Here is a 72089-nt window from a genome sequence, read left to right as displayed (position 1 = left end):
ACCCCAGCAAGCTTAGACTACAGAAGTTTGAAACACAGGCCCAAAATGCTTTTATATGTGCTGGCAATGAAGTGAAAAATATGCTAAAATGCTTTTAATTCCCTCTAGAGGTTCAGGGTGAGTGGTATCTAGTTAATATTAGTCCAGGCTCACTCTTGCCATGATTCAGGAATGATTGGCAGGTTAAACAAATTTTTTCTTTAACGGAAGGCAAGCAGCAGCAGATTTTTACACGTGGAGAAACTTGCAAATCGCGGCAAAATGTCAAATCGTGGTAGATTTTTCCGAGTGCGCCGGGCGCGATTACAGAGGAACTACAAGGACTAGCAATATCGTTTTGAAGTCCTAGGACAGCCTAGGATCTCAGCTTCCAGATGAAAGTTACTGCAAGTCTCTAGGACAAACGGTCACGGAGATATGAGCGATTAAATAAAGGTCGTTTTTCGGATTTGGAATTTTAAAAGTTCAAAGTGACAAGTGACAGTTTTGCAAAATGACAATTCTGGTTAGATTAAAATAGATTGAATTATATTATTTTAACTAAGAGATTGGTTCTGCACAGTCTTGCTAGGTACTCACACTATATTCTTGAATTAGATGGGCCTCGCCACGAATCTGGTCAGGTTTTAGACTGGACTCTGGTCTGGTCTCTGCACTTCACAGTGATCTGGGTCAGCTCTCTCTGGTTCTGCTAACAGCGGTCTGGTCTGGGTCTCTCTGCTCTGCCTCTTGTTCTGGATATTGATAGATTTGAAGTCTCTATGTTAGCTCTCTGGAGGTTGATGGAGGTAAAGTATGGATTTTCCGGCAGAGCGTCCCGCAGCAGATGGAAATGAATGTCCCTATCTGTCCTGTCTGTCTGCTTTTATTTGTTTTTAAAATAGGTGTGTGTGCAGCATCACTAGGCTCTACCCCTCTCCACTTATCATTGGCCCAATTCTCCCCTCTCCCATGATTGGGGAAGGAACTGTGAGTCAGAGTGATGCTGTAGGTTTTATGGGTCAGAGGATCCTCCCCTGTCAAATTGCACACAATCTATATTTGATAAAAAAAAACATATTTGCACAGGTACACATTTGTTTAAAATTACATGCACCCACCACATATCACAGGAGGTATACCCTGTCCAAATCTGCTCTTCCTGAGAGCTTGCATTCAGAAATGGCAATATTTTGCACTTTTTAACTGGTTTGCAATACCGGACATTAACCCAAATTTACACACATGTGCGCAAGGAGTATGGACATTAGTTGATGAAGTGTCAGATTTTTCACATGCACACATTTTGAGTAATATCCTCTTTTCCGCTAAAACCCCCCTGAACATACCACCGGGTCCTAACACGTCTTAAAATGTGGGCAGACAAATCACAAGAATTATGGTATCATTTAAATAATTTTCACAAGTCCGCTCTATGAATGATCCATCTTTCTCTAAAACCATATTCTGGCTGGCAGGGGTGTGTCTTTTCAGGTCACATGGTACAGAAACCAGTCTTTCCAGTTTCTGCCAAGCTCAGAGACCCTGCCCCTCCCAGCTTCTGCCAAGAGGAAGCTGTTTTACGACATCTGCAATAAACCATCTGCCTGGGTGAAGGGGGTTGCATTGTTCAGAGCTCCTGTATTCTGTGGGGGCTCCCCTTAATTCAATTATCAGAGAGATGGCATATCCTTAGTGTGGCCAGCAGGAAACAGCCAGGCCTGGGAAGTTACTTGTGAATCAAGTTTCACTCCTGATGGGGGTAGTTGCCAGGCAAAATTGGAATCTCTTTAAGCCAGTTTTTAGCCACATGTCATTTCTGTTCCCCAGTTTTCTGCATTCAAATAACTAACAATTTTTTTACATATGCAGCTAGAATGCTGATTCTAAGTTTAAAACTATGACATTTAAACAATTGCAGCCTATGTGACACTCAAAAGTAGGTCACTCATTTCTTTTAAACATTTAGATTTTTAGTGTCTTTCAGTCCAAATTTACTTAAACTGCTGAAATCCACAGCTCAGCCAGTCTTGTTATAAACCTTCAAGTCACTTCAGAATATAACTTTTCATCCTCTTTCCAGATTTTGTATGCCCACAAGACTTTATTCTGCCAGATGTCCGCTGGTGTTCAGTGAGATTTTTGGATGTGTTGCAAATAGGCATTTTGAGCTGGCATTCAGAGAAACAGAAGGTGATTTTAAAGTGCGGTTTTTCCTTTGGCACACATTTCACTCATGGCACCCCGGCCCATCCTGCTCACACTGGTGAGTGGCAAGTTAGGCAACCATTTTAGTGTGCACAACTGCGCGGTTTTCATAGATTCTGGCGCACATGTGGGCTTTTTCGGCCATCTTGGATTTCCTAAGCCCACAGCACCAAATGTTGTAGCCTAATAGTCCAAACGTGGGTCAGAACACCCAACACACTCCAAACTATATACTATATTGTAAACCATAACACTTCAGTAGAAGTGCCTCATGCACTGAGCGAACACCATCCGCCGCCAAAAGACATCCTACGCCTTTTAGGATGCTTTATTGTGCACAAACTACCTAACTGCTATCACTATCTAGCAATGCTTCTCCTGTCCCCAGTACAGCTATCACCCTTAGTGCTGCCCACTGTTATGCATTGCCGCTCCCTTAGGTATTCACTCTCACTACAGCTGCCTAACCATGCACTGAACGTATATCCAGTTACCAGTATCACAAGCCCTCGAGCTATAAATTGATTCCAGATGCCAGCACACCCAAGCACAGCATGCTAGATTTATCTCTTGCATTTAACTATACTAATGTACTGTATGTTACCACATTGTATTCTCCTATGTTTTAGGCCCCTGAGGCAAAGACACTGCCTGCATTATACCAAGTGTTGTGCCTTACCAGATATTGCCTTATACTAGGTTCCACCTGACTACTATTGCCGCTACTACTACAGCAACCACGAGACCTTACCTGATGTTAGTCGCTGCACCCTTCTACTATCGCTACAGCCAGAATAACCCCGCCATACAATAGTCGCACCACACTACTGTCACTGATCCCAGACCTAAATCGCACAATGTACCTTAGTAAGAGCCAAACAGCCACCCTACCGCACCTCCTCATACCTTTACTACACCTTGCCATCTTCGCCATTGCCATAACTATGTACCCCTCAGAAAATGCACCTTGTCCAACTACAGAAAGAAACACCAGACTACGAGCCAGACTACCCCGCCTCTACGAGCCCATCTGCCACAACAAGAGACCCACCTCGCAACACACTAAAACCCACCCTAAACAATCCACACCCTGCCACAAATCCACCCAACCCAAACTCATCCCTATAACAATCCAGGACACACCCAACACTACCACTATATTCGGAGCCTTGATCAACGCTAGATCGCTAGTTGCCCACGCCACAGAAATAGCAGACACCTTATCCACAAACAACCTCGACCTCCTAGCAATCACTGAATCATGGCTGCACGAAGCAGCAGGCCCAGCACTTTCAATAGCCATTCCAGAAAATTACCAATTAATCAGAATGGACAGGCCCAACAATAGAGGAGGTGGCCTAGCCATCATAGCTAAAATAAACCTCGAGCTAAAACCACTGCCTCAAGCACCTCTCAAATCCTGCAAGCTCCTAGTAGCCAAATTGCCTACCTCCAACTGCCGCACTTTAACCATTTATCTAATATATAGGCTACCTGGCCCCATTGGCTCATTTGAAGCAGACCTATCCAGCCTCCTAGCCAATAACATAAAAGACACCTCCCAATTATTATTTCTAGGCGACTTGAACCTTGGGTTAAACGACCCCGATGACAAACCAGCACAAGCCATAGCTAACATGCTAGATGAACACAGCCTAATCCAAAGAGTGCCTTCCCCCACCCATAATAAAGGTAGGACCCTGGACTGGATCGCCACCCTGAACTGCGACACCATCATCACCAAAACCGCTCCCCAACACTGGACAGACCATCTCCTCATTGACTTCACTTTATCTCTCAATAAAGAAGTTAACAAAGAAAAAATCATGGCACCACCACTGCCCACCAGAGCAAAAAAAAACATAACCCCTGACAACCTCCTACCACTACTACTACCAACCCTCAATGCTCTTCCCGACAACCTAAATCCAGAGTGTCTAGTAGAAAACTACAACACCATAAAGAAAGGACTAGACATCATTGCCCCTCTTAAACTGAAAAAGAGCAAACAACAAGCCCACCTGAACACCTGGTTCACCCCCCATCTGAAAGAACTTAGATTGCACAAAGGGAAACTAGAAACCCAATGGCGCAATTCCCCTACAGAAGAGAACAAATCACAACTTAAAGTCTTTGCGAACAACTGTAAAAAATAAATCCTACTCACTAAAAAGAATCTCTTCAATGAAAGAATCGAAAAATCTAGTTCCAACACCAGAGAACTATTCGCTATACTAAGGGAACTAGAATCCCCCATGCCCCCACCAGACAACATAATTAAGGACAAGGTCTGGTGCACCAGCGTCCAAAATGCCCTAACTAATAAAATCAAAACTCTCCAAACGAAAATCGCACAAAAAAAGACTCCCTCTACACCAACGAAGCATCTCCTCGCAACCACGCCAATACAACCAACCCTCCAGGCCCAAACCTCTTCAGGTTCACCAAAATATCTATCCCAGAAACAGAAAGAGTTATAGCCTCACTTAAACCATCCAACTGCAAAGGCGACAACTGCCCCCCCCCCAGATAATCAAGGATGCTGCCAGGGACCTAGCCCCTTTTATAACCAAGCTGATCAACGCATCCTTCTCATCCAACACCATACCAAGCAACCTCAAAGAATCTTGGGTCCTGCCTCTCCTCAAGAAGCAAACCCTAGACCCTACTATTCCCACCAATTACAGGCCCATCACCACGGTGCCGTTCCTGTTAAAGATAATAGACAGAGTCGTATACCTGCAAATTCAGCAATATCTAGAAACTCACAAACTACTAGGCACCCGCCAATCGGGTTTCAGACCACAGCACTGTACTGAGACAGCCCTAATCGATCTTAAAACCCAGATCAATGAGATTAACAACAAAGGGAACACCGCCATGTTACTCCTCCTCGACCTGTCGGCAGCGTTCGACCTGGTGGACCACACAATCCTGTGTGAACACCTGGCCTCAGCTGCCCATTTCTCGAAAGAGGCCATAACCTGGATCCAATCATTTTTGGACAATCGAACTATGAGGGTCTTCTCCACTCTAGCCTCAGCAGACCCCATCAAAATAACTTGCGGGGTACCCCAGGGCTCCTGCGTCTCTCCCACCCTCTGCAACATCTTTACCAAGACCCTATTTGACAAGTTGGACAGACTGGGTGTCTCTTACACCAATTATGCAGACGACACCCAGATCCTCATACCCCTTTCGGCAACTTCGACTCAGATACGGCCTTGGTAAACAAAATATATCTCACCATTCAGGCATGGATGGCCACACACGGCTTATGCCTGAATGATGAGAAAACCGAAATCCTGCTCCTTGGATCCAACACTAATCTAAAAAACTCAGCTCCAACTATATGGCTTTCAACATTGATGGCAACACTATCACAGTGGCCAAAACAGTGAAAACACTAGGCTTTCACCTTGATGCAACCATGTCACTAAAAAAACAAGCCAGCTCATTAGCATCCTCTACCGCCTACACATGCAAGCAAATCAGGGCCCGTAGAGCCTTCCTCACCCAAGCTAGCTGCATCATCATCGCCAATGCCCTAATACTATCCAGACTCGACTATTGTAATGCTATGTACCTAGGAGCCAACAAATATATAACCAACAAACTACAGACACTACAAAATAATGCTCTCAGAACAGCCCTTAACCTACCATCCAAGGAACACATCTCCAACAAAAGGAGAGAACACAAATGGCTCAAAATCTCTGACCGCATCTCTCTCAGAACGGCATCACTCACTTTCAAATGCTTAAACAATGCAGCCCCTCCTGTCTCGCAACCAGAATAAAGAAAAAAACCTCCACCCGCCCCACCAGATCGATGAACTCTTACTGCCTGCAGGTACCCAAATTCAGACAAAAGAAAACAGGTGGCAGTAGCTTCCCTGTCTTGGCAGCCCAACACCGGAACGCCCTCCCACTCAACATCAGGACAGACCAATCCTACTATAGCTTCAGGCGAAACACCATCACCTGGTTACGGTCCCATGATCCCCATGACTAACCCTGCCCTCTCACCTGCCCATGCCTCGTTCTAACCTGATGGCTAGGCACACAGTATTAATTACACAAATATGTATGTTCAACCAAACTGTCTCTATGCACAGCATAATATATGTAAATATGTAAGCAATTTATTAACTATATGTATATATGCACTTTCCACGAAATGTAATGCTATGCTTCTTTTTCATGTGTGCCCTATCCTGTAACCAAGTTTTTATATAATCTTACTTTCCTGCTCTCTGTTGCGCCCTGTTACCTCTGGGTTTTGCGCGCCATACTAAATGAATAAACAAACAGTTGCTGTGAGTGAGGAAAATAAAGGGAAAAAGCCATTTTTATCAGCTCAGACGCGCCACGAGTGCAAGCGCATCATATGAACCCCTGAGTATTCGCTCAACGGCAGAGTCATTTGAGGAAAGAACCTTAAAGCGTGCCATAACGTGACGGCCATTTTTGGGACAGAAGTAAGTGTGTTTATGTAGCCATGGCAACCGTAATGCAGAGAAATGAACGCAGTAAAAGACATGCATAGATGCATTAAAAGACATGCTTGAAACGTTAATTCATGCTCCGAGAGGATACTAAGAGACCACAAGCATAAAGAATAAATTTAACAGCCACTACCAATTGCTAAATGTGCGCTTATACTTTATACAGGAACTTTGTATGTTCTACAGCTACCAAGTGAGACAAAACCCCAAGAGACACCAAAAGCAACAAATCTTGTTGACATTTGACTTTCTGGTGATACTATAAAATGGCACCTACGGAACAGTCGAGCAAGATCAGCCACCTCAAGGTCAATTAGTAATTAAACTCATCTGCTTAACATTATGCAACATATTGCAGCACCAATACAGTTCCTCCCATTGCCTGGCAACCCCACATGTCCATGGGAACAATGGGTGGATGGATTCCAAGTATACTTGAGGGCTGTGGGCGGCAGTAAATATAATGATGACCTCAAAGAAGCTATCCTACTGAACTGCATTAGAGCTGAAGCGTTACGGATTTTCAAGGCGCTTGCTTACCTAGAAGGGACAGAGAATGGGGCTGGTGATAACAATCGCAAGTTAGAAAATGCATTGGGGAAATTGGCTAAACACTTTGGAAACAAGACCAGTGTTGTATTGGAAAGATACAAATTCTTTTCAAGACGCCAATTGAAGGGGGAATCAGTAGATGCTTACATTGCGGCCTTGAGAGGTCTCATGTCAACGTGCAAGTTTACTGGAGTTGGTGACGAATATTTAAGGGACCAATTGGTGTTGAACGTGGCAGACTTACGCATACAACAGAGATTGTGGCAAACTAAAGATCCATCACTGGAGCAGGCTGTGGAGATTGCTGGACTATGGAACTTGGTGATCGCTGTATGAGGGAGAGATTTCACAAATTCGAAGACAAAGAAATCAGGATGCTCCAAGAGGAAGTTAGAGAAGACTCTGAAAAACCCTTGGTGGCCATGGTAAGGAAAATGCCAACTAATAATTCCAGAGCTAACTCAAAAAGAGGTAGAGACACTGGATACAGAAACCAGACCCACAATCATTGTTACAAATGCAGTTGGTATAAACACAATGACACTGAGAAAGAATGCCCTGCTGCAGCTGTGGAATGCTACAAATGTGGCCACACAAGTCATTTTGCAAAAGTGTGCAAGAATGTCAGTGTAAGAGGGGGAAGATTTAGCAGATACTCATTCAACAGGCAACCGAGAAACACAGTAGGGGTGGTTGAAGAGAATACTGGACCTGACAACATGCTAACTATCAGAGGTGAAAATGCAGAGATAAATGGTATATCCTCACCAATAATTGTGGATACCGGATCTCCTTACACCATGGTCGATGTCAACACATTTGTTGAAGTACTGTCTGGTGACTTGAAAAAGTTACAATGCACAGGGTTAAGAGCAACGGGGTATGGTAAAACCCCCATTGAGATCATTGGATGTACCTGGGTGAAGTTGTGTTTCTGTGGAAGGGAAACATATTGTAGACTTTATGTAGCTAAGAATGGCTTGTCAGTGGTAGAATGGGAAGAACAAGCTGTTCTACGTGTCAGGATCCATCCAGGAGAAGAGGTTCCCAATCTGAGTGTTCTAATGGACAATAATGACATCAAAGCTACGTTGGCAAAGCAATTCCCCAAGGTGTTTAGTGAAAAAATTGGACTCCTAGAGGGATTCCAACACAAGATAATTCTGAAGAAAGGGGCAATACCTATAGCACATAGGGTAAGAGGGGTTCCCATCGGCACAAAGGAAGCACTCAAAAAGGAACTTTCTCGATTGTGTGAACAAAATATAATTGAACCCATTGAGAGCTCAGAATGGTTGGCTCCCATAGTGTTGATAAAAAAGCCGGATGGGTCCATAAGAATGTGCGTGGATCTCAGAGACCTTAACAAAAATATCTGGATAGACAGACATCCTCTTCCAAATATAGGAGAATTACTGACAACCATGAAACCACGAAGTTTTTTTATCACTCTAGATTTGTCCTCGGCTTATCATCAGTAGCATTAGAAAATGGATCTAAGAATTTAACTTCATTTGTCACTCCGCTTGGTGCATTCATGTTTAAGAGGATGCCGTTTGGCCTTGCTTCAGCTGCGGTGGTATTACAAAGACTGATGTCATTCTTGTTTGGTGGTCTGGAAGGAGTATACTGCTTCCAGGATGACATCTTAATATCAGCCAACACAGAAGAAGAACATGATGCGCAATTGATGGGAGTGCTGCAAGTAATTCAAAAGAGTGGTCTTACTTTGAAACTTGACAAGTGCAAGATTAAGTGCGATAGAGTGTCGTATTTGGGTCATTCAATTGATGCTGAAGGCATCAGTCAAAAAAAAGAATTATTGGATACTATTTTGGGCATCACTAAGCCAAGAAACAAAGATCAACTAAGAAGTTTCCTGGGCATGACAAAATATTACTCTAAGTTCGTGAGTGATTACACCAACAAAACTAAAAATATGAGAGAACTTATGAAGAAATCCACAAAATACATATGGTCAAATGAGTGTAAAAGTGAATTTGAACATATAAAAGTCACAATCAATGAAGCCCCGACACTAGGCATGTTTGATTGCAAATCCAAAACTATAATTTCAGTTGATGCCAGCAAAATTGGTTTGGGTGGTGTATTGGAGCAGCTACAGGACAAGGGGTTGGTGACAATAACATTTGCATCAAGAGTTTTAAGAGATGCAGAATTAAACTACTCAACAATAGAACGAGAAGCTTTGGGAGTAAAGTGGATATTGGAACACTTTAGAAACCTAGTGTGGGGATTACCTATCATCCTCAAGACTGACCACAAGCCACTTGTACATGTGTTACAGTCCAAACGCCACATTTGATATCTCCAAGAATTAGACGTTGGATTTTGGACATAATGCAGTACAACATTTGCATACGCTATACTCTGGGCAATTTGAATTTTGTGGCTGATTGCTACTCAAGGTTGCTGGGGGAATGTACAGGGACCAATGTCGAGATAGAGAAAGAGTTGGGAGGTAATGACATCATTGCCACCATAAACCCCGATGTGACGAAAGAGGAATGGAAGAACATAGCTGATGGTGATCAGGAGCAGAAAAATATCAGGGAAGCAATTAAAAGTGACTGGCACAAGTATGACCAAAGTTTAGAAGATTATGCCCAAATCAAAGAAGAAATTTGGATGGATTCAGAACATATATATAGGGGAGATCGAGTGATCCCTCCAGTGAGACTGAGAGGAAAAATAATCGCCTTGGCCCATGAAGGACATTTGGGGAGAAACTTGACCTACTGGTGGCCGGGTTTGTGGAGAGATGTTGAAGAAAGTGTCAGGAACTGCGTTGCATGTGCTATGAGTGATAAAACTAAGAATCTAAGAACCCCCCCCCCTACAACCTTTTGAGATTCCCAATAGAGTGTGGTCCAAGATAGTCATAGATATCATGGGACCGTATGAAAACCTGGAGGCTGTTAAAATATACATTGTAGTCCTGGTAGACTACACCTCGAGAGGGGAGTCGTGGAAGAGAGTGTCACCACTGGAAAGATTTTGAACTTTCTAAGTGAAATTTTCAACAGAGAAGGCGACCCTAAAGAGATAGTTTCAGATAATGGGCCCAAATTTACCTCACTTGAATTTCAGCTGTTTTTGAAGGAGAGAGCCATTCACCATATAAAGACGTCACTATACCGTCCCATTGCAAACAGACTTGTTGAGAGGATGAACAAGTTTGTGAAGGGAGTGATTCAATTAGCTGTGGTGAACTCACTTCCATGGAAGGAAGCCCTCAAAGAACCCCTTTGCACATATAGAACCACTCCACATTCCACTACGGATGTAGAACCCTTTACCATGATGAGGGGCAGACAAGCGTTCAATCGGCTGAGACCTGCTTGGATGTTTTCAGGAACAAGGGATGTTCATTTGGACATAGAGCAGATCATAAAGAGAGTAGTTGAAAGACAGGGAAAATACAAAGAATACTATGATCGCAGAAATGGAGTAAAGGAGAAGATGTTTAAGAAAAGGATTGGGTTGTGTCAAAGAACCTAATAAAACAATGAAAGGCGAATCTAGTTTCAGACCACCACAGAGGAGGGTACAAAGTAGCTCTGGCAAATCAGTTGTGTTGGAGGATGGCAAGATGTGGTCTATTGACGATATTGTGTGGGTGCAAAATGATGCTGAAAGGCCAAGTACCAGTGAGTATAGCAACCACGTGGCAAGGGATCGCTTTGACTCTGGAACATCAAATGGAGGTCAGGATATGTGGGTCAAAGAGACAGGGCGTGACAGTAGGGCCACTGTAGGCGGGTTATCAAGAAGAAACCACAGGATTATACAGAATTTCAACAGTGACTACGTATATTATTAGTGATCCCACCATGTTGCTGCCCACATGTATCCTTTGAATTATAGTTTAGTAACTTAATTATTTTATTCAAATGTTTCACTATTTATCCTGACTATGTGGCACGACATACTCACTGTAACTTAACCATTGTGATTTGTAACCTTGCCTCGGATGGTTAGACTTTGGGGGCTCTGCCAATAAACTTACTTATACAAGTAATGCGTATCATTCATCCATAACATCCCTCTCCTTAAGAAACGTGGTCTGAATCCTAACTGTCCTGCAAGCTTTAATCCTGTCTCTCTTCCTCTACACTATTCCAAAATTCTAGAGTGTGTAGCATTCTATAGTCAGTCTTAACTTCTGGAACCCTCTTCAATCTGGCTTCTGACCTCTGCATTCTACCAAGACAGCCCTCCTCAATGTCAGCAACTTCATCGTTTCCGCTTGTTATGCAAACTGTTCATCTATTCTGATTCTTCTCAACCTCTCTGCTGCCTTCGATACTGTCTCCCATTCTGACCGTCTCTCTACATTATCTCTCCTTGGCATCAGAGATAAGGCCCTCTTGGTTTGATTCGTACCTTTCTCCTAGACACTGTCAGGTGTCCTGGAACAGCTTTACCTCCTGTGAGGAGTCAGGAATGAAACGCAGACACAAGGTGGACATGACTTTGGCTAAATACTTTGATTTAAAAGAAAAGGGGTTGGAAAAATGCATCACCATCCCTAATCTAAGTGGAATTTCCCTACCTCAGCAAAAAGCTAATGAGTCTGTCAATGTCAAGATGTCCAAACGAAAGTAAGTCCAGTGTGCGTGATACTATTCTGGTCCTCACACTCTAAAATAACTCTAATGTGCAACGGGTAATGTTGCTTGTCTTCTGAAAGTGTTCAGAAATGATTTAGAGTTTCATATCCTCATAATGGTTTTTCCTCATGGACAAAAGTTTGCAGTTCTAGGGAGATCCTCCTTCACTAGGTTCCTTGCATTTAACTTCCAGTTTCAAAAGAAACACCAAGTTTCCACTAGGACTTCCTCTCTCCCCTTCGAGTGTTCACGTGGCTTGAAGATCTTGCTCCCTTCCCCAAGGGTTCTCTTTACTTCTAGTTTCAAAGGCACCTTTCTCCCCATGGACCTTTCCTGATCTTTATACAATTTTGTTCACAGTTCACAATGTCTCTGTTTTCCTTTAACTTCTTCTGTTAATACGTCGTTGGTGAGGTCGAGTCAACCTTTCTCCCGCAATGAGTCTTCCCCCAGCATGGTGTTCAGCTGTGCTACCGACTGGCATAGCTCAAGGTTTCCAAGACATGATTTTCCCTGGAGCTGCATCATTATCGTTCATATATGACTTTTCCATTTCACAGTTCATCCAACAGACACATTTGTCTTGACCTGGTATCCTGCCAGGACTTTTATATCTAAAACATTCAACGCTTTGTAATATCAGGGGGAAATTACTCCCTTCCCCTGAGGTTTGACAGGCTGGGTTCACTAACCTGCCAAACACCGTCACTTGTCTTGACAAAAGTTCACAAGGCCAAACGGGATATTTTCTTCCCTTAGCCTCGCACAGGCTTTGTCTTCCCCAGCATGTATTTTGCGTTCATCACTAGCTACGAGCTTCCCCTCGTGTATATTTCTTTCCTTTCTTTCTATTTTTAAGTAACAGTATCGGTGTGCCGGCCACCTAGTAACCCATTCACTTTCTCTGGGTTTACTGGTGGCCTTTCACATGGCCTCTTCTCCATCTGATTCGTCAAATTGTCTCATTGTGTGCCTGACTAAGCACAGTCTTGCCACCGTGCCTCTCTCCTAAGTGTGCGGTTCCTGCAGCGTTTCCCTTGCTCGCTGTAAACTGCTGGCACCTCCTCCCCGCGTTGGTGAGGTCGAGTCAACCTTTCTGCCGCAATGAGTCTTCCCCCAGCATGGTGTTCAGCTGTGCTACCGACTGGCATACTCACATCTGCAGCTCTCTGTTCCTGCTCCTTCTCCCTTTCCTTCTTTCTGTAGACTCTTATGGTCCTCACCCCTGCAGGGTAGGGAAACAAACTCTCCTGTCAGTCTGGCGAACTCAGTAGACTGGGAGCCCCAGCATTCCTCCTCAGCTGGCTGCTATCTCTTTCTCTCTGTAGATTCTAAGGGGGTTCATTCCAGCTGGGTAAGGGCATGAGTTTTCCTGCCAGCCTGGAGAACTCAGTAGACTGAGCCCCAGCTTTCCTCCTCAGCTGGCTATCTCTCCCTCTGCTGGACCAGACTATGCTGGGGTCTGTGCAGGTTCAGCAGACTGTGAGTCCCAGTTCTCATGGTCAACTGGGCAACTTCTTCGCCTTCTGCTGGGCCAGTATCTCCTCCTTGCCTCTGTAAAGGATTCCACTGCCTCTAAATAAGCGTCCTGGTCGTCCCTTTTCTAGATTCTCTGAACTGGTTCCACTCGTTCCACATGTTTTCCCAGGGAAGGATCCTCTCACACTTCCCGAGTCTTTCCTTGCTTTTATATTGGCTCCGGCCAATAGGATTTGGGGAAAGACTAGACCACTGATGGTGGTTCTCATTAGGATTGATCATTGCTGCTCCTCACCTCTTTCTCATCTCAGTTGTTGGAAAGAGATTGGACTGATGACACTGTTTTGCATTGGTAGCGATCATCATTCCTCCATTCCTCTCCCTCGTCACAGTACTGAGAAAGTGATCTTCATTGAGGTGACTCTTATTCTTCCTTGTCCCAGTATTTTTTTAGGGGAATGGTAAGAGGGGTACACTTTGAGTCTATTAGAGGAGGGATTGTTCTTAGTGATAGGACAGTGGTTTAAGGTCCTTTGACTGGCTGCAATACTGCGTTCCATCTAGCGAGTTCACTTTACTCCCATTAGGATTGTCTCCCCCTACGTGGTCCTCCCATGGCAGTCACCCCCAGGGTCAGGATCCGGTAGCGGCTGCCCTTCCCTGGCCATATGGGGAGAGACTCTCCCAGGGCAAATAGTGGTGACATCGCTAGATTCATCCAACTCCTCGCACCCCCTTACTGTTGTAGTTCTCCAAGGGTCTGTCCTTGGTCCTCTTCTCTTCACTCTCTATACTTCAGCTCTTGGTGACCTGATCTCCTATTGCAGCTTCTCCTATCAACTCTTCGCCGACCACACTCAGATCTTCTTCTCCTTTCCTCCATATCTGACGAGCTATTGTCCGTGACCCGCATTGAACTACACTGTCTCCCGCTGCAAGCCTGTATCGTTTTCAAATCCTGCTGCATCATTTACAAGGCTGTCACCCTGAAGTCCTCAACCTACCTCACTGAGAAACTCGGCATCTCCGGAGGCCTACAATCCCCCAGAAGTAAAGACATGTGCAGACTTGAACTCTGCTGGTGCAAGTTACAAAAAACAGAAGACCGACCTTCTCTCGATTTGCTAAAGACTTATGAGGCATAAGACTGGAACCCTAAGCGCTTGTCAGTTCAATGATCTTATTATGAAAAATTATAAAATTATTGGATTACACCTGAGTTATAAACTAATTGTGACAGCAGTGGGTAGTTGTGTCAAGCTGGATCCTATGCCCAAGGAATCCAATAGATCAACAATTCAATAATTATACAACCAAACTGCGCATGTACAATAAATCAATATTGAATAGGATTGACACAGCCAACATGTGTTTTGACCAGAGGTCTTCTTCCAGGCTGGTATCCACATACCAAAACACAATCATGTGAATAGTCATCACACATACATTAGTGAAAAGACATACATTTGCATTTTTGCAGTATAAAAGATAACACAAACTCGGGACATTGGGGGCAAGCGAAGCAAGGCAAACAATGTTCATGTGTATGTTGACATGGTCCAGTGTAAGGTAAATTAAACATCCATTGGTTGAGCCCAACCATAAACATAAAAAAGGATACAGATATAACATGTCACGAGTCAGGGAAGAAAAAACGGGGAAACGAAGATATGGGCACATGATGAAAAAACATAATTAACCACAAATTATACAGAAACATTTGTATATGAAACTGTAAGATTACAGGATTGATATGAGTGATAAACATCATTCTGACCAGTTGGGTGACATCAGAGCCAAGTCCACCATAAAGCATTCTTTATGTAAATATGAATACGTTCAACTCTGAACTTGAGAGGAATAACATCCCTATCGAGCATTTGATGAGAAGATATGGATGGAGTCTACGTAACCTAATGCGTGACAACATTGCTTGCATTCAAATATAAATGGGCGGATTTCCCCGTAGTTAAACGGGGCTGGAACTCTGTGAGGCCAAAATTGTCAAACGGAAGAGGAGGTTTTGGTGAGAAATTAAATGAATAAATAAGAACAACTCCCTCACCTTGAGTGAAAGAAATAGTTATGACACACACACTAGAACCTATTATAAGAACTGGCTTCGTCAAGGCAAGCACGTTGCCTCCGAGCTACCAGGGAGGCCTGAGCATTGAGGGTTTTGAAAAGGAGGATATCCTTAAACGAATTAACAAATTTAGGGGATTTCGAGCGCTCGGCCCAGATGGATTGGCTCATTTGGTTTTTAAAAGCTATCTGAGTATTGGGCACAAGTCTTGGCAAGAATATTTGTGAAAATCTTGGAAACAGGTGTTATACCAGTGAGCTGGAAGGAATCCATCATCATCCCTGTCTTTAAGAAGAGCAACAGGAATGATCTGGTGGCTTATGGCCCTTTATCCATGATGGACTCCTGTTGTAAACTCTTTGCAGGGCTTATTTTGGAAATCCTGAATACCTAGGTAAAGAAATTGGGTCTGCTGCCTCCCTTTCAGATGGGATTCAGACAGGGTTGCAGTACATCCCACAACATCTGGGCTCTAAATTAAATAAGAAACAAGGTACATACCTGTAACTCCTGTTCTCCAGCATGGGTCTGGCATGGATTCACATGCTCCTGAATATTCCCATTGTCAGGCTGGGAATCCTCAGTAAAAAAATAAAGGAGTTTTGCTTTAGCCTCAAAACTGCATATCTCCTCTAAGCCAATCAATGTCCTTTGGGTCATACTGCCCCCATCCAATGACAGTCGTCTCCCTAAGCTCCACCCCTGGTTGCCATCTTCAGATTTGGTAAGCATGTAAAGAGGCTGTATGAACCAAGATGAGCCACAGAGTGGAAGGATGGAGAGTTTGCATGTGAATCCATGCCAGACCCATGCTGGAGAACAATAGTTACAGGTAAGTAACTTAAACCTTCTCCAGCGTGGCGGTCTGGCATGGATTCACATGCTCATGAATAATGATAACACTGCAGTACATATACATAATCATGGGAGGTGGCAAGGCTCAAGAGAAGTAAATAACTCACCTCTGGAACAGACTCACCTCAACTGAACAGGTTCTATAACACCACTTGGCTGACCCGGGGCGCCTCCCTGGAATCCCTGTTGATGTAGTAGAACCTCGTGACGGTGTACTTGGACCTCCACATAGCAGCCCTGCAAATGTCAAGCAGGGGTACACCAGAGAGAAACGCCATTGTTGCTGCAATGGCTCTGGTGGAATAGGCTCTCGGCCAGCCTGGCAACGGGCTGTTAGCCAGACGATGACAGTGCATGATGCAGCCGGAGAGCCACTTGGAGATGGAAGCCTTCAACAAGGCCTTCCCATGATTCGCAGGTCCAAAATTGACATACAATTGTGAAATCCTCTGAAAATCCTCAGTGCATGCCATATATAACTTCAAGGCCTGAGCAATATCCAGCGAATGCAACATTCTCTCTGCCGGCGTAGAAGGGTTCGGGAAGAAGACTGGCAACACCAAAGGCTCATTGAGGTGTAAATCAGACTGAACCTTTGGCATAAAGGTGAGGTGGGTCCGCAGCACTACTCTCGTAGCATTAAAGGACAAGTACGGCTGCTAACAAGAGAGGGCCTGGATGTGCCTGACTCGCCTAACGGAGGTGAACGCCACGAGGAAAGCTGTCTTCCACAAGCAAAACTTCAGTGGGGCCTGACGCATAAGTTCAAATGGGGGTCCCATGAGCTTTGTCAAGAGCATGTTGAGCTCCCAGGCTGGAGCAGGGGCCTTCAGTGGTGGAAAAGACCTGATGAGGCCCTTGAGGAATTCCTTGATGAGCCAGTGCGACCACGGGGATGGCTTACTAAGTGACCTGGTGTAAATGGATATGGCAGCCAGGTGCACCTTGATAGAGGAATGAGCTAGTCCAGCCTTGGCCAGGGAAAGCAGGTACAGGATTGCATGGCTGTGACACGCAGGGGCGTCATTTTCTGAGCCCTGCACCACAGGGAAAGGTGTTTCCATTTGTGTCCATAGCACGCCAATGTCGATGAAGCTCTGGCCTTGGCTAGGATCTTCGTATATTCCAGAGGCAGGGGATAATGCCCAAACTTTAGGGCTGCAGGAGCCAGGTCCTGAGGCTCAGTGAAGCTGAGTCATGGTGCAGAATCGCCCCATCCTCTCTGGCGAGAAGATCTGGGAGTGGAGTCAGTAGGATGGATGGAATCACTGACCGACTGAGCAGGTATGGGTACCAGATCTGTCATAGCCATGCCGGAGCGATGAGTATAATAATGCATTACATTGTGTGAGTGTGTTGATCACTCGTAGCAGGAGCGGGATTCGGGGGAGAGCATACAGAAAGAGTCCCTCCCATGGGAACGAGAAAGCATCCCCAGGATCTTTGGCTGCAGGAACCTGCTGGCAATCCTCCAGCACTTGCAGTTGGCTGTTGTCACGAAAAGGTCGATCTGGGGTTGTCCTCACTCATGGAAGAGAAGAGACACTTGATCCTGGTGAAGTTTCCATTAATGGCAAGAATGTAACTCCATGCTGAGCGAGTCTGCAATGATGTTCTTGGCACCTGCCAGGTGGAACGGGACGAGGAACATGTCCTGAGGAATGTTATGAGTGGTAACAACCACGCTTGTATCATTTACTTAACCTTGTTATGGAGAAAAGTAGAAACGATTTGTAAAGTTTTAAGGTGATAGTCATACTGATTTTCATGGAAATGTATGTGGAAATGTAAGTGGTTTTCTATTGTGTAAAGTTCAATAAACTGTATCACAAAATAAAAATAAATAATAATAAAATCTTTAGTTGCCCGCCCGAAATTGTAAAGAGAAGCTACTATCTTGGCCTCATGAGTTCCCCAGCTCTGGGTCTTTTAAAGGAAAGGTTTGATGTTATGCACAGTGGAGCATTATGAAAGCTGATGCCAGGGATTACATCCTAGGATGTGTAATCTGTGCTTGTGCTTAAACCCTCAGACGACAACCCATGGGAATGTTCTACCTATTCCATCTGGACCTTGGCAGACCTGTTCTTTAGATTTTATCACAGACCTCCCTAACGACAATGGGCACACCACCATTGTAACCATTGTGGATTTATTCACAAAGATGGCACACTTTATAGCTTTGAAATTTTTTTCTTTTGGTGCCTGCTTTTGCACGTTGCTTTCTTAACCATGTCTTTCATTTCCATGGTCTTCCACAGATCATGATCACCAACTGTGGATCTCAATTTGTTTTGGCATTTTGGAAATACACATGTAAGAGACTATGGGGGTCATTCCGAGGTTGGAGGTAAGGGATAAACGATGCCGGTAAAGGATTACCGGCATCGCTTACCGCTCCGGGATATTGCGACAAGCCAAACCGCTATTAGCGGCACTGTAAATAACGGTGCCGCTAATAGCGGCATGGGCGCGGGCATGCGGGCCATCATACCGGCAATAGCGGCATGCCATAAACCGGAGGAGATCACAAGTGAAGCGGACATGCAAATACCGGCATTACGAAGGCGTTAAAAGTGGATTCTGGCATGCCGTAAATACCGGCATCTTTGACCAACTGTAAAATGCCATGTACAGTGTTCCCAACTGTCACAGGTGCACACCATCAGCACAGGTAGAGCCAAAGGAGTCTGAGCCGAACTAAAAGGAGCACACACCACACCCCTTTCCACACCAAGATCAATCCATTAGTAGCATTAACACTTCAGCTGGAGGACATGCATGCATTGCAACACCAGCAACACCACCAACAGCAAGCACCACAGAGGAGACGCAGCAGGAGAAGGAGGATGAGACAGGCCAAGCATGCCCCACCAGTGCAGCCAGCGTAACCACAAATGCAGCCCCCAATCCCAAACATCAGAGCCAGTCCCTCCAACCCAACCCCAGAGCACAACCACACCCTGTACCGTCTGGACGGGGACACCATCAACACCATTGTGGACATGATACACGATTGTCAGCCTCATTGAAATACGCACCGCCATCCCCCCTCTACTGAAGGTAGTGTCGGTGCTCCACTTCCTTTCCACAGCCACCTACCAGCACACAGTGGGGTACATGCATGGCATATCACCACCCTTATTCACTCGCATCCTGAAGCAAGTGCTGGATGCCCTCCTCAAGCACACAACAGAATACATATCCCTACCACTGACTCCCCAGGTGATTCTAGAAACAAAAGGTGGCCTCCATGCCATGGAGGTGGTTTACGGCAATCGCAAGCAATACCACTACAAACAGGTGCAGATGGAAGGCGACGCAAGCAAGATCATCACACATTGTTGTGCCCGATATCCCGGATCAACCACAGGAATGCTGCATGTCACCATGGGAAAAATCAGCGCAGAATGCCTAACATTGCAGAGCCTACTGCCAACGCTCCCCATCAGAAAATCCTACAGAACACAACACATGACTAAATTTACACAAACACAGCTGTATGCGTACACAATTCATGAGCTATAAGACGGCAGAGCACACTGTGTATCATCTTGAAGATGCAACCCACACCAATATTCCATGGCACAGGACACATTGAGGGCCTACAAATGGCGTCCATACAACCAGGGACATGTGCATGTGACCAACGATAATCTGCCGACATGTGTGACTAGTACAGCTGTCTATCATCAATCGACTGACATATAGCTTTTCATGCCTCCCATGCAGGTGACAGTGGCTATCCCTTGATGCCGTGGCTCATCACCCCTGTCAGAAACACACAGAACAGGCATGAGGACTACAATCGATCCCATACACTTACCCTTGTGGTCATTGACCAGACTTTTGGGCTGTTGAAGGCATGGTTTCGCTGCCTTAGCCCGTCAGGTGGGGAACTCTTCTACAGGCATGAGAAGGTGGCCAAGCCCATCATGGCATGTGTTATGCTGCACCACATGTGTATCGGATGCAATCAGTGATTGCACAATATTACTGGCACACATGGCTGCAGAGCCCCTATGGGGGCTCAAATGGGAAGGGGGAATGGCCCTGGTGAATGGGGAATTACCGGTCCCGCTAACCTTGGAATGGACCGGTAATTGCTCCATTCACCAGGGCGGAGTCGGAACGAGTTTGGAGGCAGCCAAACTCGTCATGAGGCCCCTGGTCCTTTATCGACCCCTGCTGGAACACGTTTTTTTGGAGGGGAGAGGTGCTGTTGGGGATTGACAGAGGATCGTGCATCCCTCGTGCTCACTCAAGGGGCTTGGGGGTCAGTAGTGTGCATTCCCTGGCTACCATATCAGGGCTTACCTTTCTACCTGGCGGTCGGGGGCAGGATGCTCCTGGTTGGCCCTCTTGATTGTTACTTTCCGACTACGGTCCAGAATGGAACGTTATGACGTGTATATAAACACGGTTGCAATAAGCTGTTTCTGTACCCATCACTGCGAAGACCCTGTGAAACCAGCCCTACTGTGAGAAGACCGCACAGACGAATACAAACCCACGACTACATACTCAACCCGAGAAGATGGAGTAATGAGGCTCAAGCCTCGGTTTCCAAAAATCACCGCTGATGGATACAAATCTATCAGCAAGTAGAAGAAAATGCGCTGCTGTTTCTGGGATCCACGCTATGGACTGGAGCATCCTGTTTTTTCTAGTTTCTCAAATAAACTAAGGTTTTTAGCAAGAACAGGGAAAGTTTATTCTCTGAAGTTCTTTAACCACCAGAAGCGTCCTGAATTACAGTGAGAGTATTAATGATTGTTTAAACATATTCTTGATCAGTTGTGGTCAGATCATTATTAATTGTGTTCATTATCTCACCAACTGCAGCTCCTGTCTCAATCCTGCATGCACCTGAGGGGGGGTGTCCAGTAGCACTCCCGCCCGGGGGATCCTGAAACTAATAGGTCTGTGGGTCAGATTCTTTCAGAGTGGAGAAGTACAGCGTCCAGGATTCTTGAAAGGAATCCTACCCTCCAAGCTGAGTTTTGATAGAATCAGAGTTCTCAAGTTGAAATTCAAAATGGTAGCAGGCTGACTTAGAGGTTTGGCCCTGGTGGTTGTGTACTGAGGTGGCGGGCCAGAGACTGGCAGAAAGGTCACATTGTAACAGAAAATAACCATCACATTTCGAAATGTAAAAGCGCACACACCTGAGTTGGGTTGAGCAATGGATATTCCCAGAGACAGGGCGGGGCCCTATAAAAGGCCAAAGTACTGGCAGACAGGCGTGGGCTTTCAGAGAGGGTGAAGGTGGCTGCACGAGGCTGGAGAAATGGGGCCAGTGAGGAGGAGGTGTGGAGAAGAAAAGGAGGGTGGAGGGAGGAGGATAGCGGTAAGGAGGAGATTGAGAGGAAGCTGATAGTCATCCAGGGGAAGGAGGAGAGTAAAGTGGAGATGATCACCATGGAGGGGGAGGGGACAAGGGAGGAGAAGGAGGAGGAGACGGAAGGTCAGGGGTGGAGGAGAACCAAAGGGTGAAAAGGAGACAGAGAGCACTGGAAGAGGTTGGGAGTGGTGACAGTGGAGAAGAGAAAGAGGTATTTTGCCCAGGAGAGGCCAGAGAGGAAAAGCAAGCGGCAGGTCGAGGGACGAAAGGAGGTCCACTGGACAGGGAGAAGACCTAGAAGAGGTGACCTGGGCCCCATAGGAGACGTTGGGCTTGGCCCGGTGACCCTCTAGCCTCCCTCTTGCTGGTGCAAAGGCCTTGCATGCGTGTGCACTGAGGCCCTGGGATCAGTGAGGAAGGGTCGCCAGAGATGCAGAGGATCCAGGGCGAGAAGAAGCAGACAGCGTGTTAGGGCTGGGAGGATAGCTCAGGGGCGATGTGTTTGTGTTGGAATCGAGACAACGAATAGCAACACAGGTTCGAATCCCCGTCTGTGCTTAGAGACTGGCCTCCGGTTTGAAGTGCATTATAAAAAAGATGAATTAAAGAATCCAGGAATCAAGCAAGAATTGTGATGTCACTTAAACCCCAGATTTTGAGTGACTGAAATACTCTCAGTGACATCAGACTGAAACCCTTTGCATTGCACTTGGAGAACTTTAAGTTGCACAACAGCCTGTTGTCTTATTGGTCACCACGGAGAGGCCATGCTTGGTTTATGATGCCCTTACTTTATTTGCCCCAACATTTCTGCTGATACACGGATGTAATTTGTTTAATTTGACATTCCTTTGTGTCCATCTCTGATCCCCACCCGGAAGGGCGCATGTCAGAAGCACGCTGTGGTCCCTGTGAAGACGTTGGCTCCTCACCGGCAGTGTTGTGCCACGAAGGCAAAGGCCGATCTTATTTGTGTGGTCTAGTCTTCTCCTAAAATGGTGTATGTCATCTGTCTCCATTTATACATAGACTGCACTGATGACAGTGATTCCTTTCCTTGCATGTTATGCTCCTCTTTTGCCGACCTTGTGTTCTGCGGAAAACCGTCTCTCTGAGCTTCCCGTTGGAGTTCCTCTCGCTTATCCTGTGAAATTGACCAGGGGTTGGAGTTCCTCTCGCTTATCCTGTGAAATTGACCAGGGGTTGGAGTTCCTCTCGCTTATCCTGTGAAATTGACCAGGGGTTGGAGTTCCTCTCGCTTATCCTGTGAAATTGACCAGGGGTTGGAGTTCCTCTCGCTTAAATGGAGTTCCTCTCGCTTATCCTGTGAAATTGACCAGGGGTTGGAGTTCCTCTCGCTTAAATGGAGTTCCTCTCGCTTATCCTGTGAAATTGACCAGGGGTTGGAGTTCCTCTCGCTTATCCTGTGAAATTGACCAGGGGTTGGAGTTCCTCTCGCTTATCCTGTGAAATTGACCAGGGGTTGGAGTTCCTCTCGCTTAAATGGAGTTCCTCTCGCTTATCCTGTGAAATTGACCAGGGGTTGGAGTTCCTCTCGCTTAAATGGAGTTCCTCTCGCTTATCCTGTGAAATTGACCTGGGGTTGGAGTTCCTCTCGCTTATCCTGTGAAATTGACCAGGGGTTGGAGTTCCTCTCGCTTATCCTGTGAAATTGACCAGGGGTTGGAGTTCCTCTCGCTTAAATGGAGTTCCTCTCGCTTATCCTGTGAAATTGACCAGGGGTTGGAGTTCCTCTCGCTTATCCTGTGAAATTGACCAGGGGTTGGAGTTCCTCTCGCTTATCCTGTGAAATTGACCAGGGGTTGGAGTTCCTCTCGCTTATCCTGTGAAATTGACCAGGGGTTGGAGTTCCTCTCGCTTAAATGGAGTTCCTCTCGCTTATCCTGTGAAATTGACAAGGGGTTGGAGTTCCTCTCGCTTAAATGGAGTTCCTCTCGCTTATCCTGTGAAATTGACCAGGGGTTGGAGTTCCTCTCGCTTATCCTGTGAAATTGACCAGGGGTTGGAGTTCCTCTCGCTTATCCTGTGAATTTGACCAAGGGTTGGAGTTCCTCTCGCTTAAATGGAGTTCCTCTCGCTTATCCTGTGAAATTGACCAGGGGTTGGAGTTCCTCTCGCTTAAATGGAGTTCCTCTCGCTTATCCTGTGAAATTGACCAGGGGTTGGAGTTCCTCTCGCTTATCCTGTGAAATTGACCAGGGGTTGGAGTTCCTCTCGCTTATCCTGTGAAATTGACCAGGGGTTGGAGTTCCTCTCGCTTATCCTGTGAAATTGATAAGGGGTTGGAGTTCCTCTCGCTTAAATGGAGTTCCTCTCGCTTATCCTGTGAAATTGACCAGGGGTTGGAGTTCCTCTCGCTTATCCTGTGAAATTGACCAGGGGTTGGAGTTCCTCTCGCTTATCCTGTGAAATTGACCAGGGGTTGGAGTTCCTCTCGCTTATCCTGTGAAATTGACCAGGGGTTGGATTTCCTCTCGCTTAAATGGAGTTCCTCTCGCTTAACCTGTGAAATTGACCAGGGGTTGGAGTGATTGACCTGGGCTCTTCCACTCTCCCAGAATTCACGCCTGCTCCGGGATAGATGCAGAGGCGGTTGGCTTCCTTTTCCAAGGTGCATTCCAGGTTTTCTGTAGGCGTGTCCTTTTTTCCCCTCAATAGGACCTGACGTTTGGATCCTCCCTTCGCTTCCCGGTTCCATAAGGGAGTCGGGGGCAGGGTGGGGGGCACGCTCGGATCCTCATTCATCGGGCTGCACACAAGCCGTCTACCTATTCTCTGCATTCACAGATGGTAAGTGCCAGTGGGTTATTCTTGTCATGGATCTGACAGTTTGAGACGCCGTTAAAAAAAAAGTGGCACGATGGCACAGCTTCAAGATCTGACGGATGCTGTGCAAACCCTCTCGTACAAAGTGCAAGCATAAAAAGCCAAAGATTCTACTTTGCGACGACTCATGGCAGCACGAGAAAGATTAGGGGTTGAACCTCCTACAGCTTCTCCAAATACAGAAAAATGTAATAGGAATCCAAGGAAATCGACTGAGTTTTTGAACTCCTGCTCGGTCTACCTTTCCCTTATACCCTTGTTTTTTTCACCAGACAGGGACAAAATAGGTTTGATAGTCTCCAATCTGCTTGGGCAACGACCTTGGTGACGTTAGACAGTCCAGCCATGAGAGATTATCCTACCGTGCTGTGATCTTTGAAAGAAATGTTCACTCGCCCAGGACTGACTTACTCAGCCTAAGAGACCCTCCTAGATATCACTCAAGGGTCAGGGGACGCCATGTCTTATATCACTCGTTTCAGGCAAGTCACCACAGAAACCGGGGGGTTAGGGGGCAGAGTCTGCACAGCTTGCTCTGTTTAGGTGTGGAATGCATGACAATATAAGAGGCAAGCTGGTCGAGAGTACCCGGTCCATCTACTTTTTCCGAATTGATGACGATGGTTATGCAACTCGATTTCCGCATGCAAGAAAAGGAAGTTGGAAAAAAGAAAAAATCAGTTGCCTTTCCTAAAACCAAATACTGGAGAGACATAAGTCCCTGATTTCAAACCTATGCAGGTGGGAACCGCCAGAGGTCCATTATCCGATGATGAACGCAAACGAATAAGGGATCTGGGGTTATGCATGCACAGCGCCTCTAACACACACCTCTAAAAGATTGGCCGATGGTACCACCAAGACGTTCGGGAAACAAATCACCAAGGAGTGCCTACCAGATAAGGGCAGCCAATTATGTTACTAACACTTAAACCAAGTATATGTTATGTATGTTTCATTAACCCATTCACTTTTGATAGGTTTTTACTATTTGCCACGTAGGATGACATGATAGCTGACGTACATCGAGGTATAACGCTTTTGTGTAACGGAAATGTAGATGAGAGTGGGTGAGCTGCAATCTGTTTGCTCACCAGGTTTCCCTACTTTATTTGAGCTGATAATAAAGTAGTACTTTGCCATATTCTTCCAGTCTGTCCGGTTATTTGGGTCTGAGATCGTTTATTGGTAATTCCATCTGGCACTGGGAACGCTCCAGGTGCTACAGGCTTGATAGGACCGGATGTTCGGATCCTTCCTTCTCTTCCTGGTTGCACACGGGAGTCGGGGGATGGGGTCGGTGCGCTCGGATCCTCATTCATCGGGCTGCGCACAAGCTGTCTACCTATTCTCTGCATTCACAGACAGAAAGTGGGTTATTCTTGTCTCTGGCCTGACAGTACATATCCAATCAGGTGGCTGGATACCCAGGTGGAAACTGCTAGTTCATTGTGGGTCCCCCAAAAGCATAACATGGATTTTACTATTCGAATCATCATCGACTGCCGCGCTACTTTCCTTGCGTGCTCAGTGGTCCTTTCTTCATACTTAAATAAAGAAGCACACTAGCCAGTTTGTATGATGGCTGATTATGCATTCTTAAGTTTGCACCAGTCGTATATCTTTTAGAAATGGGCAGCGTCAGCCCGTGAGATGGGAGGGCTTAAGTCGTCCCGGTTTGAGGCAGAAGACAGCACTCTGCTGTGAGGCCAGGCTCCGATGGGCAAGGATAGCGATGGCAAGAGCTGAGTTTCTCACCTGGGAGAGAGGATTTGCATTGAAATAATGGTTACAGTGATGACAGCAGCAGCAAACATGTAGAGGTCAAAAGCCTTCCCAGGAGATATCAAGGTACACACACGATGAAGCCTACGTCTTAAGTGATGGACTTGTCTTTTGGGGGGCCCGCATCTATCTCTTAGTTTAACGAAATAGCCTCTTAATTGGGAGGAAAGGGCAAAAGGGAGGCACAGTAGCTATTCAACCTCCAGGGCTTAGAGCGTTCACAGTCAATGGGTTAATGGCCAGACTCACGACCACCTTTCAAAACTATCATCCAGACTCGCCAAAAAAATTGAAGCTGCCTTCATCCCTGCTTTTCCAAATCTTCCATATGTTTCAACTTGTTTCTTGGAAGATCCGTGATTTTCTTTTGTGATGCATTCTGCACATTGTCCAGGAGATGGCAACCTACTTCACTTGATTATTTACTACTACTCCAGTATCAGTACGACACGTTTTGGCGCACGCCTTTTGGCGCCGGCTGTTTGGCTCACCACTTTGGCCGCAGAGCCCCTTTCGGCACAGCCAGATTGGTGCAGAAGCCAAATCGGCGCCGGCCATTTGGCGAAAGGGTCAATAGACGCGGCTGACATTGCAGCCTATGTGTAAACGGCCGCCCATTCTACCCATGTAAATGGGACCTCACGGGCGCGAAGGACCATCGCCCCTACTTGCGGTTTGAAGCAGGTCTCAGCACTGAGTGAGGAAGCCTGTGAAATTGACCTATTTCGCAGGAGGCATGCATGTGATATGGGAGCCTGCCTGGTGGGCCTATTTTGGAGGAGTCTCAGATATGTATGTTATGCAGGAACTTGGAAAATGTCTTGTTCCCCGGGAGTCTCAGATATGCATGCTACGCAGCAGTCTGTCAGATATGCCGGCTATGCAACAGTCTGTCTGTTATGCCTGCTATGCAGCAGTCTGTCAGATATGCATGCTACGCAGCAGTCTGTCTAATATGCATGGTATGCAGCAGTCTGTCAGATATGCCTACTATGCAGCAGTCAGATATGCCTGCTATACAGCAGTATGTCAGATATGCCTATTATTCAGCAGTCTGTCAGATATGCCTGCTACACAGCAGTATGTCAGATATGCCTATTATTCAGAAGTCTGTCAGATATGCCTGCTATGCAGCAGTCTGTCTGTGATATGCCTATTATTCAGCAGTCTGTCAGATATGCCCCCTATGCAGCAGTCTGTCTGATGTGCCTGCTATGCAGCAGTCTGTCGGATAATGCGGCTATGCAACCGTCTGTCTGTTATGCCTGCTATGCAGCAGTCTGTCTGATATGCCTGCTATGCAGCAGTCTGTCAGATATGCCTACTATGCAGCAGTCTGTCAGATATGCATGGTATGCTGCAGTCTGTCAGATATGCCTACTATGCAGCAGTCGGTTAGATATGCCTGCTATGCAGCAGTCTGTCAGATATGCATGGTATGCTGCAGTCTGTCAGATATGCCTACTATGCAGCATTCTGTCAGATATGCCTGCTATGCAACAGTCTGTCTGATATCTGCTGTGCTGGGTTGGCTCAGCGGGAGTCAGGTTTGTATTTTCTGCAGCAATATGTCGGATGTAACCTTTGTGCCATAGACAATACAATATGTTTATCATGAAAAGGCTTTTTTTTTAAAAAAATAATAATAATAGTCTGCTGTGCCAACACATTAAAGTGGCGTCAGTTCAGTAGGAGGTCTCAGATGGGCATTTTCGATGCGTTCTTCGGATACTGCCGGACACGTACTTCATGCGGCACCTGTCCTAAACGCGTGCGTACTCAGCTGCCCGTCCGATGTACCTGCTCTGCAGGAACCCGCCAGCTGCGCATGTGCTGCACGGGTCAGTCAGCCAGCTCTGCAGGCTGCATGCTAGGTCACCGCCACATCCACACGCGCCTGCGAGACGATGGATTCTCAGCAGTCGCTGCATTTTTTATGCACATTAGTCCAGTATAAGAACATTACAGTCACTGCGCCAACACATGCAGGAGCCTAATAGTCCCCACGCGCTGTTGGCTGCGTCGAACTAGGCACGCCGATCTAGGATCTGCGCCCAAACGGCCGCGCCAAAACATCTGGCGCCAGAACAGCCGCGCCAAAATGTCCTGCTTGGTCATAGAGCGGGTTTAGCAGGTACAGGGGTTGGTTTAGGTGGAAAGTTAGATGGGTTGGCGTAAGAGTGAGGCCATAGGGATTGACGTGGCGGCAATAGAGGTGTTAATAACGACTAGAGTCAGGGCTTTAAGTGGACCGGGGCCTGCCGGGGCTAGGCCCAGGCAGACTCTGAAATCTCATTTTGAGGCGAGGCCCTACCGGGGCCCACTAATCTCCACGGGCAGTCGCGGCCACTACATGAAAAGGCTTTTTTCTAAAGCCTGAAGCTCTTGCTCGTGTGCGAGAGCTTCGGGCTTCAGAAAAAATGCCTTTCAGCCATAATGGTGGCGCCACACCTGCGAGGCATCCCTTTCAGCAAGAGATGCCCGTGGGCCGGCGCCACCATTATGGAGAAAACGTGAGGCTGCTGGAAGCTGAGGCCTTGCTTTCTAAATACTGAAGCTCCCGCGGATTCGTGGGAGTTTCAGTATTTAGGAAAAAGGTCTCAGCTTCCAGCGACCTCACCCTTTCAGCCTTAATAGTGACTCTGCCCCTCCCCAGCTGGCGAGGGCCAGCGCCACCACTAAGGCTTAAAAGGCGAGGTGCTGTCCCCTGCCAGGCAAGCCTTTAGAAAATAAAGGCAGAGATCCGCACCCTCTCCCCCATGGGGAGAAGGTGCTGATCTCTACAAAAGTCTGCCTGGCAGGGGTGCCAAGAGCCCATTCAGCAGGGCTCGTCAGGGGGTCGTGGCCTAACGGGCCAGCAGGACCCCTGCCGTTAGCCCACGCCCCCTTGATGAGCCCCAGCTCATTTTGTAGTGCCACTTAAGGCACTGACTAGAGTGATATTTGGCGGGGATGGAATGCGCACGGGTCGGGAACTTCAAAAAATCACTTGACCTGCCCGGTCTTCTGTTGCATTTTCTTCCAATTAAACAAAGTGGGTAACTCCACACAACAAGGGCTATATAGAAATAAAGCTGAGCAAGAATGAACCGGGAAACATGTCGGACTTCCAGGATACCTCTTGTTAATATTCCTGGGATTAATGTGCATGCACTGGTTGTAAATATGTGCACATTTATCTCCTGAATAATAATGTGGGCCATCCTGAAAACCCAACACATTTGCGGCCCTCAAAGCTTGGGATTGGACACCCCTTTACTGTGTTTCAAATCAATGCTAACATTGGGAAAGGTATTAGGTCCGACAGTTCTGTGTATGGCCAGTAGATGGCAAGCGCGCCATAGGAAATGAGTTACCAAAATTGTTTTGGTAATGTGCGAAATGAGTTCAGATACCGCGAGAATGTTCTCAGATCCCAAGGTTCTGACAGACAGGTGCAAGCGATCGAGGGATCTGTAATGGAAAGTCATCGTTTCTGGAGCGTTGATAAGCGCCACGTGTGGCCACGGCACTTCAAGGCGCTGTGGCGTCTAATATCAATGATGCATATTGGTGCAGGTGGACTGTATGTAGAAGTCCTTCGTATGTGAGTTGGTTTACGAAGGGGTCCAGGGCATATTATTTATTTTTATATGCACACACCCACCAGAGCCGGTACTTCACACACACATTGTAAAACAAGGTATTAAAGGGCAGACTTTTGCTCTTTGCAAAATGTGAGGGTGGTCCCTTTGGAGTGGAAATTGATCACATTCACAAGTCACCTTTTTGAGAGACACTGTTTTCTTTGATCAAAATAGAGGCCACGGCCACCGTTAGAAGCATGCCTCCCAACGCTGCATTACCACCGGAGCGACTCCCAGCCCTGCATTACCACTGGAATGACACCCAGACCTGCATTAACGCCAGAGCGACTCCCAGGCATGCATTACTACTGAAGCGACTCCCAGTCCTGCATCACTACTGGAGTGACTCCCAATCCTGCATTACCACCACAGCGACTCCCAATCCTGCATTACCACCAGAGCGACTCCCAGCCCTGCATTACCACCAGAGCTAATCCTAACCCTGCATTTCCACCGCAGCCACTCCCAGTCATGCATTAGCACCAGAGCGACTCCCAATCCTGTGTTACTACTTGAGCGACTCCCAACCCTGCATTAACACCAGAGCGACTCCCAGCCTGCATTACCACCAGAGTGACTCCCAGCCCTGCATTACCACTGGAATGATTCCCAGCTATGCATTACCATGGTAGTGACTCCCAACCCTGCATTACCACCAGAGTGACTCCCAGTCCTGCATTACTACTGTAGCGACTCTCAACCCTACGCTACCACCAGAGCGACTCCCAACCCTGCATTACCACCATAGCAACTCCCAGCCCTGCATTACCACCAGAGCGACTCCCAGCTTCTGCCTTTGCCCCTCTTCTCCCCTGCTGATCTGTTTTCTCTCTTGCCACCATGTTCCTGGTCACCCTTTGTCCCTCGGGCCCAAGTACCTGCTCACCCTCCTGCACTGCCTTCGAGCCACCCCTTGCACTGGGTTCTGTATCTGTACCCATACAGTCCCCCTTTTCCCTTCCCCATGCACTTGCGCGTTCTCAATGTCACTGGGCCTGGTAAGATTGTGTTTTTATTCTCCCTTGTTCCCTTCCTTTGCCTGGTTGCGCTCTGAAACACTTGTGTTGGAGCGCAATATAAATAAAATATCATTAATTAATTAATTCATTCATTCATTCATTCATTCAACATATCATTCATTACCACTGGAACTACTCCCAGGCCTGCATTACCACCAGAGCGACTCCCAGCCCTTCATTACCACTGGAGCGAATCCTAACCCTGAATTTCCACTGGAGCGAATCCTAACCCTGAATTTCCACTGCAGCGACTCCCAGTCATGCATTACCACCAGATCGACTCCCCCTCCTGCATTACTACTGCAATGACTCCCAACCCTGCATTACCACTGGAGTGACAGCCAGACCTGCATTGCCACCAGAGAGACGCCCCTAGCCCTGCATTACCACTGGGACGACTCCCAGCCCTGCATTACCACTGGAACAACTCCCAACCCTGCATTATCACCAGAGCATCTCCTAGCCCTGCATCACCACCAGAGTGACTCATAGCCCTGTATCACCACTAGAGTGACTCCCAGCCCTGCTTTAACACTGGAGCGACTCCCAATGCTGCATTACCACCGGAGCGAATCCTAATCCTGCATTTCCACCACAGCGACTCCCAGCCCTGCATTACCACTGGAGTGACTCCCAGCCCTGCATTACCACCGGAGCAAATCCTAATCCTGCATTACCACTGGAGCGACTCCCAGCCCTGCATTTCCACTGCAGCGACTCCCAACCCTGCATTACCACCAGAGTGACTCATAGCCATGCATCCCCACTAGAGTGACTCCCAGCCCTGCTTTACCAATGGAGCGACTCCCAACCCTGCATTACCACCAGAGTGAATCATAACCCTGCATTTCCACTGCAGCGACTCCCAGCCCAGCATTACCACTGGAGCGACTCCCAACCCTGCATTGCCACCAGAGCGAATCATAACCCTGCATTTCCACCGCAGCGACTCCCAGCCCTGCATTACCACTGGAGCGACTCCCAACCCTGCACTATGACCAGAGTGAATCCTAACCCTGCATTTCCACCGCAGCGACTCCCAGCCCTGCATTACCTGTCAGCATGCACAAGCACCTTATTGAAGGCTTCAGCAGATCTGAAGAATATGGCAAGTCCATATTGCGCGTGACCCACTGTGAAGCAACACAGGAAGACGCAACGGACAATAAGACCAATACCAAGGAGAACAAACCTGATTTAGGGAAAAAAACTTTAGTGTCGAGGAGTGTTCTGAGGCTTCGTAGAGATGAACAAGCAAGAACACCAATTCAAGAGCAGCTAATAGTGGTAACGGGAGACTGAGAGACAAGAGGCGGTGGGAAGAGAGAGCCAAGGGAATGAAGGAAAGGAAAAAACAGGAACAAGGAGCGTCAACACAGGGTGTTCACCAGTGCAATTGTAACGTGTGGACTAGTGATGCTGTTCCTGCGAACGCTGTTGCATGACATTACCATTACTACCAAGGAGACTCCCAAGCCTGCATTACTACCAGGGAGACCCTCCAACCCTGTATTACTACCAGGGAGACCCCAACCCTGCATTAACACCAGGGAGACTCCCATCCCTGCATTAATACCAGGAAGACTCCCATCCCTGCATTACTACCAGGGAGACTCCCAACCCTGCATTACTACCTGGGAGACCCCCAACCCCGCATTAATACCAGGGAGACTCCCATCCCTGCATTACTACCAGGGAGACTCCCAACACTGCATTACTACCAGGGAGACCCCCCAACCCTGTATTACTACCAGGGAGACTCCCATCCCTGCATTAATACCAGGGAGACTCCCATCCCTGCATTACTACCAGGGAGACTCCCAAACCTGCATTACTGCCAGGGAGACCCCAACCCTGCATTAATACCAGGAAGACTCCCATCCCTGCATTACTACCAAGGAGACTCCCAGCCCTGCATTACTACCAGGGAGACTCCCAACCCTGCATTACTACCAGGGAGACCCCAACCCTGCATTAATACCAGGAAGACTTCCATCCCTGCATTACTACCAGGGAGGCTCCCAACCCTGCATTACTACCAGGGAGGCCCTAACCCTGTATTACTACCAGAGAGACTCCCATCCCTGCATTACTACCAGGGAGACTCCCAACCCCGCATTACTACCAGGGAGACCCCCAACCCTGCATTACTACCAGTGAGACCCCCAACCCTGCATTACTACCAGGGAGACTCCCATCCCTGCATTAATACCAGGGAAGCTCCCAACCCTGCATACTACCAGGGAGACCCCCAACCCTGCATTACAACCAAGGAAACTCCCAACCCTGCATTACTACCAGGGAGACCCACAACCCTGCATTACTACCAGGGAGACTCCCATGGCTGCGTTACTACCAGGGGGACCACCCACCTTGAATTACTACCAGATAGACTCTCATCCCTGAATTACTACCATGAGACTACCAACCCTGCATTACTACCAGGGAGACTCCCAACCCTGCATTACTACCAGGGAGATTACCATCCCTGCATTACTACAAGGAAGACTACCAAACCTGCTTTAGTACCAGGGAGACTCCCATCCCTGCATTACTACAAGGAAGACTACCAAACCTGCTTTACTACCAGAGAGACTCCCATCCCTGCATTACTATCAGGGAGACTCCCAACCCTGCATTACTACCAGGGAGACCCCCAACCCTGCATTACTACCAGGGAGACCCCCATCCCTTCATTACTACCAGGCAGACCCCCAACCCTGCATTACTACGAGGGAGACTCCCATCCCTGCATTACTACCAGGGAGACCCCCAACCCTGCATTACTACCAGTGAGACCCCCAACCCTGCATTACTACCAGGGAGACTCCCATCCCTGCATTAATACCAGGGAAGCTCCCAACCCTGCATACTACCAGGGAGACCCCCAACCCTGCATTACAACCAAGGAAACTCCCAACCCTGCATTACTACCAGGGAGACCCACAACCCTGCATTACTACCAGGGAGACTCCCATGGCTGCATTACTACCAGGGGGACCACCCACCTTGAATTACTACCAGATAGACTCTCATCCCTGAATTACTACCATGAGACTACCAACCCTGCATTACTACCAGGGAGACTCCCAACCCTGCATTACTACCAGGGAGATTACCATCCCTGCATTACTACAAGGAAGACTACCAAACCTGCTTTAGTACCAGGGAGACTCCCATCCCTGCATTACTATCAGGGAGACTCCCAACCCTGCATTACTACCAGGGAGACTCCCATCCCTGCATTACTATTAGGGAGACTCCCAACCCTGCATTACTACCAGGGAGACCCCCAACCCTGCATTACTACCTGGGAGACCCCCATCCCTTCATTACTACCAGGCAGACCCCCAACCCTGCATTACTACGAGGGAGACTACTGTTAAGAAAGATTTCATAATGTGTATGTAATTTTCCCTCCAAGTGTCAACCCCCAAACTTTTTGCTGCTGGTTAGACACCACTGACTGACTTTGCCAGAGAAGCACAGCCTTCAGCTGCACTCCTCTGGGCTTTCGCTCACTTTTTATGGGGAAAGTGACATGCCCTTAAGACAGTCAGTACTGGGAGACTTTGTTTCCCTTAGTCCTTTACTCATGTTGCAGCTTTTGTGCAACATGTAACAAGTGTGCAATGTATCCTACCATACAGCACACTTGGGTCTATAGTCATTTCCAAAGGCCCTAGATACTCTCGCTGGATTTATTATGAACTGTGCAGGTGTGTCAGGGACGGGGCTGGTGGCAGCTATCGTTTGGCATTATTTTTAACCCTTTCCTGCCATGTTAACCGCGTTAAGTGCGTTTGGCACAAATAGGTGGCCTGGCCCCAAAATGGCCATGCCACAAAGTTTTTTGTCCTGTCCTTTGGCCATCTTGCCCCTTCACCTTGCCCAGGTCGAGTTGACCCAGGCCAGTCCTTATCTGGTCATGCATTTTCCCATGAAACGCAATGCTTTTGCAGGCTTCTGCATGCCTTGTGTGTGTGCCTCCAGGATATGGGCTGGGGTGTCTGTACCCAATAGACGTCCTCGGTGTCTGGAGTCTGGAGTGCCCTGAATGCCTGAGACCACTGTGGTCTGTGATTGGTCCACGTATGGAGTGTGTGTTTGTGAGCAGATCTCCCATTGGGTCCTCTCCGTTTTGGCGCAAAGGGAACTTTGGATAAGAAGAGTCTGGCAACACCACTACCATGTTGATCTCCTGAGTTCTCACTGAACAAAGGATAGGATCCAAGTATCCTGCAACTAAGAAGCTGAGTCGAGGAACCACTGGTGACCCGTTGGAAGGTTTGGCACCCTGCACCCGCTGTTGTCCCGTGGGACCCCTCTGCATCTGATCATCCTAGAAGGTCTGCGAAGGCGCTTCGACCCATTGGAATAGTGGGACCAACTATTCTCGGCACCTTCAATAAAACCTGCAAGTGGGCTTTCTCGGAAGTGTCCCCGAGCCAACCAGTGGGCTGACCAGCTTACCCAGGACCTTTGCTCTGTCCCCGCCGTCGTATCGAGGAGGCCCTCAAAACTTGGTATAGGGCTAGTTCTGTGTCCACGGCACCCTCACACCAAATTTCATACACTTGGCGTACCCAGGTCTGAAGTGAGACGAGTGTGCCAGGACCAGAGTAAACGCGGTTACCCCGTTGCCCTGCCGCGGCAACGTCCTTTGCAATTCCGCTGCATTTGTGACCCTCTTGCCCCTGAAGCCTGCTGCAGTGAAACTGGGTCAATTCATCCACCCGGAGCAGAGAAATTCCCACTGTCCTGTTTGGGGATAATCGCGGCATCTCAGGAACTACAAGGTGCCGAGAAGTCCTTTTTGCTGCATTCGAACCTGCAAGCGAAGTGTACTGACCTGCCGAAGTTTGGGCCCTTTTGCATCAGGGACCGGTGAGTACTCAATACCCAACCGGTGGCCCCTGGCACAAGGGCCCATTTTTACGCATGAGTGGCCCCTCGGGGCCCCTCTCCTTTACACTGCTATTGCGAAATAGCGACTCCATCTCGAACTCTTGAACTGCCTCTGCCTTCAAGTGGAGGTCCTTCTTGAATAGTGGGAACCTATTCTTCATCACCTCACCTACCTTCCTAGGCTGCCAGAGAACCCTTAAGAGACCCCATTTTGCCCCTTGGAACAACCGCGTGCACTTGCATTGCATGCACTATTGAGCACAAGGCTCCCCTCTTCTCTGGGCTTGGACTGCCTCTTAGTTAGGTGTATTGTCAATGTTGAAGGGGCCTAAAGACCATCTGCACTGCCTGTTTCCTTCCCCTCTAGGTTGTCAACATATTTTGTGCAGTTAACCCTTTGGACCCCAATGGTCTTTTATATATAATTTATAGATTGTGATGTGTTGGTTTACTGAGTGTTACTGTAATTCTTTTGCTATGGTCAATGTTACAAAGGCCTTGTAATAAATGTGTCTATATTTTTAATATAACACCTGCCTGGAATAATTTGTAAGTATCCTTTCTCTGTGTGCTCATTAAGGTCTTTCAGTCACCCTCACCCCTCCTGAAGCTTAGTCTTGACCTCCTGCCAAAGCTACCTTGATTGGTCTGGCTTGTCCAGAGGTTACCCTGTTCCAAGAAACTAGGCTGGCCTTCTGAACTTCTGCTCACCAGGTCAGAATTTAGAAATCCATCTTAACAACTCCCAACCCTGCATTATCAGCGTAGCAACTCTTTTCAAGATGGCGCTCGAGGATCACTCCGCGTCAGGAACCGATCGCCACTATCAAGCCTTGCCTGATATAAGCGGAGGCCACAGTAAGGGCTGCTCGTCATCGATTTGACAGAGGCTCGTGTTTCCTTCCTTGGATTCTGCTTCTTCATTCCTGGTTCCTGTTTCCTGCTTCTTCCTGCTAGTTCCTGGCCCCTTCTCGTCCTGCTCTCCCCTGCTTGCCTGGTCCATGCTTTCTTGCTACTCTGCTGCCTTCTTCTGGAGGCCTAGTCTCCTACGCAATTCTTGTTTATTTGGTGTCGCCCCCAATCCAACTCACTGCCTGAGACACCCTCGGCGTTCATGGACATCGGATCCCTTGCACAAGCATTTCCCCCAAGGAGGTTTCCCATGAGTATTTCCCTCAGTGTGCACGACCTCCCGTTCCAGTTCAAGAGGTCGGATATTCTCTGGGGTCCATTCTGTAATCTCTGCAGCAGTCGTACTGGAATATGGTCATGATACGTTACATAGGGGGCGTGGCCTGGAGCCGATGGTGTACAGAGGCTGAATAGCAGAGCTCTGGCCGTTTCTTGATCCTTTTTGCCGGCATAAGAAGTGCCTACGACCACGAAAAGCTGATGCAGAGGTGGGAGAAGCTGACCCCGACACAATCTGCTTGACCAGCCTGTAAATTGGACCCTCTGGTCGGCGAAATTGTCCTCGAATCATACTCCCTCCCCCGCTTCAATACGCATCCAAGATGGCGCCCCGCACCACTTAGTGGAAACTCAGAGAAGGAAGCCGCCATCAAACGGCATCCGGGGATTAAGGTGGCCAGATCGAGCAGAAACAACACGACGGAGCATGATCGCATGCAGGACATCGGAAGGGAGAGACCTCACCCTGCTTCTCACCGCTGGGCGAGGCCCGCCACAGCAGCACCTGGACACCGCTCCCATGGTACACTACGCGGGCTCAGCCGTCACTGAGGACGGCCCGCTGAGGGCGCACACGACCACCGGAGGTTCCTCCCCAGCATCGCCCCGGGGCGCAGGACAGCGAGAACCAGCAGCAAGACCGCGACTACGGCGCCCCCAGATCTTCCTGCCCCGGCGAGTCGGACGCTCAGAGGTAAGGGCAGCCACGGCGACATCACAGATATAGCGGCGGCACCTCTACCCCCCTGCAGATTCGGATTCATTGACTTTTGACACCTTGGGAACATCACTCATTACTCTGCACACGCGGAGACGGCTGATACCCCCATCAGTAACTCATCTAACGTGTCCCAGACCCCAAGATGGCCACCAGGAACAAAGCGAAAGCAGCCACCCTGGACTCATTTGTATCCGCCAAGTCAAAAACCCCTACACAGGCTCGCTCTTGTACCCCAGAGATTACCCACACGAAAGAGGGGGAAACCACAGATAACCACTCCCAAATACTGGAGGCTATTGCTTCATTGAGGACACACATAGACTCTAAGATCGACAAATTTAAAATGGACATTCAACTCATGCGTCAGGACGCCCGCAACTTAACTGAGAGGGTGACAAACACCGAGACTTCAATAGAAGAAACGGCTGGGGCCACAGCAGCCTTGAAGTCCAAGGTTGCAGACCTAGAGAAGAAAGTGGCTATCCTGGAGGAGAGGTCCGAGGAGGCAGAAGGTCGGGCTAGACGGGGCAACATTAGGATCCTAGGAGTACCAGAAGGAAACGAAGGCCCAAATACTACAGCCTACGTAGAATCCTTGCTACAACAGGAGATTGGGGGCGGGAAACTGTCGCAGGGTTTCGAGGTCGAAAGGGCCCACAGGTCCCTCCAGAAGCGCCCCCCACCTGACTCATTTCCACGACCAATAATTGCTAAAATTCTAAACTTTCAGGATAGGGAAATTATCTTACGGCACTCCAGGGAAGAAGGCCCCATCGAACGTGGTGACTCTAAAATAACCATTTACCCTGATTACACTCAGAAAGTGCAGAGGGAGAGGAACTCTTTCGTCCCAGTAAAAGCAAGACTTCGACAACTAAACCTGAAATACAGGCTGCTCTACCCATCGTGCTTGAAAGTCATCTTCAACGGGCGTGCCATATTCCTAGAAAACCCAACGGCCGCCAACATGTGGCTGGAAGATAACAACCTTGCAGATGGTAAAGATGCTCCCCAGATGGAAGATTGAGGTTCTCAGACCGTCGGCATATGACACAAGCTGCCATAAATGGCAACAGCAAGCACAAGCAACCCGACCTCAGAAGGTAATCCAACTAACAGTTAGCTACATAGAAACGACCCTCGTTCGGCCTCTCCGCCAGACACCAGCCCTATCCCCCACAGACAATCCGAGTCGGGTCAGCCACCTGCCCGACCCAGCTGGCGCCCGATACCCGGATGGGTCTAGACGGCTCGAGAGCGCCCGAGCACTACAGCGAAGATGTAGTCACTGGGCGCACCAGTTCGAGTTTTGTTAACAGTTTTGTTAGTTATACAGTCTTCATACCACTACCGCTGAGGAAGCACAAGATGGGTGCATGCTACAAGTCGGGGGGCGAAGAACCCGATTACTCCCGTCAACAGTCTCATAACCTCGGATTGGCATTACTACAGGCTCCAGAGGAGGAGCTGCCAGCCGGGCTCGAAATATTGATCCGATGGCGTCACAACTCAAAGTGATGACGTGGAACGTGAGAGGGATGAGCTCATACCTGAGACGAAACCGAATACAGTCCTATCTCCGGAGGAAAAAGGTTTCAATTGCGATGTTGCAAGAGACGCATCTTACGGAAGATACCATGTCCAAATTAACAGATGGATGGGCTGGGACCGGGAGAGGATCCCCCTACTCTAAATACTCAAGGGGGGTGTTCACATGGGTCAACCCGAATGTGCCCTTCCAATTGCAAGGATTCGAGTCCGATAAAGAAGGAAGGCATGTAATAATGTGGGGCACTATCGAGCAGACTCCAATTTGCTTAGTCAATTCGTACTTTCCGCAACATGGAATACCATCACACCTTAGAGCAATATGCTCACGGATGGCACACCACCGAAATAGGACCTTTATATGGGGGGGACTTCAACTGTGTCATTGATGGCTCTATGGACAGGTCAGCACCACCCCCCATCCAAGTAACCCTGCAACATGCGCTCTGATAGAAACGCTGCAACAACTCGACTTGGTGGATATTTGGAGGGAACAGCATCCTGCTGAAAAGATCTATTCTTACTATTCAGCCCCGCACAAGATCCGCACGAGAATCGATTATCTGTTCATCGACAGAGAACAAATACCATTGGCAGAAACCACGGCATATTTAGGAAGATCAATCTCAGACCACTCCCCACTGATTATGCAATGGTAATTAACGGGGCCTAGACCGCCAATCCCCATGTGGAGGATGCCTACTGCGGCCCTCGCCGACCCGGAGTTCAGAGAGGACCTCGCTGAAAAACTAGAAGAATACATTGACATTAATAAAGGCTCAGTATCTACCTGGAGCACATTGTGGGAAGCCATGAAGGTGGTGGCTAGAGGAGAAATAATATCAAAAGCTGGAGGCACTCGCAGGCAATTGAGGACTGAACTCGAAGCACAAGAGGAAGAGATCTCCCGTCTAGAATCCACCTCAGCCATTACTCCAGAGGTCGAAATGAAGTTGAAGGAAGCCCGCGAGAAATGCCAATCTTCCTGGGACAGATTAGAGAATTTTGAATTGGCAACATACACTACCAGGTCTCACAAGGAGTCCGACAAACCTGGCAGACTGCTGGCCTGGCTGTGTAAGCGTGAACGCCCTAGGCACCTCCCAACGGAGATACTGCACGAAAACGGGATACGTCACAAGACACAACTAGGAATTAATGAAGCGTTTGCCAAATTCTACTCCAGATTGTACTCCCACGAAACACAAATAGACAGAGACGAAATCAAAGAAACACTAGATGAGATAGGCCTCCCCAAAATATCCAGCGAACAGAGAGAGGCACTGGAGATGGAAATAACAGCAGAAGACGTGACAGGAGCAATCAGATCGCTGGCCACCTGTAAGGCTCCCGGAAGTGACGGCCTCCCTCCTGAATTTTACAAAACATACAAATCCACCCTCACCCCAATCCTCCACGAGGTCTACCTAGAGGCCTACGAAAACGGGGTCTTACCTAACACTATGAAAGAGACAATAATTATTCCCATGCTCAAACCAAACAAACCACCCACTGACTGTGACTCTTATCGCCCTCTGGCCATGTTAAATTATGACAGCAAGATTCTCACCACTATACTGGCCAGCAGACTCGCTAGGGTGGTAGGGTCCCTAATCCACGAAGACCAGAATGGTTTTGTTCCAGGACGTAATACCACAGCCAACCTGAGAAGACTTCAACACATTATTGCCGAAACCTATGAGAATGAAGAAGACCTAGCAGTACTATCACTCGATGCCATCAAGGCCTTTGATTCTATCTTCTGGGAGTGGCTCGTCGAGGTGCTGAGAGGGTTCGGGTTTGGCGAGGGCTTTGTCAGATGGATCACAGTACTCTATAATTCTCCTGTGGCAAGAGTTAAAACCGGCAGAACAGTGTCTGAATCCTGGAAAATACGAAGGGGCACCAGACAAGGGTGCCCACTGTCGCCCATGCTATACATATTGGGCCTGGAGCCGATTGCCATATATTTTAGGGAACAGTTCTTTGACGCTGGCATCAAAGTGGGAAACGAACGTAACATAATATCCCTATACGCGGACAATGTCCTTTTATACTTGAAATATCCCCAGGTCAACGCACCAATCACATTGGATGTACTAGACAACTATGCGAAATACTCTGGGATCAAATTCAGTAGACTGAAATCCTCTGCCTTTCCCTTGGCTAGCCTGAGAGGCCTACAAGAAACTGATCTCCCGGATATTGGGATAAAGTGGCAACTTGACACGTTTCGGTACCTAGGAATTAATGTGAGCCACACCCCGATGCTCACACACGAGCACAACACGGAAGTAGCAATAACCAGCCTTCGGAGATCCATGAAATTTTGGTCTAGACTCCCACTTGCAATGGTAGGCAGAGCAGCAATCGTTAAGATGATAATCCTCCCCCGATTTCTGTATTTCTTCGTCAACATATGCCACTACGTCAGACCGCCCTTCTTTAAGAAATTGGAGGCGCTTATCAAGGACTTCCTATGGGGACCTACCAGGCATAAATTGACTTTGGCTACCCTATCCCTCCCATACAAGGAAGGGGGAATACAACTCTCAGACCTCCAGTTGTATTATCTTGCGGCACAGCTTAGCCACGTGACGAAGTGGCTCTCAGACGATCCATCAGCCGAGCTGGGACTATTGCGACAATCTCCCTCCAGAATATTCCCCAAGGAAACTCTTTGGAACCCTCTACGACAACCCCCAGATGCCCCCCTGATCGTCGAACTTGTTAGGCAGATTTGGACCAGAACCTGCTACATCAGGCAGGTGAAACACCCTTACTCTCCAGACAACACCATTCTGGTTGACGTGTGCAGAACAGAATCGGATCTCTCCACAGCTAGGAGGTGGGAGGGCTCCGGAATTTACACATGGGGGGATATGTTTGAGGAGGGCGAATTCAGGGATTTTGAGTCACTGAAGGCTAATGAAGGGCTGTCAAGTGGCCAGTTTCTCTGGTATCACCGGCTCAAACAAACCGCCAAGAAGATCTGATGCAGCTGGCCGGAGGAACCCACCCCAGACCCACTGTTACAGGAGATGCACGACCTCACGGATGGCTTGAAACCGGTCGCTCGACTCTATAAGAGGCTCATCGACAAAACCAATCCCAAAAGTGCGACACTGAAGGCAAAATGGGAAACGGACCTCGAAACTACGCTTACAGACAAGGAATGGGAAAGAACGTTACTATACCCCAAGAAGGTGTCGAGAAACTCCAGATTCGGTCAGATACAACTAAACGTCCTATATCGGACGTATATGACCCCACACAGGGTGGACTCCTTCAACAAACAAGCCTCCCCGGCTTGCCCATGGTGTGGGAAAGACAAAGCGGATCTGATCCACATGTTCTGGACTTGCACCAGGACAATGGCGCTGTGGTCCAAAGTTAAACAGACCTGCACTGATGCTGGGATAAGCAGATATGAATGGACACCCGGAGAATGTTTATTAGGGGTCTACCCCAGACCAAGCAAATACAAGCATGTTGTTAAGTTGATGGACATTGCATGGAGAACTATAGCCATCGCATGGAAGACACCAGGGGGCCCTAGACATGAACGCTGGATAAAAGAACTAGAGAGATGGACTGCAGCCGAAACCAGAGCCTGGCAAGATGGAATCATCTCTAGCGGAGACATTGCGAGTGGCACTCTGGACTCTTGGAAGGCCCTCCTGAGAGATATACATTTCAGTGCAGACCATAAACCCACCTGATAAACCCCACCACTTTGCCATAACTGATCCCTCGCACTCGCCTGGATATGGTGATCTTCTTGACCGAGATCCCTCCCACTTCCCGTGATATCGGAACCCCTATTTGCAGCCATGCCCACCTAAGTAAGAGGAACTGTTTCGCATGAAGACTGTTGTTGTTTATGTTTATTGTTTTAGTTAATTTTCTTGCATTTCTACGCATCCAATACAAATGGCAATAAAATACGTTTTAAAAAAATGATACGTTACATATGACAGAAGGTCACGCTTTTCTCTCCCACACCAAAGCAGTGAAACGTGCACAATCCAGGCAGAGATCTCCTCACCATTATAGTGTGCTGTATCCCCCCATGGAGTGCAAAGGGGGAAGAAATTGGTTAGAAGGGGGGATTGCCTATGCCTTAAGTCCTTGCACTTCCTTCTGACTGCAAAAGAGGTCCACTCACTCTGAGATATTGTACCCAGGGCGTTGTGTGGGGACCCTCTACTCAGTGTACAGATTGCAGCAAGTACCGGGACTAAGGATGTTTCATTGTGGGTGAGCTGCATCCAGGACATTTGTCCTTCTCCACCTTCTGAGCTAACCATATGTCGTTTTCAGCCTAAACATGTGTCCTTCTGCGCATTCTGTAAGGGTTCAGAAGTAAAGCTTGGACACGGTGGCATAGTTTTGGTTATAAACTTTTATTAACCAAGGAAAGGGTTGGGGAAACGGTCTTTCTGTCCCTAAAGCTAAGAGGGGTTTCCCTGCCCCCAAAGAAAACTACTGCAAATGTTAGGATCTCAAATAAAAAGTCTGTCACTGTCTTGTCCCAAATACCTACCTCTGACCCCAACACTAATAACTTAAACTAAATGTGCAAGGATGTTCTACTCCAAAGTAAAGTGGTGGTGACAGTTCTTGCCAACAGAAACGTTCCCAGTGTCTCTGGTGATCAAAATGACAAAATACATTTTATATAATGTTTAACTCCAAGCATTAGGGGGCCCTAGATTCCTTCTGGCTCCACATTTCCTCTCTGTATCTCCTTTATCTCTGTGTCTTCTTGAATGCACTTCACTGTGCTCTTATAATTTCCAGTGGGTGCGAGTCCCAGACTCGTATTGCACTGTTGCAATAGTTTGAATAGTTTGGGTTACTCTCCTGCCAAGCATATGATCCTTTTTGTACTGTCTTGTAATGGTTGAACTGGAAATCCCCAGTCCTAACAACCCCACGCTCGGGAGGATAGCTCAGGGGCAACGCACTCGTCTTGGAAAAAAAGACGACATGGAGCAACACAGGTTCGATCCCCAAGTCAGCGCTTAGAAACCTCTGGGTATTATAAATAACTAAATATAAAAATATAATAACATAAGTGAAGAGTCAAGGTAATTGACAAGGATCTGTTTTATTAACAATCAGCATAAAACAGGGACAGCAGTAAACACCAAACGTCTCCACGCTCTAAAGCATTTACATAACAGTCAGCTTATATAAAAAAAAAGATGTCATAATTGACGTTGTGTTTAGAAAAATCTACAGGGAGGTTGGATTGGTCTACCTATGGAATTTATACTGGTCAGTGTTTTCATTGATTATAGAACTCTGGTGGCCCCACCACGGACCACCCCTAAAGTGACAAGGTAAGAAATACATCATTGTGATAATAATTAATTAGCTCCTGCCACAGTTGCAAGACAACATTATCGGAGAGCAATGATTGGTTGGCACTGGCTTCACCAAGCTTGACATTTGGCATGTCATCAGCACATGAGCAAAAATGATGGTAGGGGAGAGACACCAAAGAGCAGCTTCTTCCAATAACTGAGATACCATCCCATATTTCCTAGGCCATGTGCCAGGGCTTCTAACCTTGAACTTGGCCTTGTCCAGCATCTTCGTTCTGAGAATTGTGTTGAGGCAGGTGCATATCTCTGCCTGACATTAATGAATGGACATTGTTCTCCGCTTATGGGTCATGTGTGAGGAGACCACTTTTTCAATTATTCTGTTCAGCTTTTACCATGACTTTAGCTCCTATTAATATTGGTGTTATTACTCTCTTGGGCCTCTTAGAGACTTGATCGAGCTACTCCTCATGCAAGTTTAAGCTTCTAATTAGCCGGCACCTGGCATTCGAAGGTTGCTTGTTCTTTTACTTAATCGAAGAGAAATATGTCTTGCGCTTGAAACTATTATCTTCTGTTCTGCTTCATAGCTGGGCAACACTCCCCTTTCTGCAATAACCTTGGAAGGGGGCCACGTAGCCCTTGTCTGGTTTGTGTAAGTCTGTATTTCAGCTAATTCAGCCAACCAAATTTCTCTGCAGGTTCAAGGCGTCCTTTGACTCTCCATCCCCTCTAACCTGGCTGTGCCGTCTATTTTCTCCAAAATGGCCACTCGTTACTGTTGCACGTCTGTGCTAAGCAAGCTTTATATGTATTCTTATGCATGTTGCGTTTCAGCATACACATTATGATATGTTTCTAGTGTCTATTGAATGCAGGTAACATTCTTCATGTTTAGTGCACATTTTGACCTAGTGTCTGTGTATCTGCATGGTGAGTGTGTAACTGCTTTGTGTCTTGTGCGTCTACATGAGACAACCTAGCAATGAGGTCTCTTGCTTTAGTCATCTTCAATTACAGCATGTTAATGTCAGTTAAATCTTGCAAATTCATCTCTTCCTTGATGGTTCCAGTATAAGGTCGGTAGGGTTGTCTTAGTGAGTAATGTCTCTCATGCTTGTGATATTTAGGTGGGGAGGGGATTGACACCATGAATGATGTACTCTTCTCGTTTCTACGGTATGAGGGTTGGGACAGACACGATGAATGATGTATTAATTTGCCTCTCAACAATCTCTACTTCTTTCAGGGTCCCAGACCCTCTTGTTCTCTCGCTCTCATATAGGTGTGGGTCCCAGACCCTCTTATCTCGTGTTCTGCAGCTGTTCCCCGATTCCTCCTGAACCTCCAGCACCTCTAAGTCTAGCCGCGTACCTGTTGTGGTGGTTCACATCCTCCGAACAGCAGTGCTTCCCTCTGAGGCTCCTGCAGTGTTTAGGCATTCTTTGTGATCATCGGCGCCCTCGTCGGTCAACTTGTGTTTGAGTTTCCCTTTATGGTTGCGGTCGCTCGGCCAGTCTTGTCTCCGTTCTCGGGATGGGCTTTGCTTTGCGGTGGCTTGCCTGATTGTTGGACACCGAGAGGTTTGCTCAGGCAGCGTGTAAAGTAGCTCTGGTTGCTTTGACTACTTCTGCACTCCCGTTCGCCTCTGTGAATGGCGTCTCCTTCTGCAGTCCCCCATCTGCCGGGTTGGCGTCTCCCAGGCTTCCTCGTCAGAGGTTGGCTCTCTCCATGTTGGTTTCCCTCTACAGATTTGTATTTCCCTTGACCAATCAAATGCGGGGATAGACTAGACTGTTCACTCTGGTTCTCTGGAGTGATCTTAATAGTCCTGGTCATCTTCTTCTTCACAGTACTTGAATTGGAGTTATATGGGAAACAGTTGGTATTTTCCGGGCTGCTAGTCGGGTCTAACCTAGCAGGTTGGTTGACCTCACAATAAAATATATTGGTACTGATTGGGCACAGGGAAGGAAAGTTTGGCTTGGGGAAGGAAGGAGGATCTAATAAGGCAGAGGAATACCGCATTCTCTGGAAATGGTCGTCCCTAATCTCATAAGGGGCTTCCTCTCCCAGGTGATCCTCCGCTGGTGCAGCACCCCCAGGGGGACTATTGTACTGTGGACTCACCGCCCTGGCCCCATGGGAAATATCTCCCCTAGGGGAGAAGGGACGACATCCACAGATTCATCACACTTCAGATCCTAACCATGTGTCCTTCTGTGCCCTGACGACCTATGTGTCCCTCTGCACCTTCAAAATCTAACCATGTGCCCTTCTGTGCTTTTGGATCCTAACCATGTGTCCTTCTGTGCCTTCTAAACCTAACCATGTGTCCTTGTGTGCCTTCAGATCCTAACCACGTATCCTTCTGTGCCTTGTCAACCTAACTATGGGGGTCATTCCGAGGTTGGTGCTAAGGTAACAATGATACCAGTAAAGGAATACCGGCATCGATTACCGCTATGGGCTATTCTGACCAGCCTGACCGCTATTAGCGGCATCGTAAAGTACGGTACCTTTAATAGCGGTCAGGGCGCGGGCACGTGACCCACCGCGCCGGCAATAGCGGCATGCAGTAAACTGGATCAGATCACAAGTGAAGCGGACATGCAAATAACGGCTTCATGAAGGCAGAAAAAGTGGTTACCGGCAGCCCGGAAATACCGGCATCACCGACCTACTGTAAAATGCCTTGAGCAGTCTTCCCAACTGCCCCAGGTGCACACAATCAGCACAGGTGGAGGCGATGGAGTCTGGCCCAGTACAAAAGGAGCACACCCACACACCACACCCCCTCCCACACCAAGATGATCCCAATAGTAGTAGCATTACTGGAGCTGGAGGACATGCTTGCATTGCCACAACATCAACAACAACAGCCGGCACCACAGAGGGTACGCAGGAGGAGAAGGAGGGTGAGACAGGCCCAGCATTCCCCACCAGTGCAGCCACCGTTACCACGCCGGAAGCCCCCAATCCCTCACATCAGAGCCAGTCCTTTCAACCTAACCCCTGAGCAGATCCACACCCTGTACCGTCTGGACCGGGACACCATCACCACCATAGTGGGCCTGATACACAATGACATAGTCAGCCTCATTGAAATACGCACCGCCATCCACCCTCTACTGAAGGTAGTGTCTGTGCTCCACTTCCTTGCCACAGGCACCTATCAGCACACAGTGGGGCACATGCATGGCATATCGCAACCCTTTTTCTCCCGGATTCTAAACCACGTGCTGGATGCCCTCCTCAGGCACACAAGGGACTACATATCCCTACCACAGACTCCCCAGGAGATATTTGATACAAAAGTTGTCTTCCATGCACTGGCAGGCATGCCAAATTGTGTTGGTGCCCTCTACTGCACCCACATTGAGTTGGTGATCCCGCATGGCATGGAGGTGGTCTTACGCAACCGCAAGCAATACCACTCCATCAATGTGCAGATGGTATGTGACGCCAGCAAGATCATCACACATTGTTGTGCCCGATATCCCGGATCAACTCATGACTCTATGGTCCTGCGGAACTCCACGCTACCACGCTACATGGAGCGACATGCTGGACAACGTGCCTGGCTGCTTGGTAAATTGCAGAACTGGCACATGGCATTGAAATGGGGGGAGAGATGCACACACCACCATGCTGTCAATGTTGATGTGACTGCACGATGTGGACATCACCGAACACTGTGCCCCAAAGCATCACAAACGGTACATGACACCCAAATCCCATATGAATGAAGTATGGTCGACACTTATCACTACATGACTAACAGGAAACCACCCCACATCCCACAACACATGCACCACTCATCAGCGGCCCTCACCCTCCGTAACGCCATCCAGCACCATGCAGTACATATGCACTATGTTGCTGTCCCCGGCATATCACCACACAGGACAAGCATCCCTGTGAGTGCATCAAACTGAACCAACTAGGGAATCCACTGTGTGTCACAGGGCCGGCACATCCACAGGAGTGTTGCATGACACCATGGGAATTATCAGCGCTGATTGCCCAAGATTGCACAGGCTACTGCCAACGTTCCCTCTAAGTAAATCTCACAGAGCACAACATCTCACTAATTTGACACAAACACAGCGGTATGCATCCACAATGCATGAGCAACATCAAGGCAATGTACACCATGTATCATCTTGGAGATGCAACCCACACCATGAGTCCATGGCACAGAACACACTGAGGGCATTAAAATTGTGTGCATACAACCAGGGACATGTGCATGTGACCAACGATAATCTGCAGGCATGTGTGACTAGTACAGCTGTCCATCATGAATCGACTAACATATACCTTTTATTGCCTCTCATGCAGGTGATAGTGGCTATCCCTTGAAGCCTTGGCTCCTTACCCCTGTCCTTAACTCACAGCACAGGCACGAGGAGGATGACAATTGTTCCCATACCCGTACCCGTGTGGTCATCGAGCAGATCTTTGGCTGTTGAAGGCACGATTTTGCTGCCTCAGCCGGTCGGGTGGGGCACTCCTCTACAGCCATGAGAAGGTGGCCAAGATCATCATGGCATGTGTCATGCTGCACAATATGTGCATCCGCTGGAACTTGCCCCTGCCCCCTGACATGGAACTGCTACCAGCTGGTGATGATAAAGGGGAAGAAGATGATGCGGCCGTACATCATTGCGGTGCGGATGCACAGGAGGGACGTGCTGTGCGCCAGTCAGTGATTGCACAATATTTCTGAGACACATGGCAGCAGAGGGTGACATGATGGTTGGACAGAGGGCACTGGGTGTGGGGCTACATTTAAACTATGCACTGTAAATGAATAAATGACACAATCACAATGATGAATGTCCACTCAGGTCTTGTTTTTCACACAACGGGTGTATTAAATATAACAATGTAAACGTAAGTGCAAAAACCTTCCACCACCCTCAATCCCCTCCCCCTCCCTGCACAACTCCCCCACACACCCTCACCTCCTCCCCCTCCCCCCACAACTCGCCACACACCCTCCCCCTCTCCCCACAACTCCCCCACCACAAGTCCAATTGAGTCTCCAAAGCCCACAAGAGGCTGCCGTGTCGATTAATTGGCACTCCCTGTTCCAGGGGGCAGCATGTCTTGCCGGTGCAGGGTACGTGCTGACCTGCGGAGCGGGCTTGTTTGAGTAGAATTGGAGGAAGATGGTGTGGCCGCCTGATGTGATAGTGTAGCAGGATGCCCTGCCTCCATGGCATCCGCTATGCGGCCTAACACCTGCCGGAGGGCCGAGACCTCCACGGAGAGGCGCCTGGTGTTGTCAGAGAATGATTTTGCCATGGAGGCAGTGCTGTCCGTGATGGACCTGCCTAGGGCGGCTAAGTCCTGATGCCACTTCCCTCTGGCCAGTCTGTTGTCCTGGACAAACTCACGCACAAGTGCAGTCAGCAGGTCAGACCGCTGCGGCCCTGCGGGTGCAGCTGTGGAGGTAGTCGGCCTCTGGCTGTCCTGCCTAGCCTGCTCAGCCTCCCTAGTTGTGTATATTGGACTGAAGTGTCCCTCTGTCTGCTCTTGACCAGACTTCTCCGGGGTGGTGGCATGCTCTGTATTGAGCACCGATACTTGGGGGGATGCTGGTGGAGTTGGGGTATGGACCACTTCCGAAACATTATCCTCCATGGGCACCCAGATGTCGTCCTGTGTTTCCCCCAAAGGCAGGGGTACCGTGGCTGCCACCTCCCCAGCCAAACTCGACTCCTCAGAGTGTGATGCCTCGCATGTATCATCAGGACGGCAAATGGGTGGTGGTGGTGATGGTGGTGCATCGCCCTCTACGGGCTTTGGTGGCACCGGTCTGATGGGTACCTGGGGTGGCTTTGCTGTTGGTACACGGCGCCCCCTGGGTTGTCCCCTTGAGGTTGAAGGGCGGTTGTTGTCATCCCGGGACCTCTTCTGGGGTGTGGCCTGTGCAAGGTTTGCGTCCTGGCCATCGCTGTCATGGTCAGTGCCTGTGGGGGTTGAAGAGAGGGACGGCATGAGTGATGCATTGATAGGCATCATACATACATTAGGACAATTGCTCACCCACAAAATTGGGGGTAATAGGCATTTGTGTTTGGATGAGCACATTCTTTGATACATGGGTGGTTTATGCAGGCATATGTCGGCGTCACTCATGTTGGCCAAGAGCTGTGCTATCTGACATGCATAGTATTTTGGCCATGCACACTGTGTGACTCGTGGCATTTGCATCTTTGTGTGGTATGTATCAGGTACGGCATTGCCATTGCAGCAGGCATCTGCATGTGTCTGTGATGCATCAGCCTACTTTGCTGGGAGAGTGTGTGTGTGTGTGTGTGTGTGTGTGTGTGGCCGACCATGGGTTGACTCTTTGAACTGACCTATTGGTTGACTTTCATCAGATTTGGCATATCAATGTTTACTTTGGACACTCACCTCCATCGCCCGATGTTGTGGCGCCACACTCCATCTCGCCAACACCTTCTATCCCCTCCATTCCTATCATGCTGCCACAGATGTCCTCCCATGGGGTGAGCTTGAGCGGGGAACTGGGACCTCCTCCTGTTCCCATGGCCTGGCTGCGGTTCACTGAGAGGATGTTTCTCACCCTTAGTCGCAGGTCGTCCCATCGCTTGCAACAGTCTTTATTCGTGCGTGGGGTGTTCCCCACAGCACTGACCTTCTGGGCAACAAGTGCCCAGGTCTCTTTCTTCTGAAGTACTGCCTCTCTCTTCATGTTTCTTGAGAACACTATGGCAGCATGCTCCTGCAGTGTGACCAGTATCTGCAGCTCGTTCTCATTGAACCTTCCTTTACGCTGGCGGGCAGCTCCTTTCTTCAGGGCCTTGGGCATAGTGGTGTTGGAGGTGTATCTTTTCCAAATATCAGCAGAGTCCCAGGGGTCCTGTGTGGTTAGGATGGCAATGGATTGTGTTTTTAAAGATGGCCGCCATGCTCCTTCCCGTTCCTGTGCGATGACGCTACTTCCGGTTCCGCTTATTAGCAGTGACTATATATAGCGGTGACCGCTATTAGCGGTCACCGCTAATGCCGCATTGAACAATGTCGGTAGTGTTAACTTTGCCATGATTAATGCCGCTAAGGGCATTTTCGGTGCCTTTTACGGCATGGCGCAAATGACCTTACCGGCATGGCGTAAAGCTTGTGCCCGCAAAGTCGGAATAGTCCTCTATTAGCGGACTAGTGACAGCCCGGACATGCTATTTACGCCATGCCGGTAAGGGACGTTACTTACCACCAAACTCGGAATGAGGCCCTATGTGTCCCTCTGTACCTTCAAAACGTAACCATGTGCCCTTCTGTGCTTTTGGATCCTAACCACGTGTCCTACTGTGCCTTCTCAACCTAACCATGTGTCCTTGTGTGCCTTCAGACCCTAACCACGTGTCCTTCTGTGCCTTCTCAGCCTACCCATGTGTCCTGTGTGCATAGGCCCTGAGTACATGGGGCAAAAGGGGGCACTTGCCCTGTACTGCTTGAACAACGGGGTCAGGAAAGTCTTTTTGCCCCGTTGTGAATCTGCTTGTTTTCGCTAGTCACTATTCAAACGCTTACGAAAACAAACAAGAATTTGGATTGCACTCTGGGTGGCAGGGCTTCTGGTTCCTCTCCTGGTTGGCACAGGCTTACTGAAGTGTTAGTATGCATCTTGCAAAATTAGCAAGTGCTGCTCACATCAAAGTGGCAAGGCTGGGCGTCAAGCTGACTAATGGTCATCAATCGACGACCCGAGTCTTGATTGGATGACAGGCCAAAGCTGCTTGGCCGGCGGGCGAAGGGACAGTATTCTGTATGTTGTGTGTAAATAGGCCACCTACCTGGCAAGTGTGCTCCCTGACAATTTATCATGGAAACAGTCAGAAGTAAGGCACGGTGAACTTCTCACCAAAGTCCTGCACAGCCCCCTCTCCCTGGACCTAGATGGTCGGTGGGGCTCCCCCTGAACAGCCCTGTCTCCAGGTATCTCCAGGGCACCTGCTGTCAGCGTCTTCAGGCATGTTCATGGGAACATTGGGGGCTGTACAATATGGCAATTCTGGAAATAGGTTGAAGTTTATTTTTAGGGATTAACTTGTGTCTTTAAAAAGCTACTTTCAAATAAGTCAACACATTTCTATTTGCTACTTTTATGATAATGATCTGTAGGTTTTGCTTCATATTTTTCATGTTTATTCTTTAGTTTCTCCTTTCACAATTTCTTTTTTCTTTTTCATTTTTCTTGCTTTGTCTTTGTACCTTTCACTTCATGTTTTCTTTCCTTCCTGTCCCTTTCATTTTGACTTGTTACTTTGTGTCCATCTCCCCTGCAAGCCCTCCCTTTTGCTTTACCTCTTTCATCTACCTCCCATGTCTTCGCGCCAGCCCCTCTGTGTGCCTTGCTCGCTCGAACAGCGAGTCATCCCACCCCTGTTCCCAAACCTCACCACCCCTCTATGGAGCCTTCCTGGCGCCCTTGCTCCCTGTTTGGTGCCCACCTCCTCATCTGCAGAGGTGAGGTGGCACCCTGATATGTAGATCATCGGTGCACCTACAGAGTTACATGTTTCTGTTGTGCAGCATAATGACGTGTCATCCACACCCCTTCCCCTTGCGGGGTGCGACCCCCTATGCCCTTCACTACTGGGGCACAGTGCACGCCCCCTTGGATCATGAATCGGGAAGACTAATTTAAGGGTGGAAACCTCACCTGCCCTCGCTGCCCATGAGGGCAAGGACAGGGGGCGAGGACACTTGCAGGGTGCCCTATAAGGACAGCAAACCTGTGCTTTGCTGGAGGTGCGGCGGGGGACCTGGTCTGAACTTTAAATGATAGTTCCCCTCTTCCAGGGAAGAATTGAATTCTAGCTCAGACAGTGTGTTGGTAGCATCTACCATCCAGTGAGATAGAGGGTATGTCTACAGCAGGCTGCCATGGTCTGCATCTTGTTTACACGTCACAGGGTGCAGCTTTCCTTAAGATAACTCAATATTTTTAAACAAGTAAGCACCTTTTGCAGGGACCTGTTTTAACCTGCAACCCCAGTTTTCAATTTTAATTACATAGCTTGGCATGTTAAAGCAACTGCTGTGGACCTCTGTGTGCAAACAGAGGATATAGCTGTCTGAGAGACTGGGAGAGAGACATGGAAGAACGAGTGTGGTAGAGTGTCCTGGTGAAGTATTTTCACCATTCCCTTTTCTGAAGGAGGCAGACCAGGGCTTTAAGTGGGGTAAGAAATCGAGGGGGGGGCCCTCATTTGGGGGCGTGGCCTAAAAAGTACGCAAACCGTAGGGTATACACACAAATATATATAAATGTTATATATTTGTGTGCGTACCTTACTATGGTGTGTGTACTATGCAAGCCATCTTTTCTAAACATAGAAATATGTTACATATTTCTACGTTTATGTATGTATGTATGTATGTATTTATTTTTTGTATAGCGCTGATGGCCCGTGGGCATCAGGGCGCTTAGGCAAACAACGAAAAACAAAACAATACAATAGGAACGTCTGCGCTAAGCCATGAGGTGGTCATAATCCCCCGTATCCCAGTTCATCATCTGAAAAGATGAGTCTTCAACCCTTTCCTAAAAACAGTAAGGTTGGTAACGGTTCTGAGTGTTTCTGGAACACTGTTCCACAAGCTGGGGGCCTGCACCAAAAAGGAACTGCCTAGCCCAGATTTCAATTTAAACTTGGGGACGATCAACAGACATTTACCCTTTGAACGAAGATTCCTACTGGGGGTATGAAGCACTAAGCCCTTTTTCAGATATTCAGGAGCAGAGCCGTACAGGCATTTATGCACCAGGCAGAGAGCTTTGAATTTAATACGCTCCTCCACTCTGAGCCAATGCAACGCTATTCTCTCTGCAGTAACATGATCTCTTTTCTTCAGGTTCTTACCCTTTCCGAGACTGCTGCCACGTGTCCAAAGGTCTGTGTGGAAAGTTGCAGGTTCCCTTACGCCTCTCTCCTCCCCTCCGGACACCAGGACACTCTACCACACTCTGCTACGCTTAACTGGAGTGGAAGAGTAAGTAGAAGTTGTAGGGTCTGCCTCAGTGCTTAAAGTGGGCCGGGGCCTGCCATCTTATAAAAGATGGCTTGCAAAGTACACACACCATAGTAAGGTACGCACCCAAATATATAACATTTATATATATTTGTGTGTATACCCTACGATTTGCCTAGTTTTCAGGCCATCTTTTTTTTTTAAAGATTTCGGGTTTATAAAAGATGGCTTTGAAAGTACACAATTCAAGCCATCTTTTATAAAGCTTTGACTACGGACAAAATTGTCCGTCGACAAAGCTTTATAAAAGATGGCTTGAAATGTGTACTTTCAAAGCCATCTTTTATAAACGTCGAGAATCCCCAGGTTCGCCGAGGGTTAAAGACGCCTCGGCGACCTGGGGAAATAAAGGGACAGTAACTGCCTCTGGTGACCTCTCGCGCGAGGGGTCACCAGACGCAGTTACTATGACTGATGGAAGTGGCAGCCAGTCACAGCGTCGCTGTGGCTGGCTGCCTCTTCTGTCGGCTCGCCTGACTTCATGGCAGGTGCATCTCCCGTCGTGGCTGCGGCCGCGACGGGATAATGCATTCCGCCAATGTTGCGGTTGGACGTGGGCCCCGGCAGGGCCCCGGCTCAGTCCCACTTTTTGGAGATTGCCGGGGCCCGGCCCCGGCAGGCCCCGGCCCACTTTAAGCACTGAGGCAGACCCTACAACTTCTACTTACTCTTCCACTCCAGTTAAGCGTAGCAGAGTGTGGTAGAGTGTCCTGGTGTCCGGAGGGGAGGAGAGAGGCGTAAGGGAAGCTGCAACTTTCCGCACGGACCTTTGGACACGTGGCAGCAGTCTCGAAAGGGTAAGTGCCACGGCCCTGGGGTGTTTCATAAATCTTATCCTCTGCTCGGTGTGGAAAAATCTCCCTTAGACGCGAAAAGAAGGTGGCCAGCCCTTTATGCACGTGTGATCTCGTACTCAATAACGCAGAACATGCCTAAGAGCCAGGCCCCTACGGCCATCACCGCAGTCACAGCAAAGCGTTTCGCCCTAGGCAAGAGGCGCCTGCGTTCCAACCTATCTACAACCCCACTACAGGGCACTACAACACAGGAAACATCCGAAAACGTGAACGTAGTTGCGGTTTCCCCGGAGATCAACTTGGTAGCGTCCACTGAGGCAAAGAAAAAGAAGCTGAATTTAGGACAAGGATGTCCTCAACGTACGGTAATCCTTGAGGACACAGAGGGGATCGCCTTAGCGGCTACAAAAATGACTGACTACTCCCCCCCCCCCACCCCCGGCAAAGGAGGGCAAGCGTCTGCTAACTGACTTGGCCTCTGACTTAACAAAAGACCTAATGAGAACTGTTCCCTGTTTGGGATCCAAAAGCATTGAGACGGTAGTGCAAGCCTTAATTACTGCGCTCCCATCACTTCCCATAGAATCATTCATCAACTCACCCACTTCGAATGACGCTGTGATGCTCTCTTCAGCTTCCGTAGATTCCTCCGAACGAGTGACAGAAACCAGTGAGGCTGAAAGCTTAAGAGGCTCCACGGATAACCGGAGCATCTGTTCCATACAATACTAACTCCCTCGGGATGAGCACTCAAGAAGAGCATTCATCACAGACAGAGGTCTGCGTATCTAGTGCTCTGCTCCTGGCCACTAACTTCTCGATCTACTCCATACCTGAACTGTTTAGATCTCTCACTTCTGGGGCAGCGAGTGAGGCGTAGGCAGACTTGAGTACGCAAATTCCGGATGATGCGAGTAACCACTCCACAGAACTGGACGACAGTGACTTTCCTACTGCTATCTGCAACATACTGGAATCCCTGTTGAGACAATTGCTGCTGCGAACGACTGCTATGGCTATCAAACGTAATACACTTGACAACAGGGTAGGCAAAATAGCTAATCCGGTGAACAAACTCTTGAAAACCTCCTACTCACACACAAGGAGTTTGGAGAATGTTTCCTAGGACCTGATGATCATCCCAGAAGCCTTAGCGACTCTTCTCTCTCTGCTAAGGAAAGATATAGAGATGATAAATCTACCCATGAGGGACACTGCTACTTCCCCTGACCCTTACTCCTGATATCAGAAGAAGGTTGCAAAGCAGCTCGCTATGTATGTGGATTTGTCCACTAAGAAAAGGATCACTGTAAAATCCATTCAAACTAAAGCTTCTTTGGACAAACCACTGGAAGTAGGGGGAGCAGCAGAAGGCGGACACAACACGGCGCAAGGTGGTAAATCATCTACTAACTGTGTGGTGTTTTATGATTTGGAGGTGGAAACGAGGAGGATGCAGCCATGAGCTCGAAGACACAGGCAAACATTAGCTGCAAACCTAAAGCTTGTAAGAACTGCCACTGTAATATCACAGCGATGACCGGACAGGCAAGCTGTGTCAGTACGTGTAAAGAGCCTGCCGCAAACATGCCAACTGGCAACCCACAACTTATCCCTACAAGTGAATCTAATCTTATAACCAGGAAAGTGGGGTCGTGGTGGCATTAAAATCACCCACCAATACGAACAATGAGGCTGATGAAAGGAGGAGAAGTACGGTGATTCCACAGCCCCCCCACCCTCCCCCCGCAGTGCCATAAAGTTATGATGACCCGAAGGCTATTCCATAAGTCTCAGAGCGCCTACACTGAACGTGCTGTATGCAATCATTCCATTTATGTTCATTAACAGCAGAGACATGAAGCTAGTGGGCCTATATGAGCAAGCACAGTAGCCACTTCTTACATTCATTTCTATTCTGAAGACACTCTCACCTTTGTCCTGGAACAACAAGAAGCCTTTTTTAAGCGGGGCTATAATTGTACTGCCACTAAGTTGTACACCTATAGAACTGATGACCAAATGCCATTGCTAGAAGGAGAAGAGCCTCTGCTTACCCCCACAGGGAGAACGGTGCGGGCCCGCAAACACATGGTCTCTCTCCCTACACCTGCACACTTGTCCCAAATAATGGTTAATTCCTCCGAGGAGTCAGGAAATGAGAGGTGACAAGTCCCACTGGAAATGACTGGCCAACCTAGTGGGAAAGAGGGGGGCACGTGCTTCCTAACCCTAACAGGGGCCTTCCAGTGTTTTGCCTATGCTGCAATTCTAGGGGGCACACACATTGGTTTCTAAAAGAAGGTTTTTTGACTATTTGGACAGGATGCGTATTGTAAAACTGCAGGAAACGTGGCTAATGGTCCCTGTGCTGGTGAACGGTTGGAATTTTCTAACATGAGAAGCGGCAGGGCCCTGAGGACGACCTAAGGGGGGCTTGCCCTAGAGGTAAAAAACACCATGGGGCTGATGAGTACAGCTGTGCCTCACCCAATATCCTGAGGGGTTGTACGACTCGCCTCTCGTCTGGAAGGGGAGGGGGCCTTTTTGAGGTACTAATTATTGTTGTCTATGTCCCCCCCCTATGAGGCAGACGTTGCCAAGCCGCTTAGGGAAATGGCAAGCATCTTGAGTGGGCTGAAGACCACCGGGCCCATTGTCCTCTGTCAGGACTTGAATGCCACTATACCGCTTTACGATGTCTCCTCAGAGGGAGACGCCCACGGTAGATAGAGAATTCAGGCTGAGAACGCTCCGCTGGGGCCCACAATGGGCCAGCGTGCTTGCAATCTATGGATTGGGAGTGCTAAACGGAGCTCGGCCCTCTGACAATCCAGCCAACTTTACACGGGTGGGTATTGGTAGCAGTAGGATCCTAGGCTGCATGTTCTTAGCCAACAGGCCCTCTCTTGTACTGGAAATGGATGTCACCCATGCACGGAAAGTGACCACTATCTGATTATTGCACCTCTTGATGCAGTTGAGGGGGGTGACTGAGGGAACACGGGTCAACTAAAGGCCAACAAGGCTCTTTGCCGTATTTCCTGGAAGCATGCCAATCTAACCAGGGCAACACCCATGTCACACAGTGCTCTGCTTGTGTCTATTAATATGGAAGACAACAACCCCTAAGTGTTGGTGGCTCTCTTTGAGAAAGCCATAAGGGAAATTCGGGAGTGTAACCTTCCCGGCTTCTCATAGTGAAGAGACCAAGGCTGCTAAAACAAGGTACCTAAAATGGCTAAAAAGCCATAAATACTCCAAAGTATGTCATCTATGCAGGGATTTAGTACACTCCTCGTTAACAAATGATATAAAAATGTCTGGCATATAGTCAACGCAAAAGAGCATAGTGGGGGAGGTACCTAACGCCGTGCCAGAACAGGTCTGGACTGGCCACATTACTCAGGTTCTGGGCGGAGAGCTCCCAGCTAATGGACGGTGGAAGGCACCAGCAGCAAATTGGTCGTATGGCCTGGAATCCAATGACATCTTGGGGCTGATTGGGAACAGCAAGGCCTCTAGAACGCCAGGCCTTGATGGGATATGTAGTTCCCTGTAAAATCTGAACCGGGCTTATGGTCCCTGGCACTCCACCGCCTGTTCCAATGCATAGAGAAGCTACAGATGATAACTAGCTTGTGGCGAGACAATATAATCGCGCCTATACTAAAACAGGCAAGACATGAGGACCCTAATAATTATCGCCTCCTCACAATGCTAGATGTGGCAGCAAACATATTTGCACAGGCACTATAAGACCTTGAGTCATGGACGAACGAGGCTAACATCATTCTCCTAAATCAAAATGGTTTCCCAAAAAATTTGAGCACGAACATTAACATCCTTGCCTCAACCACCATAATACAGCAGGCAGAAATTAGGAAACTCCCGGTGTATGCCGCGTTTATTCATTTCAGTGCCACATGCGACACAGTGGACTGTGTCAGGCTGTGATGTAAATTGGAAAGTGTTAGGAAAAATGTCCATTTATATGTAATTTTCCCCCCAGTTGTGAACCCCCAACTTTTTGCTGTTGTCTGGCCATCCTAGCCTGACTTGTTCCAGTGGAGCCCAGCCTTCTGCTGGACTCCTCTGGGCTTTCACTCACTTTTTATGGGGAAACTTACATGCCTTAAGACAGTCAGTACTGGGAGACTTTGTTTCCCTTAGTCTTTCACTTTGTTGCTATTCTTTAGCAACATTTTATCAGTGCACAAAGTACCTTACAGTAGAGTGTGCTGGGATCCTCTTTTCATTTTTAAGGCCCTAGACACCCTCAAAAGATTTTTTGGTGAATGTACAAGTGTGCCTTGGACAGAGCTCGTGGCAGCTTTTACTTTTCATGTGTTTTCAACTATTTTTAAGGGCCCATACCACGTTTACCACATTAGGCCCAGGACAGTGGCCAGTGCCTAAAATGGCCATGCCACAAGGTCCTTTGTTCTGCCCTTTGGCCATTTTGTCCCTTTGGACCCGGGAAATTCCTTATTTGGTCATGATATGATATGATATGATATGATATGGCATTTATAACGCACCTATGCACAAGTGTTTCAAGGCGCGACGAGGCAAGGGAGGGGGAACAGAGGGAAGACAGACAGCAATCCTACTAGGCCAGGTGTCATTCAGATTGCGCAAATTCAAAGGGAAGGGGGAAAGAGGAAAGTGTGGGGGGAGGAAAAAGTGCAGAACATGGGATAATAAAATAACAAGATAAATTAAAAAAACGGCCAGCTGGTGGCAAGTACAGGGTGAGTGCAGACATAAGTGCTGGTGGGGGGACTGTAAGGATACAGAAAACAGTCCCCAAGTGCAGGGGTTGCCAGGGAGGCAGTGCAGGTGGGCAACTGGCAGGACTTGGGCCTGAGATCAGATGGGTGGCCAGGTAATCAGTGCAGTCTCAGTATCAGCCAGGACTTCAGCAGGGGAGAGGGGGAGAGAAAGCAGAAGCAAAGAGGAAGGTTTTAAGGTGCTTCCGGAACCAAAGATGGTTCTCCTCAAGTTTCAGGGAGGCAGGGAGGCTGTTCCAGAGGGAGGCCCCCACCGAAGAGAGAGATCTACCACCAACTCGTTGCTTGGAGAAGCGACTGACGCTGAGGTAGTTGGAGGCGGATGAGCGAAGAGCTTGAGAGGGAAGATATTTAATAAGAGAGAGTTGAAGGTATTGAGGCAGACCCCTGTGCAAATCAAAAATTTCTCTGGCTTCTGCATACCTTGTGTGTGTGCACCCAGGATGTGAGCTGGACTGTCCAGTTCCAATACACGTCCTAGGTGCCAAGATGTCTAGTGTGCTGGAAATGACTGGGACCACCGTGGTCTGGGATTGGTCCACATCTGGGATGCCTGCATGTGAGCAGATCTCTCATTTGGTCCTCTTCATTTTGGCACAAAGAAGATTTTGGATATGAGAACGTATCTTACATCCATTCCAGGTCGATATTCTGAGTTCACGCCGAGCTTAGTAAATGAGCCAAGTATCCAGAAGCCAAGAAGCAGAGCTGAGGAACCGCTAGTGACCCACTGGAGGGTTTGGCACTCTGAGCCCGCTGTCGTCCCGTTGGACCCCCTGTTTCTGATCGAACCTAGAAGGTCTGCAAAGGCGCTTCGACCCATTGGAATAGTGGGACTAACTTTTCTTGGCCTCTCAAACTTAACCTGAAAGCGAGCCTTTTCGGAAGTGTACCTGGACCGCCCACTGAACTGACTAGCTCATACAGGACTGTAGAAATCAGGACAGTAGGCGAAGTGGAGTTTTGTAGACCTTTATTACACTGTGTCTTAACCAAGGTAGTTGAACTCCAGGTTTGACCCCACAGTTACTTCACTGTGAGTAAAAGGCACCAGGAGTTCCTCTTCTCTTTGAGTGTCTCCTACTCTCACAGACCCGGATAGGCCCACCAGTTGCTCTCACTCTCCTCTCCTTCTCCCTGCAAAAAGCAACAAAAACACCATTAGGCCAGTCCCTTTTATACCTGGGGTTTGGAGGGAAAAAGGGCCAATCGGGGACAACTTCCCTCCCCCCTGTCTGATTGGTGGGGACCCTAGGCACCCACCCTCTATGAATAGTGCTGCCTCCTCCCCACCTCCTCCTTTATTCTGGCTGCCTGGCTCTAGCTTCCCCTCCTTGCTGTCAGCCACACCCTCTCCATTGGCCCCTCCCCCCCAACAATGTGTCTCCCTCGAGACATGTCTCCCGGAGGCCCGTCCTGCTTGAGGCCCCAAGCCACCGTTCTGGGTCTGCCCCACATGAGGTAAGGAGGGGGTTCTGGTTGGTTGCCCCTGATGGGTCCTTGCCCAGCTGTCTGGCGCACCTCCGACGCCGAGCGGTCGGCACGAGTCGGGCTCTCCAGTTCCCGAGCCTCGCCGCCGCTCGCCGCCGGAGGCCGCCGAGGTACGCTGTGCTCGCGGGTCTCCCAGCCGCAGCACCAGTGAACCCGGTCCTCGTGGGCACACGCGGCGCTGCAGCTGTGAGCACCCGCGGCGCCGCGGCCGCCACGCAGGCACCGTCGCGGGACGCCGACAAGGCTCTCCCTTTAACAGGGACGCTTTCCCAGCGCCCGCGTTCGGCGCCGCACATGCCCGCGGCACAGCGGGCTCCTCTGGCCGTGCGTCCCGCTTTCCCTCTCCGTCCACCCTCACATCCTCACATACCCCCACCACAGATCCAGGCCGGTCGGGCCGGATCGAACTCCTGGACAAGTAATCCGCCACCAGCTGAAAGCTGGCAGGTCTATGCAAGGTAACGAAGTCGAAGGGTTGGAGGGACAGGAACCACCGTAGAACACGTTGGTTGGTGTCCTTGTGTCTCGCCAACCACTGCAGGGGTGCATGGTCGGTATATAACGTAAACTTCCTCCCCAGTAGGTAGTATCGCAATGAATCCACCGCCCATTTAATGGCGAGACATTCCTTTTCGATAGTGGAATACGCTAACTCATGCGGAAGGAGCTTCCGACTGACAAAACAGATCGGTTGCAGGAACCCGTCTACCTCCTGCGTCAGGACCGCCCCCAACCCCATGCCAGAGGCATCCGTCTGCAGAAAAAAATGCTTCCGGAAGTCTGGGCATACCAACACCGGGTGGGATGATATACTGTGCTTCAGCCCCTCAACGGCCAATATGGCGGCGTGATTGGTTGACAGGTCTGGGGAACCCCCGATTTTCAACGCCTCGGTCAGTGGCGCAGCCAGGGAAGAAAAACCGGGAATAAAGCGCCTATAGTACCCTATAAACCCCAAGAAGGACCTAATTTGTTTTCTGTTAGTCGGTACTGGGATCCCCTGAATAGCCTCGATTTTGGACACCTGTGGCCGAATCACGCCGCCACCGACTTTATGTCCGAGGTACTTGGTTTCCTGGGTTCCTAGTACTGATTTCACTGGGTTGATGTGGAGTCCGGCCTGGGTCAGGGTGCCGACCACCTTGCGTAGATGGGTTAGATGGTCATTCCATGATGCGCTGTATATCACGATGTCGTCCAGGTAGGCTGCAGCGTATTGGTCGTGGGGCTGTAGGAGGACGTCCATCAGCCTCTGAAAGGTGGCCGGAGCCCCATGCAACCCGAATGGTAGCACTTTATATTGAAAGAGCCCCTGGGGTGTAGAAAATGCAGTTTTTTCTTTGTCAGATTCCCGTAGTGGGATCTGCCAGTATCCCTTGGTGAGGTCCAAGGTACTGAGATAACGGGCAGCACCCAGCCTTTCCAGCAGTTCATCCAACCTGGCCATGGGATAGGCTTCGTATTGGGATATCAGGTTGAGTTGCCTAAAGTCCATACAAAATCGTACAGCCCCGTCTGGCTTGGGTACGAGCACGATTGGAGAACACCACGCACTGGTTGAGGGTTCAATGATATCCAACCTAATCATTTCTTCGATCTCTTTCTTAATGATCAACCTTCGGGCCTCTGGGATCCTGTAGGGTCTCAGCCGGACTATCTGTCCGTTTAGGGTTTCGATACGATGCTCCATTAGGTCGGTCCTTCCAGGTAATTGGGAGAAGGTGTAGCGGTGAGGTTTGAGCGTCTCCAGGATCTCGTTCTTCATGTGTTCAGTGAGTGTTTCACCCCACTGCACCGCATCCAATTGGCCGGTTGCGTGTAACGACCCCGTATCCTGGGTGGCCAGAATATCGACCGGGGCAGGCTCTGTCCATTTCTTTAGTAGGTTTATATGGTAAACCTTATATGATGGGCTTCGGTCAGGTTGGTATATCCGGTAAATTACTGGTCCTACCACGTCCTTCACCACATAAGGGCCTCTCCACCGAGCCAACATTTTGTTCGTACTGGTGGGTAGTAATACCAGTACCTTATCCCCTGGTTCTAGCTTTCTTAGGCGACAGCCCTTGTTGTATGTCTTCTCCTGTCGGTCTTGGGCTATGCTTAGATGGGATTCCGCTAGTCCCCTTAAAGTAGATAGATGGTTCTTAAGGTCCTCAGCGTACTCGGTGAGGGATGTTTCCTTAATATTTTCCCAATCCTCTTTAACCAGGTCTAGGATCGTTCTGGGCTGTCTTCCAAACAGTAGCTCGAATGGGGAGAATCCTGTCGAGGACTGGGGGGTGTCCCTTAATACCATAAGGATCAGGGGTATGACTCTATCCCAGTCCTTCCCCTCTGGGCCTGTTACCCTCTTCATCATTTTCTTTATTGTTTGGTTGTACCTTTCCACCAACCCATCCGTTTGGGGGTGGTAGACTGAGGTACGTGGACGTCTGATCTGTAGTCTTTCACAGACTTGTCGCATGACAGCTGACATGAAGTTGGGACCCTGATCGGTGAGGATTTCGGTGGGTAGGCCTACCCGTGCGAAGTAGGGGATGAGCTGGTCACATATTTGGTTAGCCGACATCCCCTTTAGGGGGAAGGCCTCGGGGTACCGGGTGGCATAGTCCACCACGACCAGCAGGTATCGATATCCACGACTGACTGGCTCGAGCGGGCCTACCAGATCTATACCTATCCTTTGAAAGGGTATGGTGATCAAGGGCATCCGCTGCAGAGGCGCTTTGGCTGGCTTTTCCCCACTCGTCAACTGGCAGACCTTGCATTCCTTACAGAATTTCGCCACCTCCCCATAGACCCCCGGCCAATAGAAGCGTTTTAGAATGTTTTGCTGTGTCTTTAGGGAGGCCATGTGGCCGCCACAAGGGTGATTATGTGCCAACTGGAGGACAATGCCCCTGTGTGTTTTGGGTAGGAGTAGTTATTCCTTCCGTGCACCTCCCTCTTCTTGGTAAACCCGATAGAGTAGGCCCTGTCTAGATATAAAACCGGCTCCCTTGGTCAGGTCTGGGTCCCCATTAGTGCTGGCCCTTTTGCGGGCCAATGTTAAGGTAGGGTCCGTCAGGGTTTCTCCCCGGATGGAATCCTCATGGTCCTCCAGGTTCCAGGCTATCCGTTGGGTGGCATACATGGATGCGCACTGAGCAAGGCGAGCTTCCCTTCTTTTCCTAGTGGGTCTCTCTCGTCCCTGGGTGTTCGGGGGGATGGGCTCCCTGGCAAAGGGTGCTTCTTCCCACCATCCCTGGTCTAGGGCTTTGATAGTCTGGTGGAAGTGGGGTAGATCGGTCCCAATCACCACTGGGGCGGGTAAGGAGGGGAGGACGGCAGCTCTCATCTCTGCAATGTTAGGGCCCACCTCTACTGTTATGGATTTCATGGGGTAGGTCCTTACATCCCCATGTATACACCGGATCGGGATACTAACATTGGCGAGGTAAGGAGAATCACTTACGGTTGGTAGTACCGCCGTCTGTTGACTTCCACTGTCGAGTAGGGCCCTGGCTTGGTTCCCGTCTACCCGGACGTCCATCTCGTAGAGACCTTGGCATCTTGGTCCTTGCTCGGTCCTCATGAATCCGATCTCCATCGGCTCGGTGCCTCTCTTCCGGGGACAAAACCGGGCGATATGGCCCCATTCGCCACAGTCATAACATTGCGGTTGTCGGTATCCCGTGGACAACTGGGTGGATCGCAGGTCGGGACCGCTCCTCTTCTCCTCGGATCCAGAAGGGTGTCCTTCCGTTGCTCTCCACTTGGGAAACCCTCCTCGCAGGCTCTTGGTTGGGAGGGGTTCCAATGGTGGCATTGGATTGCGAATGGGAGATCCGACTCCGAAGGGTTTACCAGCTCCCCCTGCCTTTTGGTAGGCCGACGCGATGTCCACCGCCTCAGAGAAGGTGGGTCTGTGATGTTGTCAGACCCATCTTTGCATTGGAGGGGGTAGGGCCTCAATGAACTGCTCGAAGGTGACTTTATCTAAGACATCTTGGAGGCCTGTTCCCGGTACTTGTAACCATTTCTCGGTGAGGTCCTTAACTCGGTAGAAGAGTTGTCGGGGGTTCTCACCCAGTTTGAGTTTAGTGTCGTGCAGCCTCATTCTGTAGGCCTCTTCGTCAAGTCCCAACCGGTCCAATACTGCCTTTTTGATTTCAGCGTAAGGCGTGGTTCCGTTTGGGTTAACGGCCTGGTAGGCACCTTGCATGATGCCAGACAAAAGGGGAGCAACATACTGGCCCCAGCGGTCCACCGGCCACTGAGCATTTCGGGCGATTCTCTCAAATGTGGTGAAAAAGAAAGCCGGGTCTTCACCTTCCTTGAATTTTTGCAACACTGCGGAAGGGACCATGGGCTGGTTTCGGGTGCCGGTAACAGCATCCGTCAGGTGTTTTATCGTCTCTTGGTGTTGGTCTTGAGAAGTGGACTGCAGGGTACCTTGCAATTGTATGGCCTGTTGAAAGGCTTGGCGATCAGCGGCCGCCTGCTGGGCCTGAAGTTGGAAGAGCTGTTGTAACTGTTGTTGCCCTTCTGACAGTGTCTGTATTATTTTCTCCATCGCGTTCTCCTTATCCTGCCGACTACGCCACTTGTAGAAATCAGGACAGTAGGCGAAGTGGAGTTTTGTAGACCTTTATTACACTGTGTCTTAACCAAGGTAGTTGAACTCCAGGTTTGACCCCACAGTTACTTCACTGTGAGTAAAAGGCACCAGGAGTTCCTCTTCTCTTTGAGTGTCTCCTACTCTCACGGACCCGGATAGGCCCACCAGTTGCTCTCACTCTCCTCTCCTTCTCCCTGCAAAAAGCAACAAAAACGCCATTAGGCCAGTCCCTTTTATACCTGGGGTTTGGAGGGAAAAAGGGCCAATCGGGGACAACTTCCCTCCCCCCCTGTCTGATTGGTGGGGACCCTAGGCACCCACCCTCTATGAATAGTGCTGCCTCCTCCCCACCTCCTCCTTTATTCTGGCTGCCTGGCTCTAGCTTCCCCTCCCTGCTGTAGCCACACCCTCTCCATTGGCCCCGCCCCCCCAACAATGTGTCTCCCTCGAGACATGTCTCCCGGAGGCCCGTCCTGCTTGAGGCCCCAAGCCACCGTTCTGGGTCTGCCCCACATGAGGTAAGGAGGGGGTTCTGGTTGGTTGCCCCTGATGGGTCCTTGCCCAGCTGTCTGGCGCACCTCCGACGCCGAGCGGTCGGCACGAGTCGGGCTCTCCAGTTCCCGAGCCTCGCCGCCGCTCGCCGCCGGAGGCCGCCGAGGTACGCTGTGCTCGCGGGTCTCCCAGCCGCAGCGCCAGTGAACCCGGTCCTCGTGGGCACACGCGGCGCTGCGGCTGTGAGCACCCGCGGCGCCGCAGCCGCCACGCCGGCACCGTCGCGGGACGCCGACAAGGCTCTCCCTTTAACAGGGACGCCTTCCCGGCGCCCGCGTTCGGCGCCGCACACGCCCGCGGCACAGCGGGCTCCTCTGGCCGTGCGTCCCGCTTTCCCTCTCCGTCCACCCTCACATCCTCACAGGGACCTTTGCCCAGAAACTGCTGCTGACTTGAGTTGACACTTGAGTATTTGGAGACTGTAAGCTCTGGGTATAAGGCACTCTCCCACCAGATTTCATATACCTAGCATTCCTAGGTCTGGAATTAAGAGAGTACGCCTGAACCTGAGCGTATGTGGTCACTGTGTCACCCAGCTGTGGTGATGAAATTTGTGGGTGCCTTACTGCTGTGTCCCCCTGTGCCCTCAGACTTGCTGCAGTGGAATTGGCTAGGTCGCTTCATCAGGAGCGGAGAACTCACCACTGTCCCACTACAGAATCATTCGTGGAACGCAGCCCCTGAAAGCCGCAGAGCCGTGCAACTGCAGGATTTGAACTTGCGCCCGAAGTGGACTCAACTGACGAAGTTTGGTCCGGGGTGCGCCGAGAGTCAGTGAGTACTTGCAACCCTTGCTGGTGGCCCCTGGTGCATCCATCCATTTTTATGCACGAGTGTACCCTGAGCGCCACTCTTCTTTATCAAGGTAGCCTGTGCTACAAAGCTATTGTCAACTCCTGTTCTGCCCTCTTAGGGAGACCCTCCTTGAATAGTGGGAAGTTATTCTTCACTGCCTCACCCCTTCCTGAGTCGCTACAGCCCCTACAAGAGACCCCGTTTTGACTTAACCGCACAATGGCGTGCACCAGCACTGAAAGTGCTTTTGAGCTCAAGGCTCCACTCATCTTTGGGACTGGACTGCCTCTCAGTTAGGGTTTGAATTGTGAATAACTGCCTAAACAATATTTGCACTGTATGCTCCCTTTCTTTGCAGGTTGAGGACCCATACTGTGTGCTATTCTTTTAAGCCATTGGTGACTGTATATATGTTTAATAGTCAGTGTGGTGTTGGTTTGGTTATTACTAATGATATTTGCTTTGCGTTTGATTTAAAAGCCTTTAATAAATGTATATGTATTTTTGATATATACACCTGACAAGAGTCATCTGTAGTGTCATTTACTGTGTGTGCTCATTGTGAGCTTTCGATCACCCGTACTCATCCTGAGACCTTGGGCCTCATTACGACCCAGGCAGAAAACCATGGTGCTAATAGCACCATGATCCATGCCGGTAATTTACAGACTCCGCCATGGAGAAAGGGGGAATTACCACCCCATTACAAGGTTGGCGGGGCGATAATTCCCCCTTCCTCCATGGCCCTTCCCCATTCCCATTTTTGCCCCATAGGGCTCAATGGGAATGGGGAAGGCGCTAAGTACGGTACCGCAAATTTTGGTACCGTACTTAGCACCAAGGTCCCTTTGCGGGTCCCTACTTTAACAGCTGGTGTAGACCAGCCGTTAAGGTCAGGTCCCCCAAAGGGACCTCGTAATCAGGTGCTAATGTGTTAACTGCGCCGCAGCCTTTTACGGCGCCGTTAACACATTAGCGCCAGGGTCGTAATGAGGCCCCTAGTCTTGACTGCCGCCAACGCTACCTTAATTGGTCTGACCTGTCCAGAAGGTTGCCCTGTTCCAAGAATCTAGGCTGGCCTTCTGAGCCTCTGCCCACCAGGTCAGAGTTCAGAAATCCATCTTAACAGAAAGCAACCACATACTGCCGGGGTTATTAAAAATGTTTACCCTTCTTTACTAACTAACCTGGGTTAAAATCAGGTTGGACAACCATGGTAGCACTACAGTGTGGATATCCCCGTCCAAGGGCCTGAAACAGGGATGTACACTGGCACCTATGTGCTTTCATCTATATTTGGCAGACTTGGGTGAGGCCTTGAGGAATTTCGTACGCTATCCCTCCCAAGATATGATCAGTACCAATCCAGTGGTTGGGGTATGCCGACAACCTGGTAATCTTAGACCTGACACCAGGTGGTCTACAAGCCACACTCAACAATAATAATAATAACACAAACAAGCCTGGTCAAGTGGCGCAGCGAGTAGAGCGCTCGCTTTGACATCCGTGCAGAGCCTGCTGACGCAGGTTCAAATCCCGGCATGGCCAAACTTTCATCCTTCTGAGGTCGATAAATGAGCACCACACACCGTGGGTAATAATAAGCAGCGCTCAGATACCTGAGGGTTTGTAGCACTATACAAGTGCCTAATTATTTATCTAAGAATGCTCCTGAACAACAGAATAAGCAGCACTAGCCATTTTGAAGAAATTAGTCTTAGAATTAATGCCACCTTAGGGGGTCTTTGTTCCTTTGTGCAGAAGGGTGGGGGGTACTCGACTGGCACTCTGAACCAACTGTATCAGTCTAAGATTACTTCTTTGGTACTTTACGGTGCCGAAGTCTGGGCGCCACCCATGCCAGAAGAGCTGGCCAAATTGGAAAGATGCCTAAAAGTCTACTGCGGCCACCGAGGCGCGCAGCGATTGAGATGATGCACCTGGAATTTAACATCTCCCCCTTACTATATAGGGTAATAATGTGTTGTTTAATTACTCTGCGGAAACTCAATAGTGCACCGGCAGACACCCTGCTGGCTCTGACGGCCGATACCTAATCCTCGGCTCTGACGGCCGATACCTAATCCTCATGCTAGTTGATGAAAACTAGCATGGTGGGAATAATGTACAATCTGGCTAAGAAGTTGTTATTACGGGCACCGGAGCATGCACTAAACATGCATCTGGCACTTTTTAAAAAGACCATGAAGAGCATCTTAGCACGTCATGACCAGGCACAAACCATGTTAATCTATACACAAAAATTCTGAGAAAGAATCTGTGTTGTATATTTTCATTAGATGGGAAATACACAGCTATGTTGAGCAGTTGATTGGTAATTACTTAATATGGGATGACCCGCATCTAAAATGTAACACGGCTAAAACTGGGGAACTTGAGGGTGCGTGGCATTGGTCTCCTAGAGCCACTAGGGACTGCCCACTATGTGGGACACATGAACTTGTGACAGCCAGACACCTGCTATGTGAGCGCAGGTCTCTGAATAAACAAAGGGTGGAAGCAAGGCGAGCAGCTGGGATGGTCAATGACACATTGGGAAATACATTGTGGAGTGAATTTATGAGTGGCAATACCCATGCTTGTATTATTTATCTTACCTTGTTAAGGAGAAAAGTAGAGGACATGTTTAAACTTTTAATGTGAAAGTCACACTCTTTTACTTGGAAGTGTATATAGAACTATTATATTTTTCTACTGTGTGAAGTTGAATAAACTGTATCACAAATAAAAGAAAGACAAAAAGAAATGGAAGAACAGGGACAGAGGGAAAGATGTATAGTGGGAGGAAGAGAAAGGGAAAGAGAGGGAGGAAGGTAGTTAAAAACAAGGAGAAAGAGAGGCAGGGATAGGGAGAGAGATAGAAATGTGGAGCGTAGAGGATGGAAGGAGGGCAAGGTCAGCAGGAGGAGACAAATTGTCTATTCCCATTTGGGGCTGGTAAGTTGTTGGTCTTTTTCTTTTCCTATAATTTCCCTTTTTTTCTGTTGTCTATTGATTCTAGTCCAGCCAGCTTGATCCTCACTTGTTGGTAAAGGGTCCCTCCAAGTTTCCAGTGTAGCCCTTTCCTTTTCTTCGATTTCTGAACTCAGGGCTACAGGATTTTCTTTGTTTTCCTCATTTCCTTGGTGTTCCTCAGCGCACAACGCCACTAACGCAGAGGGGCTGACAGGCGACTCACGTGATTGCGTCGGTGAATCCACCAACACAATAGCTTGTGGCGCACTTTCACCATCCTCGTTACTGGTCAAATCTAGGCGCACCATGTTACAATTTCTCCCCTTATGCATTGCGGCATCCTTTTTTCCATATTCCTGTTGTTCCACTGATGCCTCCAGCAGTTGTTTGACATTTAAATTCACCGCAGTCATCTTTGTGGCGATTTCCTAGACTGCTTCTTTAATGTTGTCATAGAGTCTGAGCAATGACTCTAGTACAAGGTGAAGTGCTGAAATTGAGGCTGTGTCATGATTTCCTGCCCCTCATGTCCCCAGTCCTCCAAGATGTCAGGCTGGAGCCAGGCCACGATCACCTACATGGCCCTCAAGGGCCTCTCCATCCCTCCAAAGACCCACTTGGAGTCAGACTTGGCGCTTGTGGCACCAGACCAACTCACTCCCATAGGATAACATTGGGGATTGGCCTTGTAGTGCATTGATGGGGACAAGATGGATGCCCCCACATATTTCGGTTCCCAGAACTGCATGTGCGGTCTAGTATTTTGGGTTTGGTTCAGCCCAGAGGCACCTGGGATACCCAGAGACTATTTAAGCCACACCCAGGCTGAGAAACATGCTTTGTGTTTTCTGCACCTGCAGCGTGACACTCAACATGTTCGGATCAGTCTCCAGTAGGCCTGCATCTTTCTTCTGCGCTCAGCTCCTGCAAGAACACCGTTAGGAACAGCCTTACCTTGAGGTGCTTCAGCCCATCAGTCATCGCTCCTTCTGTTCTGCGGGCATCTTTGGCAGTGTCATTCCCATCCCGGCACGCCGCTTCCTAAGGAAAAGGGAAAAGAACAGAAAAAAGGCATTAGCAAATCTTCGCTTATTTTTAAATACTGTACAAGCTTCAAACGCTTAACTGAATCCCAGCCGCTCTGGGGGAACTCTGTCTCCGGAACTTCTCATCCATCTGCAAGAGGGAAAAGACACTCCAGGTTAGTGTGGAAACATCTAGAGGCACCGCATACCGCCCTTACCCACCACATTTGTTCTTCATAACCAGCATCCACGCTGAAAACGTCGCAGCACCTAAAAGACACAGAAAAAGTACTCAGTTCAATGCAAATACGAAAGGGGTGCATCGCGCTCTCACTCACCTTCAGCGCTACTCATCTCAGCA

The sequence above is a fragment of the Ambystoma mexicanum genome, chromosome 9 (assembly GCF_040938575.1).
Source record: "Ambystoma mexicanum isolate Mex_15411 chromosome 9, UKY_AmexF1_1, whole genome shotgun sequence".
NCBI lineage: Eukaryota > Metazoa > Chordata > Amphibia > Caudata > Ambystomatidae > Ambystoma > Ambystoma mexicanum.
Note: the sequence above shows the minus strand (reverse complement) of the source record.